This window comes from Apodemus sylvaticus, chromosome 7 (genome assembly GCF_947179515.1).
Source record: "Apodemus sylvaticus chromosome 7, mApoSyl1.1, whole genome shotgun sequence".
NCBI classification, from domain to species: domain Eukaryota; kingdom Metazoa; phylum Chordata; class Mammalia; order Rodentia; family Muridae; genus Apodemus; species Apodemus sylvaticus.
In genome coordinates, this window is record NC_067478.1 from 33,123,551 (window position 1) to 33,195,639 (window position 72,089).

The window sequence follows — 72,089 nt, forward strand, 5'->3', positions numbered from 1 at the left end:
TCCATTGAATAAGTGTACCACATTTTCATTATCTATTTCTCAGTTGACAGACATCTAAGCTGTTTCCATTCCTGATTATCATGAATAACATGTAAATGAACACAAGAGAGAAAGTATCTCTGTAATGAGATAATAATCCTTTGGAAGTGTATCCAAAGTGATATAGCTGGATGTTGTGGTAGATCTAATTTTAGCTTTTTTGAGCAAACGCCATATTTTTTCCTTTGTGTATGAACCAGTGTGCCATCACACTAGCAAAAACTGTTGCTCATTTCTAAAATTCTCTCCAGACTGCTATCATTTGCCTCCCCTCATCTTGGCCATTTTGACTTGGGTAAGCTGAAACATCAAAGTAGTTTGAATACTAAGACTGTTTAACATTTTAAAACTATTTCTTGCTATTTGTGCTCATCTTTTGAGAACTCAGTTTAGTTCCATTGGTTGGATTTTTGATTTGTGGGAGTGTGTGTCGTTATATTCTAGAAATTATACTTTTACATATATCATATTTTCCTACTCTAGGCTATACCTTCTCTAATAATGTACTTAAAAATATTTAAGTTTCACAAAGTCCTTTTTATTCATTGCTGGTCCTAATGCCTAAGAATATCTGGGCCCTGCTTAAAAGGTCTTTTCCCACATCACCAAGTTCAAGAATATTCTGTATTTTGTCCTCTGCCATATTTAGACTATCAGGCTTCCTGATGAGGTTTCTTACCCATTCCTAGTTGAATTTTGTTCTGAGTAAGCGATACAGATGTAGCTTCATTCTTCTAGATCTATTTAACTTGACTAGCGCAATGGCTTGAAGTTGCTGTCCTTTTTTCAATGTGTATTTTTGGCCTCTTTGACAGCAATCAGGATGGTTTTAGCTGCCTGAACTTACATATTGATCTTCATTTCCATTATATTGGTTAGTCAGACCATGTTTTGATGCAAGCTTTGTGATCTATTGTAGCTCTTTGATGAAGGGTGAGAGCAATACTTAATGGAGAAGGATAGATACTTACATTTTAGTTAAAGATTATGTTGATTTAGTCAAGAGCTGGTTATAGGTTCTCTTCCAAGTTCTAAATGCCCACATTTTCAGATTAGAGAGTTTTTGTGTTTTCTTGAATTCTTTTGAATACTTCTATCTCTTCATTAAGCTTGGACTTCAAATCTTGAATTATCTTTTTCATTTCAGTCAGTCATTTATTTGTATTTGTTTTGATATCAGTGGGGAATTTATTATTATCCTGTTTGAAGTTCATTGAGTTGTTTCCTTGAAAAAGTTTATTACTGCTTTTTCAAATTCTGTGTCCTTGGATTCTTTGAGGAGCCTTTCTATAAGACTAGAAGCTTTGAGAGTAGACACACTGCCTTGGCTTTTTACATGATTTGTGTTTTCTGACATGTGACCTGGACATGCAGACTTCTTTCATTAGTTGTGAGTGTGATTTGGAAATCTAGCCTGATTGGACTAGTGTAGTGTAGTAGTGCAAGAGTAGTGTAGCTATAGCTAGGGTGGGGACCATTGGTGAGCACACTGCCCATGTGAAGCTAGTTCCAAGTGTATGGAAATGGAATGGGCTGAATGATGGTCAAAGGAGCCCAACCCACCATGATGTAGCACAAGTCTGGTGAGCAACGAGGTAGTGAGGAAGAGGTGGTGACCAGAACCTCACCAGTCAAAGGTACTCTGCAAGCTGCTCTTCTGTAGCAAGGCTCATTGATGTTTTAAATATTTCTTCAGAAGGCTTATCTTATAGTAGAACCATAAATGTGAAAAGTGTAAGTGCTTTATTAAGACTTTATGATCTTCTTGCCTATCTCCTGAAATTTGCTACCTGTCCCAGAAGCATATTACTTTAAAAGAGACTTTTATTTTTGAGTAAGTATTCCATATTCTTTTGTTGGCTTTCTTATGCATGGGCAGTATATTTTCCTGGGCCCCATGTCTTTAATTTACCCCTTCTGACTATGCTATTTTGGATCTTGGCAGGTTGTGCTGTTAGTATGAGAGGTCCCTCATAGAACTCTTCATTACAGTTCACCATGATGTCTTCAGCTGGAAGGCTGATTGCAGGTCATTTGTGTCCAGTCATTTTTTGGTACAAGTATTGATGGAGCATGAGCTGGAGGTAGAACATACTGGTTGGAACAACAACATGAGCACTTGTCTTCTCCATGTTCTCTTCTCTCCTAGATGTAGCATTACATCTTCCCCCATCCCAGAATAGCAATTCCCTTAGTTCAGTGGCTTTCCATCGATGAGCACACCTCGGCTTTTCCTCAATAGTGTTTCTTTTTATTGCTTAGTCTATTTGGATACAAATTATATATTTTTCTCAACAAACACACCATATAAAATCACATAAAACTTCACATAAGAATTATTATAAAATTTTTAATGAATTATATTTTTAATTATCTTGTTTCAACTAGGAAAATTATACAAACTTGCCTGTGAGGAAAGGCTTCTACTCTGAAATAAAAATAGTCAATGCTAGAAAGACCTCACATGCAGCTTCGGTGCTTAATTCCTGGAAATGTTAAAAGTGTACTATTGCTATAAATATACTCCTTAATGCTTACAAGAAAACCACTAAAACAATAGTAGGGAAAATGAGGAAAGGAATATAGTAAACAGTTGCCTTTGGAAACGAGAACAATAAACCCATTTTTTTAAAGAATAAGAAAATAATGGATGATTCCAGAAATTTTCCATTAGTAGTATTTTAAAGTGAATACAATTTCTTGTCTAAAAACAAATTATAAGCCCAGTCTGGAACCTGTAAAAATAAATAATTAAGCATTCACTTGCACGTCAGTGAAGAGGACAGTCTCAGATAGTAGTTGAATCAAAACAAACTCTAAGATGATTACACTGGTAACGCTGTGAAAAGTTTAAAAACCATTACTCCACAAGTTAAAATTTAAAAACAATACTTTAACATTGGCATCTGTCTAGAATTTCTAAATTTATTGCTGTGACTCACAATATAGAAAACATAAAGTACATATTTTACTATATTATACATATCAAATTGGTTAGAATATTTTGATAATCTCACTTGGGGGAGGAATAAAATGACATGCTGAGGTTTTTCCTGAAGAATGTGCTTTGTAAGAGATGTTTGTATGTTGTTATATTTTGGCATTACATTTTATTTAAGTACTCATCAACAGTGAGTATAATCTCATTACCAGCTAGAACTTTAAACAACAACTTATTACAATTCTATACCATCTAATAGGTTTATTTAGTGTGTGTGTGTGTGTGTGTGTATGCGCGCGCACGCGTGTGTGTGTGTGTGTGTGTGTGTGTGTGTGTGTGAGAGAGAGAGAGAGAGAGACAGAGAGACAGAGAGAGAAACAGAAAGAGACAGAGACAGACAGAGAGACAGAGAGAAAGAGAGAGAGAGAGAATCATCATGTTCCACTTTTAAAAAATGGAATAATGGAACATATTCTATTTTTAGTTCTTTTATTCATTTCGTCAGGCTTTTAAGAGCAGAGAAAGAAAAACAGGCATTTTTTTCTCTACAGATTTAAGCATTGCTGATTGCCTTTTAAAGCTGGAAATATTTATGGCTGAATGATAAGATTCAGTGTATTCTGCACAAAAGGCAGATAGATTCAGGCACCTTACTTGAATCATTAATATTATATAATAAAAATATATAATTATTTGGCTTTTAAGGTAACATGAATTAGTGGGAGCCCTTCTGCTTATTTATCTGTTGTTTAGATAACACTCTGAAGCATTTAAGTAATTATAAAAAGAACAATATAAGTAAGACTGAAACATCTGCCTGAGAGTACAATGGGAAACTGTCTTTCAATGGGAAATTCTGCTCAGAAACATTCAGAGCCATCAATGGCTTTTCATGACAGACACAAACACCTCCAAGAGCAGGTTATTTCTTCAGGTTGGAGTGTGATAGTTTACAAGTGACATTAACAAAGACAAACTTGCTTCAATTAGATAGTGTTAATTAGTACTTCTTATATAATTATCAACATCTGGTCTGTTTTTCACCTGCTTTTGTTTTGCTGATAATTTCAATCTCCATTTAGGTGATGCTAGCAAGTCAGATTCAATGTAGGAAAATTGTCAGATAACATATGTGCTGCTTAAGTTTAATATCAAAATGAAATGATAATTAATGAACAGAATTTGATGATAGTTGGTAGGGAGAAATCAGAATAATTAGTACACGAAAAATAACACAAACATAATAATATCTAATAGGCCAAGATTTCCAGGAGTTTGAATAAAGATCTGAATATTGTTCCTACTGGTCCATCCAACCTTCAGACAAAGATTATTATAACTTGTCTGATTAGATACCAATATATAACAGTTCTGAGAAAGTAAATACATTGATGTAATTGTCTAGTTAGTTAAAAATTCAAGAACATAGCACCCAAGATGCTACCTGTGTTCCTATTCTACACTCAGGCCTTTGAGAGGGAAAAGCGAATGGGGCAATGGGCATTGAATTTGATCAAAACACATTATATAACATGTATATAATTATCAAATAATAAAAAGCTTTAATATGAGATTTTATTTACAGTAAAGAATTAATTTGAACTAGGTTCTTGTTTTTATGGTTATTAGTTGGGAAGTTTTCTGAGATGCACATTAACTTCTACCCCAGTAACCGGAAGATAAACTTGTTATGGACATTGAAGGACAATCACTGTCTCTGAGTCATTCTGTACAGTATATTGGAGTTACCCAGACACATGGAAAGTTTAGAAAGCCTTATTGGGGTGCCATGCTACCTGGCAGGAACTTGACATTGACCAAGGTGAAGTTCTTCTCCCAGCCTTTGAGTGGGAATTCCTGTGTTAGCTATTATCCCCTCTACCTAAGGTAGAGCACTCAGACCAAGGTGATGTTAATTGTTACTCCAGATCTACAAATCCCTGAATTAAGCAGGTGGCTCACCCAGCTGCCTGAGCAGTGGAGCCAACACCCAGTGAACAACCAGACCAGTTCCCTGAACACACCTTGGAAATTGGGGGAAGGGTCTTGCCTGTAACTTTAAAATTCTGAGTTCTCCATTAAACCTTGAGACTTTGAGCAGCAGGTGTTGTCTTAGTCTCCATCTTTTTTTTTCACCGTCTTCCCAGACATCCCCAGCTTCCCTTCCAGGTAACCTGTTGGATATAAAGGATGATGGCAGTAATTCCCCCAATTCCAGTGATTCTTCTCCTATATTCTACACTGTGTAGATGCTTACATAAGATTCTTATATGAATGAAGTTGTCCTTGAACTTGAAAAACTGTCTATTTGGCAATCAGGACACAAATACTACAATGTGTCATAATAGCTAATATATTATTTGATAAAAAAAAAATCCAACAACTGTTTCTTTATTTGAATCTTTGTAGGGTGGTGAGCTGTGATAGGCAGCCTGGTCCCTGGTTGAGCTCAGGCTTAAAACCCTGGTTACCCCACTGGCTTCTGTTATATAGATACAGCCTCCCACAACCCTGCAGAGAGGTTTGTGGCCACCAGTCATGTAGGAGCAGCACCAAGCCCTCCCACATGCAGATAAGGTATCTCCAAGCTCACAGACCAAGCCAATGAGAAGTACCTGCTGTCAGACACTGACCCACCCCAAAACTGTATATAAGAATCCTATCCAGATTAAAGGTGTGCGAGAACTACTCCTGTCATCTGAGAGCTTCTGTCATAAGAGTTGCAGCACTTAGGAAAAGGTTTGCTCTCCCCACACACCACCTGAAGCTCCCCCACCCCCCACTCCTGGCTGTCTAGTTGGCCTCTCAGCCTCTTGTATGCCCAGCCTGGCATGGCCTGACTCAGTGCAGGGCAATGTGGAGCAACTGAGATGGTAAAGATTGAACTGGAGTCAGCTGCAGCAGCTGAGGCAGCAGAGATGACTCTGCTTCCTGCTCGCACTCTCTCCTTTTTAAGAACCCTCGCACCTGGCCAGGCCAGAAATCTCCATGGAAAGCCTCCAGTGCACAGGCCCACAAATCTTTAGTTGATTAATGCTCAACAGATAGATATTAAACTCTAAACTAACAATACTTACAACTTCATAAAGTATTACTGTGAAAGAACTTCAGGACAGATAGGCAAGGCTAGATCACTAGAAGGACCTAAACCAAGCAGTATATGCATGGTAGGAGAAGTTTGAGAATTCAAAGCAAGGGAGAAAGAACACTAATAGCAAACATTCTTAAGGGACCAAGATGCTTCTACTGAATAGATATTATTGAGGAGATATGAAAATGTCAGGCCCTCTTTGACAGACTCCCCGTGGATTCCAAAGTGAAGCTGAGCACAAGAAAAACCAGTTTTAGAGCTCCGGACATCAGATCTTATGAAATATCCACCTTAGGGCTCAAGAAGTTCTCAGTAACTCCTACTTCCACTTCTTACCCTGTAAATGCTAGAGATTTACTCTTTGCAAAGTTGTCAAAATACTACTTGAAAACAGAAGAAATAAGATCTGTTAGTAAGAGTAGATAAGGCATGGTTGGCTCTCTTCTAGGGCTTATGGCCTATCTAGTCACAAGTCCTTAGCTCTAGTAATAGTGCCAGATATGGGTTTGATCTTGTGGCTTGGTGCTCAAATCCAATCAGCAAATGTTTGGTTATCTTATGACATTCATTCACTATTACAGAGTGGTTGTTACTGTAACTCCCAAGATTCACTGTTGGGTAAGACTTATGACTACTTGTTTTTTCTGGCAACATGCATAGCATTTCCAAGCATATGAAAGCTACCAGCAGGGATGAAGCTTCTAGATCAGTATGAACTTGATATCTATACTTTCTATGACTCAAGTATATCATATCTTCATCAATATGGTCTTCCTATCAAGTTCTTGAAAGCCATCAGGAGTTTCTCTCCTTGTTTTATCTATACTCTGAAATTTTTTTCATGGAAGTTAACTTTGTTTTTGAGATTGAAATATGGTCTTATATTTGTTGAGGTCTGTTTTGTGACCAATTATATGGTCGATTTTGGAGAAGGTACCCTGAGGTGCTGAGAAAAAGGTATATTCTTTTGCTTTAGGGTGAAATGTTCTATATATATCTGTTAAATCCAATTGGTCCAAGGCTTCAACTAGCTTCACTGTGTCCCTGTTTAGTTTCTGTTTTCTTGATCGATCCATTGAGGAAAGTGCAGTGTTGAAGTCACCCACAATTATTGTGTTAGGTGCAATGTGTGCTTTGAGATTTAGTAAAGTTTCTTTTATGAATGAGGTTGCTCTTGCATTTGGAGCATAGAAGTTCAGAATGGAGAGTTCTTCTTGGTGGATTTTTCCTTTGACCAGTAAGAAGTGTCCTTCCGTGTCTCTTTTGATGACTTTAGGTTGAAAGTTAATTTTATCTGATATTAGAATGGCTACTCCAGCTTGTTTCCTAAGACCATTTGCTTGTAAAATTGTTTTCCAGCTTTTTACTCTGAAGTAGTGTTTGTCATTGGCTCTGAGGTGTGTTTCCTGTAAGCAGCAAAATGTAGGCTCCTGTTTATGTATCCAGTCTGTTAGTCTATGTATTTTTATTGGGGAACTGAGTCCATTGATGTTAAGAGATATTAAGGAGTTGTGATTATTACTTCCTGTTATTTTTGATGTTATAGTTTATATTTGAGTGGTTATCTTCTTTTGGGGCTTGATGGAATACAGTCACTGATTAGTGGATATTAGCTCAGAAATTCTGAATACCCAAGACACAATTCACATACCAAATGACTCCCAAGAAGAAGGTAGTAGAGGTCTCTGATCCTGAAAAGGCTTGTTCCAGCATTGTAGGGGAGTACCTGGACAGAGAAGTAGGAGGGGGTTGATAGGAGGATGGACAGAGGGAAGAGGGCTTAGGGAACTTATGGGGAGGGGGAAACTGGGAAAGGGAAAATCATTTGGAATGTAAACAAAGAATATAGAAAATAAAAATTATAACAAAAAATAAAATAAAATCCAGAATTCTAGAAAAAACAAAATTTTTGGATTGTGTGTATGTCAGGGTGCCCACAGAGTCCAGTGAGAACAGATATTCAAAAATGTAACACAGTTGACTTTTTATATTGCACCTCTCACAAACTGCTATCACAGGTCACTGATTCTTCTACTATGTCTGACTAGTAAATAGATATTTTTTACATTATCATTTTAAGTATTAAACTTTATAAAACATTAAAAAAGAAATATGATTATATAATTTCTTTCTCAGACCTCCCATTAACCCCCACTCCTGCTTTCTTTTAAATCCATGCGTGCACGCACACACACACACACACACACACACACACTCCTGCTAAGTCTTTATAATGTTACTTGTATATATGTTTCCATGGCTACCCAAGTAGCATTGGATAACCCACTGGTGATTCTTCCCTGGGAAGGACTATTTCTCCTGATTTCAGCGTCACTTTGTGACTTGTCATTCTTTGTTTAGAGTTGAGGCTTTATGAGATTTCCCTGCTCCATGTTAGTATGCCATTGCCAGCATTTCTTGATTAGGTCTTGGTCAGGTAGTCATGTTGGTGAAATTTGTTGGGTATAGATATGTCAGACATGTTGGGTATATATTCTGACATTTCTCCCATCCAGTTCCTCCAAATGCTCCCAAATCAGCAGCACATATACATGCTGGGTACATTTCTCTGTTCATCCAAGTACTTTGATAGACGTCTGTCCTATCATCAGCTTATAAAACCAAGGATCAAAATGAGACACAGATGTTATTGTATGTCATTCTAATGTTTGAATGCTAAAGATCTAAGATTTCTGACATCTTCATTGATAGAAGGTATCTTTGCCCTCTCTTGGTAGAGAGCTAAACAGTTATATACTGTATACAGTTTCTTTCTGTGCATTTACTTTGGTTTACCATTTACTCTGGTACATTGGCTTGATTATTTTAGGAACAGTATTCCTTAAGTCCCTTGTTGCTAAGTCTTGTGCCTACTATTGTGTCTACCACTATAGCCATGCTTACTTATCTCAGGGACTGTACATCAAAATGGGTGGCTACACTCATACCGTTCCATGCTTGTCCCCACTACAATGTGATATGTTCCATATATTTCCTAGAGTACAACTATACTACTACAACTGGGTATTTACAGAAACATAGAAATGTCCCTTCAAATATAAAGCCCTGGCACATAGGAGTCAGAATAAGTATCCCTTTATTCATGTGTCTTCTCTCAATTCTTTCTTATCCTTAGAGGAAGGAAATTAATGTCATATACAAAGGACCCAACTATTCTTTGACTATGTAAAAAAATGGCAGGATGAGAATAATCTTTACCCATAAAGGCCACTGATGTGTTCTAACCACTGGTCAGGAAAATTAATCTCTGCTGACTAAAGTAACGCTGGAATTGGGGGGCAACATACTACCCTAATTCACAGTTATCTTTTGAGATCTCATTTTTAATATTTTAACCAAAGTATATTCTGCAGTAGATTCTCAGGCAATGTGTTAATTTTGAAACTTAGTGCTAAACAATACAGTGTCCCTGTCTCATCAGTTTTGATTTTTATTCCTTTTTGATTCTTATTGATTTGCTTTTCTGTTTTTCTCCATATCTGGGAAAATCTTGATCCTCAAATCATGTAAGGATGTAAACTTACCCTTTACTTACCCTTATATAATGTCACCATGCAATTTAAACACTTGTTTAAAGACTAGTAAATAACTGGTGATTTAAGCTTTAACACACTTTCCAGCTAAATTAGTTTTACAAAAGAGAAAACAGCAATCACAAGATTGATATGATATGCCCAGAACAATGTGGACAGTACCAGCCCTTGTCAAGATGTCCTGACTTGTATAAGAAAGCAGCTGGCTGGGCACAGAGATCTTTAATACAAGAGGCAAATAGATCTCTTTAGGTTGGAACTCAACCTGATCTACATAGAGAAGTCAGGTAGGGCAGCATGGTGACATAGAGATACCTTGTCTTAAACAAACAAAGTAGGTTGAGCAAGCCATGGGTAGCAAACTAATAAGCAATATCTCTCCATAGTCCCTGCTTCACATTTTGCCTCTAGGTCCTGCCTTGAGTTCCTGCTCTGACATCCCTCAGATCGAGTGTGACCCTTTCTCCCCTATGTTGGTTTGGTCATAGTATTTTATCACAGCAATAGAAACCCTACGACATGTAATTGGTATTATGAAACACCTGGGCATAAGAGCACAACTCCAGAGAGGAGATGCACCTGACAGGCAGGACAATGAGAAGGAAGTTATTTACCTAGGGTTTTATTTATTAGTTTTTGTTTTCCTCAGTTCTTACTTGAAACCATAACTTTCAATTCCTCATTTCTATGTCAACTTTGAATACATGTCTAAGTCTTAAGCATGCTTACCCTGACACTGAACAAATGCCAAAACAGAATTGAAGAAAATAATTTTCAAATTTCATGAATACAACTAAAATGAGAGACACTGAGAGTGAAGTGCCATCAGAGTAGATCAAATAGCTAATAAACAAAAGAGAAGCTAGTCACATTTAAACAATAGTCTATGAGAATATTAAAATTGTCTAGATACTAGTTAAGGTAATGAGTTATTTATTTAATAGTTGTTAGTGAAATTGAACAATGAAACAATGTTATTTAAAACTACAATTTGAGAAGGAACAAATAGAATTTATTTCATTGAAAGATCACCCATTTGCAATGGAATCAGAACATATCGAGACACTAAACGGGAACATTTGGTTTTGGAAATCAGAATTATACCCCCACTGCTAGTTCTCTCATCAATGTATACATATATAAATTAACAAAGAATATAAAATTTCTTATTTTCTCAAAATTCTCAATAATTAACTTTTAAAATGTAAAACAGCAAAAACAACATTGCTAAAGTCCTGGAAAAAAATAAATGTGAATCAGTGTTTTTGTATTTATTTATTTATTTATTTATTTATTTATTTATTTATTTATTTTGAGACAGGGTTTCTCTGTGTAACACTGACTGTCCTGGAACTCACTCTGTAGACCAGGCTGGCCTCAAACTCAGAAGTCTGCCTACCTCTGCCTCCCAAGTGCTGGGATTAAAGGAGTGTGCCACCACCGCCCGGCTGAATCAGTGTTTTTATACTTGGTGAAAGCCTTTTGTGAAAAATGCTACAAAGATCAAACACGTGAAAAAATATCACATCCATGAACTTTTCCTGAAGACTTTCTCAGAGAGAATTTCATCAAACTATGATTTCTGGAGTAGCTATGTATTCATGTGTACCTAATGCCTGAACGATGGTAGCAAAGATGGCCAAAATCAGTTCTCACAGCATAATCTCTGATATTGCACAATTAACACAACAATCTGAAAACAGGGAAAGGGTGAGAGTAAGTGAGAAGAAAATATACTTGCTAATTGAATCACTGGGGCTGGAAATGAAAGATACTTAAATAAATTAATGAATATCTTGAAGATCAAAAACATTTAAATTCACAAAGATAAACGCTAAAATTGTACTTATTACCAATAAGAAAAGTAGGTTATTTATTGACCCAACTATTGAAAGAAAACTATTAAAAACAAAGTTAAAGTATTGAAAACACAGCTATTAGTACAAAAATAACCATCAAAAAGAGATCATCTTCCCAAGTAATAAGAGAAATAAAGGGCAAAAGAGCAGAGCAAACCGCAACAATTGTGGATGATATTATGAAATGTGTTCTTATTATAAGATCAAGACCAAATGCACTAATTCTGTGAATATATATTAGCAAACTTAGCTAAAATAGTAAAAAGACATCCAGATGGTTAAGAAAGCAAAATTTAACATTATGATCTATGCAAAAGGCAAATCTCAAGTGAAGTGAAAAGGGTAAAAGATGAAAGGATGAACAAAAATATACTAAGCAAGGGCAAGTAAGAAGAAATCAGGGGCCGTGATTTTGATCTCAAACAAGGTTAAATTCGGGCCAGAATTAAACAATATAAAGTAGGACACTCTATGATGAGAAAGACTACAATTCACAGTGAAGATATTAGCACCTATTCACCAAATACCAGTAGCAACTTTTATAGAGCAGAGACTATGAGATGAAAGAATAAATAGATACTAAATCCAGGCAAGCTGAGCTCATTTATCTCAGATCTAGATAGAACTAGAAGATGAATGTTAGCAAGGACACAGAAGGTATGAAAACCCATGCACCAGAGTCTGTAAGTACAGAGCACTTCACTTGAGAATATACCTTGTTGACCTGATCATGAACATATATGAACATGAAAACTGTGTTGGCAGCTTGCAAATTATTCAGACATAGAAACACATAGAAACAAGCAGCACTAATGTACTTCAATGTGATAAATCTTCCATTAGTACTAATAAAAAATGCCATTTTCATCAGAAAGCCTTCATTTTATTAAATTCCTGAATGAAAAGAATAATATGCCTGTAAAAAATCTCTAAATTTATAATAAAGAATAATAATCAATTGGTTTAAAATAACATTGTCAGAAAAAAAGATGAGTTCATGTTTGGGAAAGAAATTTCTTGTATCTGGGAAAATCTTCTAAATAAAACTGTCTTAATAATTGAAGGATAAGAAACAACTTTGCATGATGAACACAAACCAAAGGGATTCATAACCACTCCACCAGTACTACAGAAGGTACTTGAAGAAATCTTATGAACTGGAAAGAAGGATAAATGCATTCATGAGGCCAGAAAATATACTTCACTAACATAGCAAGCAAGCATATGAAGATCAGGCAAATAGCAAAACTGACAAAAACAATGAAATAACAAGAATTAATATAGACATTCCAATAATAACCCTTAATTCTGTCTCAATCCCCCAGTAAAAAACACAGACTAGCATATTAGAAACAAAACACAACACAACCCCAAGGACCTATCTATTTGTTGCATACAAGAAAATAAAACCATCTCGTTTGTAAATACAAACACAGCCTTAGGGTAAAAGGCTGAGAAAAGTTAATCCAAGTTAATGGAAATTGACAGCAAGTAGGCATAGCAATTCTAATTTCTGGCAAAATAAATCTTAAACCAAAATTAATCAGAAGAGATTAAAATAAAATCACCACTGCATATTAAATGAACAATCCAGCAAAAGACTATTACAATTCTAAACATGCATACAAATTTTATAATACAAATTCTGTGTGTAAAGACAGAATACATAACAGTGGATATTTTCACACAGACAAACACATATTCACACAACACAATAAGAAAACATCAGATTTTAATGATGCTATATATCAAATGGCCTTATTAGACATCTACAGACTACTTTATCTAAACACTGCAGAATATATCTCAGCAGCACATGCACATGTATTGTACAGTATGCTTTTATATATTGATCTACTCCCTAGACTACTTCAAAATCTAGCCCCTTTCCTACCCACCCAACTTTGTATTTCTGTTACTATTATAGCCTTCAAGCCCAATGTGTTCTTCCTATATGTTCTCGAATGTAGGACCTTTCAGTGGTACAAAGCTCACTCACCAGCTGCATTTTATTTTATTTTATTTTATTTTTATTCGATATAATTTATTTACATTTCAAATGATTTCCCTTTTCTAGCCCCCCCCACTCCCCGAAAGTCCCGTAAGCCCCCTTCTCTTCCCCTGTCCTCCCACCCACCCCTTCCCACTTCCCCGTTCTGGTTTTGCCGAATACTGTTTCACTGAGTCTTTCCAGAACCAGGGGCCACTCCTCCTTTCTTCTTGTACCTCATTTGATGTGTGGATTATGTTTTGGGTATTCCAGTTTTCTAGGTTAATATCCACTTATTAGTGAGTGCATACCATGATTCACCTTTTGAGTCTGGGTTACCTCACTTAGTATGATATTCTCTAGCTCCATCCATTTGCCTAAGAATTTCATGAATTCATTGTTTCTAATGGCTGAATAGTACTCCATTGTGTAGATATACCACATTTTTTGCATCCACTCTTCTGTTGAGGGATACCTGGGTTCTTTCCAACATCTGGCAATTATAAATAGGGCTGCTATGAACATAGTAGAACATGTATCCTTATTACATGGTGGGGAGTCTTCTGGGTATATGCCCAGGAGTGGTATAGCAGGATCTTCTGGAAGTGAGGTGCCCAGTTTTTGGAGGAACCGCCAGACTACTTTCCAGAGTGGTTGTACCAATTTGCAACCCCACCAGCAGTGGAGGAGTGTTCCTCTTTCTCCACACCCTCTCCAACACCTGCTGTCTCCTGAATTTTTAATCTTAGCCATTCTGACTGGTGTAAGATGAAATCTTAGGGTTGTTTTGATTTGCATTTCCCTAATGACTAATGAGGTTGAGCATTTTTTAAGATGCTTCTCCGCCATCCGAAGTTCTTCAGGTGAGAATTCTTTGTTTAACTCTGTACCCCATTTTTTAATAGGGTTGTTTGGTTTTTTGGAGTCTAACTTCTTGAGTTCTTTATATATATTGGATATTAGCCCTCTATCTGATGTAGGATTGGTGAAGATCTTTTCCCAATTTGTTGGTTGCCGATTTGTCCTCTTGATGGTGTCCTTTGCCTTACAGAAACTGTGTAATTTTATGAGGTCCCATTTGTCAATTCTTGCTCTTAGAGCATACGCTATTGGTGTTCTGTTCAGAAACTTTCTCCCTGTACCGATGTCCTCAAGGGTCTTCCCCAGTTTCTTTTCTATTAGCTTCAGAGTGTCTGGCTTTATGTGGAGGTCCTTGATCCATTTGGAGGTGAGCTTAGTACAAGGAGACAAGGATGGATCAATTCGCATTCTTCTGCATGCTGACCTCCAGTTGAACCAGCACCATTTGTTGAAAAGGCTATCTTTTTTCCATTGGATGTTTTCAGCCTCTTTGTCGAGGATCAAGTGGCCATAGGTGTGTGGGTTCATTTCTGGATCTTCAATCCTGTTCCATTGATCCTCCTGCCTGTCACTGTACCAATACCATGCAGTTTTTAACACTTGCTCTGTAGTATTGCTTGAGGTCAGGGATACTGATTCCCCCAGATTTCCTTTTGTTGCTGAGAATAGTTTTAGCTATCCTGGGTTTTTTGTTGTTCCAGATGAATTTGATAATTGCTCTTTCTAACTCTGTGAAGAATTGAGTTGGGATTTTGATGGGTATTGCATTGAATCTGTATAGTGCTTTAGGCAAAATGGCCATTTTAACTATATTGATTCTACCGATCCATGAGCATGGGAGGTTTTCCCATTTTTTGAGGTCTTCTTCCATTTCCTTCTTCAGAGTCTTGAAGTTCTTGTCATACAGATCTTTCACATGTTTGGTAAGAGTCACCCCAAGATACTTTATACTGTTTGTGGCTATTGTGAAGGGGGTCATTTCCCTAATTTCTTTCTCAGCCTGGTTATCCTTTGAATATAGGAAGGCCACTGATTTGCTTGAGTTGATTTTATAACCTGCCACTTTGCTGAAGTTGTTTATCATGAAAGCATGATTTGTTTAGCATGAAAGGATGCTGAATTTTGTCAAATGCTTTTTGAGCATCCAGTGAAATGATCATGTGGTTTTGTTCTTTGAGTTTGTTTATGTAGTGGATTGTATTGATGGATTTCCGTATATTGAACCAACCCTGCATTCCCGGGATAAAGCCTGCTTGATCATGGTGGATGATCGTTTTGATGTGTTCTTGGATTCGGTTGGCAAGAATTTTATTGAGTATTTTTGCATCGATGTTCATAAGGGAAATTGGTCTGAAGTTCTCTTTCTTTGTTGGATCTTTGTGTGGCTTTGGTATCAGCGTAATTGTGGCTTCGTAGAAGGAATTGGGTAGTGTTCCTTCTGTTTCTATTTTGTGGAATAGTTTGAAGAGTATTGGTGTTAACTCTTCTTTGAAGGTCTGGTAGAATTCTGCACTGAAGCCATCTGGTCCTGTGATTTTTTTGGTTGGAAGACTTTCTATGACTCCTTCTATTTCTTTAGGCTTTATGGGACTGTTTAGATGGTCTAGTTGGTCCTGATTTAATTTTGGTATTTGGTATCTGTCAAGGAAATTGTCCATTTCCTCCAGATTCTCCAGTTGTGTTGAGTACAGGCTCTTGTAGTAGGATCTGATGATTTTTTGGATTTCCTCAGTTTCCATTGTTATGTCTCCCTTTTCATTTCTAAGTTTGTTAATTTGGATACTTTCTCTGTGCCCTTTGGTCAGTCTGGCTAAGGGTTTATCTATCTTGTTGATTTTCTCAAAGAACCAGCTCCTGGTTTTGTTGATTTTTTGTATGGTTCTCTTTGTTTCTACGTGATTGATTTCGGCCCTGAGTTTGATGTTTTCCTGCCTTCTACTCCTTCTGGGTGAAATAGCTTCTTTTTGTTCTAGGGCTTTCAGGTGTGTCATTAAGTTGGTAATGTATGCTCCCTCCATTTTCTTTTTGGAGGCACTCAGGGCTATGAGTTTTCCTCTTAGCACTACTTTCATTGTGTCCCATAGATTTGGGTATGTTGTGTTTTCATTTTCATTGTGTTCTAAAAAGTCTTTAATTTCTTTCTTTATTTCTTCCTTGACCAAGGTAACATTGAGTAGAGTATTATTCAGTTTCCACGTGTATGTGGGTTTTCTGTTGTTTCTGTTGCTATTGAAGACCACTTTTACTCCATAGTGATCAGATAGGAGGCATGGGATTAGTTCTATCTTCTTATATTTGTTGAGGTCTGTCTTGTGACCAATTATATGGTCGATTTTGAAGAAGGTACCATGAGGTGCTGAGAAAAAGGTATATTCTTTTGTTTTAGGATAGAATGTTCTATATATATCTGTTAAATCTAATTGGTCCAAAGCTTCAATTAGTTTCATTGTGTACCTGTTTAGTTTTTGTTTTCCTGATCGGTCCATTGAGGAAAGTGCAGTGTTGAAGTCACCCACAATTATTGTGTTAGGTGCAATGTGTGCTTTTAGTTTTAATAAAGTTTCTTTTACCAAAGAGGGTGCCCTTGCATTTGGGGCATAGATGTTCAGGATTGACAGTTCTTCTTTTTGTATTTTTCCTTTGACCAGCAAGAAGTGTCCCTCAGGGTCTCTTTTGATGACTTTGGGTTGAAAGTCAATTTTATCTGATATTAAAATGGCTACTCCAGCTTGTTTCCTGAGACCATTTGCTTGTAAAATTGTCTTCTAGCCTTTTACTCTAAGGTAGTGTTTGTCTTTGACCCTGAGGTGTGTTTCCTGTAAGCAGCAAAATGTAGGGTCCTGTTTACGTATCCATTCAGTTAGTCTGTGTCTTTTTATTGGGGCATTAAGTACATTGATGTTAAGAGATATTAAGGAATAGTGATTGTTACTTCCTATCATTTTTGACGTTATTTTTTAAATTTGAATGCTTAACTTCTTTTGGGTTTGGTGAAAGGTTACTATCTTGCTTTTTCCAGGGTGAAGTTTCCCTCCTTGTATTGGTGTTGTCCTCCTATTATCCTTTTTAGGGCTGGGTTTGTGGATAGATATTGGGTAAACTTGGTTTTGTCATGAAATATCTTAGTTTCTCCATCTATGGGGATTGAGAGTTTTGCTGGATATAGTAGTTTTGGTTGGCATTTGTGTTCTCTTAGAGTCTGCATGAGATCTGCCCAGGACCTTCTAGCCTTCATAGTCTCAGGTGAAAAGTCTGCTGTGATTCTGATAGGTCTTCCTTTATATGTTACTTGGCCTTTTTCTCTTACTGCCTTTAGTATTCTTTCTTTGTTTAGAACATTTGGTGTTTTGATTATTATGTGACGGGAAGTATTTCTGTTCTGGTCCAGTCTGTTTGGAGTTCTGTAGGCTTCTTGTATATTCATGGGCATCTCTCTCTTTAGGTTAGGGAAGTTTTCTTCCATAATTTTATTGAAGATATTTGCTGGCCCTTTAAGTTGTAAATCTTCACTCTCATCTATGCCTATAATCCTTAGGTTTGGTCTTCTCATTGTGTCCTGGATTTCCTGGATATTTTGGGTTACAAGCTTTTTGCATTTTGCATTTTCTTTAACTGTTGAGTCCATGGTTTCTATGGAATCTTCAGCATCTGAGATTCTTTCTTCTATCTCTTGTATTCTGTTGTTGATATTTGCATCTCTGTCCCCTGATTTCTTCCCAAGGCTTTCTATCTCCAAAGTTGTCTCCCTTTGAGTTTTCTTAGTTGTTTCTACTTCTGATTTTAGATCCTGGATGGTTTTGCTTAGCTCCTTCACTTGCTTGTTTGTGCTTTCCTGTAATTCTTTAAGAGATTTTTGTGTTTCCTCTTTCATGACCTCAGCCTGTTGACCAAAGTTCTCCTGTATTTCTTTAAGAGATTTTTGTGTTTCGTCTTTCATGACCTCAGCCTGTTGACCAAAGTTCTCCTGTATTTCTTTAAGTGTTTTTTGCATTTCCTCCTTGTTGGCTTTTGTATTCTCCTGGATTTCTTTCAATGATTTTTGTGTTTCCCTTGCAAGGGCTTCTAACTTTTGATCCATTTTCTCCTGAATTTCTTTAAGTATGTCCTTCATGTGTTCCTGTACCAGCATCATGACCAGTGATTTTAAATCCAGATCTTGTTTTACTGGTGTGATGGGGTATCCAGGACATGTTGGTAGAGGAGAATTGGGTTCAGATGTTGTCATATTGCCTTGATTTCTGTTAGTGACGTTCCTGCGTTTGCCTTTTGCCATCTAGTTCTCACTGGTGTTAGTTTGTCTTGTCAGTGCTGGACTCACCAGTGCAAGCTGCCCCTTCCCAGTTGGCCTCTGGTGCACAGCTTACCTCCTGCACTTCTTGTAGACAGGGTGCTGCTGCCCAGGCTGTTCAGATCCCAAAGCAGGCACCCGAAGGCTCCCGCTGGGGCCCGCTGGATTCACTGGAGCACACTGACTTCTCCCAGCTGGCCGCCTGGAAGCCCAGCTAGCCTCTTGCAGGACTTGGAGATGTGGTGCTGCCGCCCAGGCTGACCTCAGTCTGTCTGATCCCTGGAGTCCGGAACCAAGATGGATGCACCTCTCCTGACTGGTGGGAGGCCGAGTTCTGAAGTGGCTTCCATGCAGGAAAGGCGCCTCACAACTGCAGCTGCTTGCCGCCCGGCTGGTCAGCAAAGGTCAGTGGCCGTGGGCGCAGGGCCTAACTGGACCCTGTGTCGCCTTGGTTCCACTGCTGATGGCCCTTCAGCTGGACCAGCCACTGCTGCACTCACCAGCTGCATTTTAAAGAAAACTGACAATCTCCCTCCAAGTGGGTATCCCTTGTCAATAGCTTCTCAACTGTGAAGTGAGACTTTAATTCCACTTTACCACTCCATGTTGAGCTAGCACATAATGTGCACATACTGTCACAACTGCTATGAATTCATGTGTGCAGATATCCTGTTGTATCTAGAAGATACTGGTTTGTTTATTTTGTTTTGTTTTGTAGTCATAAAGTAAGTGCCTCTGTCTCTTAACTCCTTCTCTCTCTTCTTCCATTAAGATCCCTAGCCTTGGCATAAAAGGGAGTGAAATATATGTCCTATTGTAGACTGAGAATTCCACTGCTTTACTCTCTGAACTTTAACCAACTGTGCTTTTCTGTGTTAATCACCATTTACTGCAAATAGAAATGTCCCTGATGGGGGTTGAAAAATGCATTAGTCTATCTATTAAAAACAATAAATCAGTACGAGTTAAGTCTACTCCTTCAGCAAGATAATAGTTGTATGGTCTTTCTTAGGGCCAATGATCTGTCTAGCCACAGTATCTTGGCCTAATAATAGTGCCAGATATGGGCTTTATCTTGTAAAGAAGACCTAATTCGAAAGAAAACATGGTTGGTTACTCCATTGATGTCTAGGCAGTTACATTGATGTGTGGCAGTTATATGTCTTCACGGGCCAGTCAATACAGCTCAAAGGGTTTAAAGCTGGGAAAGACTGATGAGTACTTTACTCCTCTGACAGCATGCATAGTAGTTGTCTGTATTCTGAAAGATATCAAGTAGTATGTAGATTAGTATTACCTTGATGTCTTCAAGGTCTACAACTCAAGCATGTGATGTCTTCTCTTTCATGTTCTAGAGGGTAAGAAAGAACATTGGCAATAGGCTTTAAAATATGGGGATCTAAGAATCTAACCCACCAAAAGATCCAAAATATGTAACCCATTTCTGGAACTATGCTTTTATTTGTTAACCTCTGATGTCTATTAGAGGCCTTGACATCCCATTAGGGTAACTCCATTTTAACTGTGTGTGTGTGTGTGTGCGTGAGAGAGAGAGAGAGAGAGAGAGAGAGAGAGAGAGAGAGAGACTATAGTAGTAAGTAGGATTATATAATATATTTGAAAAGTCTTTAGTATGACTAATCACTATTAGTATTCCCTTCTCTCATCCTACCCTCCCATTCCCCCACCATAATTAATCATTTCTGTTCTATTTAACCCATAATAGTACTGCATTCTGAGGTAACCCAATCACAAAAGAATATACATGGAATACAATCTCTGATAAGTGGATATTAATTAGCCCAGAAGCTCTGAATACTCAAGTCACAATTAGCATAACAAATGACTCCCATGAAGAAGTAAGGAGAGGGCCCTGATCCTGGAAAGGCTTGATCTAGCATTGGAGGGGAGTACCAGGACAGAGAAAAAGGAGGGAGGTAATTGGAGAATGGGTGGAGAGAAGGCTTATGGGACATATGGGGAGGGGGGAACTGGGAGAGGGGAAATCATTTGGAATGTAAACAAAGAATATAGAAAATAAAAATAAAAAAAAAGTACTGTATTCTATCTCCCCTCTCTTAAAAGCCTCCCCACTTTTGCCCTTCACTAGTGCCATGACCTCTGTATTATTCTAAATGAAACATACATATCTGAAAATTCAAGATTCAAAGTTAACATCCACAAGAGAAAGAAACATATGACCTTCATCTTCCTGGGTCTGAATTAACTCACTCTGAATGATGGAAACTCACTCTGTTTCCAGCTCCGTCTATATATCTGTGACTTTCGTAATTTTTATTTTTCTTTATAGCTGAATAAGTTGTGTGTAAATGAATTGCATTCTTATAATCCTGTCATGGGTTGTAAGACATATTAATTGTTTCTAATTTCTAACTATTGTGAATAATAGTAGGAATGAAAATGGATGAGCAGGTATCTCTAGAGTCAGATATAGAATGATTTGGGTATATGCCTGGAAGTTGTATCATATGGTAGATATATTCATAACTTTTGATAAACCTCTATCCCAGTGGTTCTTAACCTATCTCCTACTCTGACTTTCCCATCAGTAACTTTCTAGGTGTCAAGTCTTGTGTTAAGGTCCTCAATCAAATTGGAGTTGAGCTTATGAAGGGTAAAAGATGAAGACTGAGTTTATTCTTCTACAAAAATTATTTGATTTGATGAGCACTACATATGGAAGATGAGGAGTCTTTTCTGAAATGTTTATTATTAATCTATTTGTCAAAAATAGGGTGTCTGTAGGAATGTGTGTGTCTATATGTAGGTCTTCAAATCTATTTCATTGACCAATGAATGTTTTGATGCCAGGACCATGCTGTTTCTATTATTATACTTATATATATACACACACACACACACACACACACACATATATATATATATATATATATATATATATATATATATATATATATATATATATATATATATGTATACAGAATATATATACATATTTATATATTACTATAATTCTGTAGAGAATTTTGAAATTTGTGCTAATGAACCATCAGCATCTCTTATATTGGTCAGACTTGCTGTGGCTTTCCTAGGTCATTTTTACTCCTATCTAAAAGTCAAGATTATGATTTTTTCAATATCTATAAATATTTACATTGGAACTGCATGGGGATTGGCATTGAATCTATAGATTTTTTGTGACTATTTTTACAGAATTAATCCTGACAATTACGCATTAAATCAGTGTCTTAAGGTATTCATTGTTTCATTCACTATTTTGGTTAGGTTTATTTTTAGATATTTTTCAGGTTATTGTAGACATTAAAATATATTTTAACAGATACAAGAAGTAAAATGATTTCTTATGTCATATCTGCTAGAGCAAAGTAATGCAGCTAGATTTCAACAGTAAAAGAAAACATATAAATGAAGTGAGAGGAGAGAGTAAACAGTTGTGTTGAATGAGGAATGAGCTGGAAAAGAAGGTTAGAAGAAAATTCAGATTAAACACTGAATGAATTTGAAAATACACTCTGCCCGATTCTTTAAAATACAGTGAAAACTGTTGAAAAGGAGAAGTTCTGTTTTGCAAAGCCTCAAGCCTAGTTTCAGACCTACAGTTCCTGTAATTCCTCTTTGAGAGCCTCCTTTGACAGGTAAATCACTTCATCCCTTTCTTTTTCCATTCCATCTCCTACACCTGTTCTGTGTGTCATATGTGTCCATATACATATGTTCATACCCATATTGGAATTCCAATCCATATTGGAAGCCATCTTTTCCTGGTTCAATTAAATAGCTCATCTTCCAGCTGCACTGGCCCAATCCATAAAGTGCCAGATTATTACATTAAGTACACCTCCCAAAAGAAAAAGATCTGCATTCCCAGACCAAATCACTAACAAACAAAAGCAACATGAATACCCAAACGGCAAATGGCATATCAACCCCCTAGGTTTACAGATGTGGAGTCTCTCTGGATGAGCCTAAGACAAACCTTATCAATGAATTCATGAAATTGAAAGCAAAACATATACACATCACTTAAGTTTAAGAAGATAACAGTAAGAGCTTGAGTGATGTCCAAGAAAATTATGAAATAAGGAAGATACTTCAGGATTTAAAAAAGGAATTCAACAAAAATTAGGCATTAATGTAAACACAACTGAAATGAAGATGGGTCTCTTCTAGTCTCTCTGGCCTTGCTGGTAGAAGCAAGATGATGAAAGGAACATTATCCTTTGCAAAGCATCGTAATAAGATGTACACATTGTGCCACCACTGTGACTCTAAGGCCTACCACCTTCAGAAGTTGACCCGTGGCAAATGTGCCTCCCTGCCATGTGCGAGAGAGAATATAACTGGAGTGGCAAGGCTAAGGGGCAAAGCGCGACTGGGACTGGGTGGATGAGGCACCTAAAATTGTGTATCGCAGATTTAAACATGGATTCTGTGAAGGAAAAACACCTAAACCCAAGAGGGCAGCTGTGGCAGCATCCAGTTCATTATGAGTATTTTAGTCTTAAAATAAATGTTCTGGTTTCAAAAAAAGAAAGAAAGAAGGAAGGAAGGAAGACAGACAGAATAAAAGAAAGAAAGAAAGAAAGAAAGAAAGAAAGAAAGAAAGAAAGAAAGAAAGAAAGAAAGAAAGAAAGAAAGAAAGAAAAATGGAAATGGGAAAACTAAATATGTGAATTAGGAAATTCAAGGGAAAGTCTTACAAGTGGAATGAAATAGAAAGTAGAATATCAGGACATGAAGATATAGTAGAGGATCAAGACAAAATATACAAAAAACAAAACAAAATGAAAAAAAAATGCCAAAATTTTGAAAGCATAAAAAGCAAGGAACATGTAGGAAATATGAAACACTATCAAAAGTATAAATCTTCAAATTATTGCCATAGCTGAAGAATAAAAATGTAAAGTCAATGCCATAGGTCAAGTCTTTACCTTCCTCTGAACTAAGGAACGACATACCTCACAGATACAGGAAGCACACAGAATTCCAGCTAGACAAGGCCAGAAAGGAAATACTGTGTGGCATATCATACTTAAAACACTAAATACACAAAAGAAAACTGTTGAATACTACAAGAAAAAAGGCATAAGTCATATATAAAGGGAAACCTATCAGAATATCGTAAGAGGCATACTGATAGAATGAAAAACAGAAAGCAACACAAACTAACGGGTGATTTCCACCCTCCACTTCTCCAGTGCACAGGTCATTTGAACAAAAAATAAGCAGGGCTTTTTCTGAGGCAGCTGCTGAAGATAGAGGAGATGTAGGTCCTAGTGCCACATTGCTGAGGCCATCTTATAGGCCCTATAGTAGCCATTGTTGCCAATCGAGTACTGCTGGGCCAGAAGGTTATAGTCCTGTTGTGAGAACACCACCAGGAATTTCTACAGAAGCAATTTAAAATGCTTGGCCTTTCTGTAAAAGCAGGTGATACCAACCTTCGGGGAGGGCCAATCCAGTAAATGAAATTTTTCTCATCTCCGGCCTCCAGAGCTGTCCAGAGCCAGGGTGATCCAGTAGTCAGGTGTTGTAAGGAAGGTAGGGGCAGATCCTGTGTCTGGGTAAGCTCCAGGCTGCTGCACACCACCCCATAGACCCTACTGGGCAATAGTAACATGTCGACCTTAGCCTTCTCTCATACCTGCCACTGCCTTCACTTCTCCAGTTCTGCCACAGCATCTCCACCACACATGCACTGCTCTATTTTTATCTTCCTTACTTGGTCATTACACACTTGTTTATCATGGTGGCTCCTACTGTACATGCTGTAAGGAGGAGCAGCCTTTAACCATTTGTTTTAAAGAAAAAAATGTAAATAAGTATAATTTAATTATAAATTAAGTAAAATAATAATTAGTATAAATAACATTAATCTAGCTTTCAATGTTCGGTAGCATTTGAACTTGAACCTTTTCATTGAAGATGCCATTGCCCTTATTTCATCATATCTACTCTTACAGAACTGTGGAAACAAGGCAAAGAAACACAGCCCCCAATGATTTATGAGAGTTAATTACTTATTTTATTTTATTATGTACATGAGTGTTTTGTCTGCATGAATGTATATGCGCCATTTGTGTGTCTGCTGCCATAGAGGCCAGACAAAGGTGTCAGAGCCTCTGGAACTGAAGATAAACAGTTGTGCGCTACCCTACCACGTAGGTGCTAGAAATGGAACTCAGTTCCCCTGCAAGAGAAGCAAGGACTCTTAACCCAAGACATTCCTCCAGCCCCTAGAGTTATTTTAACATTTACCTTTTTGATAAAATTCAGTCGTTCCTAGGAGACTAGTGAATTTACGTAACACTCTAAATTACTAAAACCATGTCATTTGGTTATATGTAGAATTTATTCTTTCTTCAACAAGATATATTAATATTTCTATTTAAGAATAATTTTGGAATACAAAGGCAATTAGTTAACATTTCTATATTGTTACAAGGAGCATAAGGGGGTTTCATAGTTTAAAATGAGAATGCAGTGAGTGACACGTGAGGTAATATTTTGATCTACATCACTCCTATATGAATTGACCTTTTGATATCTTGGCTAGCTAATTTTCCTTAAAAATTTTTGTTAGATTATCCATCCCTACTGTCCTGATTGCCAGCCTCTCCCATATGGTATTTACATTTCATTTCTTTTGCAGATGTAGAAAGCAGGAGGTCCTCTGTGAGGAAGATATCAGCTGCTTTATTGTCCCTTTTTCCTTAAATGCCTGTGACACTCTTTTTAAATATTCAGAAAAAAATAAAATGTAAAATAGGCAGCAACTGTATAATTTTATACAGATTTCATAGTAAGAAATATATGGATATAGCTTTTAATTGATTTAACCTGATATTGACACATTAATAAAAATAAAAATAAGCTGTCATCTAAGACTAACAGGAAAATATATTCATGTTTAAATTCACAATATAAAAAGTGTAAGTGTATACATGACAAATTGCATAATCACACACACACACACACACACACACACACTTCTTTAAAAAGTGATGTAAAACTGTAATGTCCTTTCAGAGCCCACAATAGCAAATAGATTTACTTCATACTAATCCAAGATTTTAGCTTTGTGTTGCCTTAGATTATTTTCTATTCATGTTTCTTGCCCAGTGCATTAAAAGAAAAAAAAATCAGACTAATTTTCTCAGCCACAAAGCCTGGCCCTAGTCAACCTATTTCAGGTTGTGGAAAAGCTGAATAGGAAAGACAAGAATAAAATTTTGAGCACTTTCCTAGGACTATAAAATTCCTAATAGAATGCAGATTCTTTTCTCAAGGCAAGTATTCTTATGTGTAGGTGTGGTGACATTCACATGCATAAAATGTCTGTATAATAGAGTTGTATAGAACTCAATATGTACATTTTAAGATGCAGTTTCGATATGGTCAAGAGTAATTCTCTCTATCATACACTCTTATTATATCTGAAGCTATTATGTGCCTTGAGCACTTGGTTAATCTGTAGCTTAAATTCTGCATCAGCCAGGTGTCCTCCTAAGGTTCACATAAAAATTGAGCCTCGTTTAAGTGTGAAATAATCCTGTTGCTTCTATCTGAAAGTGAATGACCCCAGGATTAGATCAGATAAAACACACTCAAGCTAAAGTGCATAAGGTGGATTATGCAAGAAAAGAGGATTTAGGGAAGAATGGATCCACAACTTTTTGTTAACACAGAGAATGGCAGCTTTTGTAAGCAACATTTGTGGAAACTCAACTGGAGCTTTAGAAGCTCTGCCTTTGTTGCGTGTTTCTCTGCATACATTTGCTTTGTAGTTAGGCATGCTAACTTCGGGAGCCATGCTGGGCTGGGACTCACGCTCATTTTGCCTAATGAAAGGCTGAGGATGTACTTTTACTCATATGTTCTTATTCTGTCTCCTTTGAAGTTTATTAAGCTCTCCTGCAAGACCTGAAGTTCATTTGGTTGTTATTATCATGGCCACAAATTAAGTATCTGTTCCCTGGGGAGTGATAAGCTTCGGTATAAGCTATACTTACTATAACATTGACTTAATTACTTATATACTGCTCCTTACTCAAGATATAAAACATAAGGCGCCTATGAATGCCTATGTCTATTAAGGTACATCTTGAACTTAATGATATACTTGTGTGATTAGTAATGAACTATTGTACCTTCTCAATGTTACAAGCTTATGCATAAACTTATATGCATGTACCTATTAATAGAGATAATGAGAAAGAATTAATAGTTATATAGGCAAGAATAAGCAAGAGATGATTTAAACATTATAGCAATGTTTTCCATTAAAATGGATAGATCAAAACTCTATGCATCTTTCTGAGCAACAGTTTTTCCATTATTTCAAGAAACAGTCCAGGTATCTCCCAGGTATCATACGGAAATGACATTAAATGCTTGTATTTGACATGCTTATGTCTAATATCAGTCTTTTCAGTGGAGAGAGTAAAATAGACTTTTTACACAGTTGATCCTATTATGTAATATAGCTACTTGGAGAATATCTGGGAGAATATCTATCTATCAAGAAATTAAAGTCTTTCCCACTCAATCATCTTTATCTTATTAAAATAAAGAAAAGTTGTTTCCCTGCTATGCATTTTCTTATCTAACAAATTCCTAAGTATTAGATATCAGTATTAGATAACAGAGAGTACGTCTCAAATATGATCTTTTAACTGTTTTTAATAATATTGTAGTTAAAAGATTTAATAAAGTAGATATTTCCAAAAATACAGGCAATGATTGAGATCTCTGTATACAAACTACTTCTTAAGAAAAATTTTATATTACTAGTGATTGAACACATGGCCTCATGCATGTTTTCAATTAGCAATAATCATGCCTCGGATAAACCTCATTGGCTACTATACTGCCACTGCACAGAGCTGTCCCCACACATGTTAGGCAACCACTCTACCACTGAGTTATAGCCTTTGGTAGAGAATCTCTTATTACAACTGAAGTCTCAATAAAAGTCTAATAAAATTCAGATGTTTCTGAATTTTATTGTTACAATTTGTCACTGTAAAATAATTAAATATTTGCCTTCCAAAAATATTATTGTATGTTCATAGCATTGGACAAGAAATTACTGTATTTTGTGGAACAAAATATGACCCAAAATCTAATGAAATATATAAATACTGTAGAACAGCCTTCCTGACCACCACAAATACATCATTTTTACCAAGATAATCTTTTATTATTATGTGCATTTTATGACTTACCTTAAATGCCTTAACAGTTGAAAAATGAACTTAAGACTTACAAACTAAGACATTAGAGGATGATAACAAAGTAATTTCTTCAAAGCTAATTACTTATTATAATAGTATTCATTAGGTAAAGAATGAATACATTTTTCAAGGCATATGGTGATCTAAATGTTCATGTATGTACTAGAAAATTCCTAAATATAGTATGCAAAGTTATGGAAAGTAAAACCTGAGTTTGGATCCCAGAGAGCATATGGTAGAGTGAAAGAAATGTTAGATCGAGATCAATAGAGGTGACATGGAAGCACTGGAGAAAAGACAGTCACCTTCAGAAGTGGATTCTTTTTTTTTTTAAATTCATTTACATTTCAAGTGTCCCCTTACTCGGTTTCCCCTTGCCAGAAATCCCCTTCCTATCCCCTCTCCCCCTGCTTCTATAAGGGTGTTCCTCCAACCACCCACCCTCCCACTCTCTAGCCTCCTGGCCCTAGATTCCCCTACACTGGGGCATCTATCAAACCTTCATAGGACCAAGGACCTCTCCTCCCATTGATGTCTGACAAGGCTGTACTCTGTTCCATATTCATCCAGAACCATGTGAACGCCTTGGTTGGTGGCTTGGTCCCTGGGAGCTCTGAGGGGGCCTGGTTGGATGATAAAACAGCTGAAGAGTAGAAGTCTCTCTGTGGAAGGGAGACTGTGCATGTACTGCCAAGTGCTGTAGAATGCTTGATTGTTCGTTCAGTTGTTTGGTGGGTTTTTGTTTTTAATTTTATTCTTCTCTCATTTATTACATCCCAGACCCCAATTTCCCCTCTCTTTTCCCATGCCAACCTTCCCCACCCCAGGTCAGTGCCCACTCCTCTTCCATTTCCCTTTAGAAAAGGGCAGGCCAGGGATAGCAACCAAACATGGCATATCAAGTGGCAATGAAACTAGGCACCTCCCTTCATATTAGGTCTGGATAAGGTAAGTGAGTAGGGGGACAAGGGTCCCAAACACAAGCAAAAGTGTCAGAGACAGACTCTACTCCCACTGTTAAGAATTCTGTAAGAACACATCACAAAACTACACTACATATGCAGAGGGCCTAAGCAGCCCCACGCAGGTAGCCTGACCAGTTGATTCTGTGGATTCCTTGACTCCTTTGACTCCCCCAATCCTTCTTCCCCTTCTTCCACCGGATTTACTGAGCTCTGCCTTATGTGTGGCTATGGGATTCTACATCTGTTTTTATCAGTTGCTAGATTAAGCCTCTCTGATGACAACTGGGCTAGGCTCTAATGAGTATAGTAGAATATCATTAGAAATCATTTCATTGACTCAGTGTAGCAATATAAGACAAAACCAGAACAGGGAAGTGGGAAGGGATGGGTGGGAGAACAGAGGGAGGGAAGGGAGTTTATGTGACTTTCGGGGAGTGGGGGACCAGAAAGGGGAAATCATTTGAAATTTAAATAAAAAATACATCAAATAAAATTAAAAAAAATTTTTAAAAAAGAAATCATTTCATTGATTTTTTTGTCTATCTATCTATCTATCTATCTATCTATCTATCTATCTATCTATTGCCAAGTTTGGTTCTATTCCAAGACTCTGGGCTATCCATCCTCTGGTTCCTGGCCCTCCAGGCAGTGTCAGTCTTGGACTTCCACTTATGGCATGGGTCTCAAGCTGGACCAGACATTGGCTAGACATTCCCACAATTTCTGTACCACCTTTACCTCAACACATCTTGTGGGCAAAACAAATTGTGGATTGAAGTTTTTGTGACTGGGTTGGTACCCCAATCTCTCCACCGGAAGTCTTGCCAGGTTAGAGTAGATGGCTGGTTGGGGCTACCTATCCCCAGGCTTAGCTAGGGCCACCCTCATAGATTCCTGGGAGTTTCCATTGTACTACATTTCTAGCTTATCCCAGCTTTTGTTAGGATGGAAAAGGGGAACTTTGGAGATGGAAGAGTCCACCTGCAGGTCAGTCCCCTGCAGTCTGGAAGTGGTAGATACTAGTTGATTTGTGGGTAGATCCCCTTATCAGAAGCTCCTATGGGTTATCAGTCAGCTTTCCTGCCAAGAGCTTTTTCATCCATTCGAGGTTTTTAGTTGGAATTAACCCTTCTGACATGACTTCTCCAAGTTGTTCTTTCACATCCACACATGTGCTATGGTATACATACACAATATATGTATGCATAGACATGGATAGGTACACATTGACATAAAATGAATGAATAAATGAATGAAGGATTATTAAAAAGTATTTAAAACAAATCCTGCACCAAAGAGAAGTTAGAAAATTTTTTTGAAATAAGTGACAATGGAAATACAACATATCAAAATGTATGAGATAAAGATAATTTTATATTACTAAATACTTCATTTGAAAATAAAAAAGTTCTCAATAACTTCAGTTCTTATACTATATAAAACAGAAAGAAACATGCTCCCAGAGATAGCACATGAATTAAAATAAAATAGATCAAAAACAAAATCAATGAAGTGAGTAACAGAAAATCAAAAGAAAAAAATCAATGTGAACAGAAGCTGCTTCAGCCTAGAATGCTCATACCAAATGAAAGAAGACATAAATTATAGAAGTTAATAGGTGAAAATAGCATTTAAAATTCTAAAATATCAAAATGATAGCAGAATTCTGTGAATACGTTTTGGCAATAATATTGACAAGTGACAAATGTTCTATATCAGTGCACAATGGTTTTGGATGACTGAAGAAGTATGAACATTTCCCTACTAATTTTATAAGGTCAGTAGTAGTTTGAAATTTAAAAGAACCAATAACAAACAACAACAAAACAACAAGAACAAGAGCAAAAATCACTATCAGAATCCTTCTTAAATATGGATTACAATTTTTAAAAAATGAAGTCCAAAAATACATAGAAAGATTTTCTGTTATATGACCAATTGGAGTTTTCACAGGGAACAGTCTAACATTTGAAATCAATACATTTCATTGTATTAACAGAGAAAATAATAGGAGTCATATTATCCATTTTAATGAGTGCTCAGATGTATTTCATATAGCATTCCTCATAGGTTTCAATTAAAGACACAATAAAGGGGGAATAAAAAGAAACAATCTAGAGAAAATATAAATAAAAAGTACAGTTAACCTCACATCTATGGGTGAATCAATATATGCTTTTTATCTGGTCAAAAGTTATTGACATTAATTTTTATCTCTCTTTTCTTAAACTATTAAACCAGATATAAAGCAAAGGATCAAGAAAATTAAGTCAATACATCAGTAAAAATTATATGGATTCAGAAAGGGAAAGGGGGCTCTGTTTACATATCATATGATGATTATCTCTGTAGGCACTTCAATATAACATAAGGTTTAAAAACTACTGACAGTGATCAGTAAACTATTTTCCAAACAATGAAAATGTGGTAAGTATAAAATATTGAGTAGAGCACTTACCTAACATGCTCAAATCCTTGGGTTAAATGACCAGGACCACAAAGCAAAAGACAACAATTTTCCTGCATATTAAAAATTGTCATTTAATTCTATTTTAAGAATATAAACTATATAACACTCAGGAATTAATATTACAAAAGCTACAAATACTGAAAATACTTCTAAGAAGTGAAATCATCTAAGTGAAGAGAAAGACATATTCTACTCATAGATCAAAAAATTCAATTTTTACTAAAATGTTGACTTTAAGGGCCTAGGAAATGGCCCAAACAGTGAAGAGCGTTTTCTGCTCTTACAAAGGATCCAGGTTTGGTTGCCAGCACCCAAATGATAGCTCACAAAACATCTATAACTCCAGTTAAATGCGAATCTTAAACCATCTTCTAGCCCCCGTGGACACTAGCACTCCCAACTTACACATAGGTACATGCTGGTAAATACTCATACAAGTAAATTGAATATAAATAAGTTTTTTTCAGATGTTGACTGGTGCTTGAGAAATGGCTCAGGGCTTAAGATTCCCTGTATCTCGTTTCCAGCATCTATGCAGGTTTACAAACATCGGAAACTCCAGTTCTAGAGGATCCAAAATTACCTTCTGGCCTCCATGGACACGGAATGTGTGTTTGCATGGACATGCACACAGTCAAATACACCCATAAACTTAAAATACAAAGAAATAGCTTTAAAAAGGTGTTGACTGTGGATTTAATGCAACTCCAGAGGGAGAAAAATCCAAGAATCATTTTAGGAGGACTTAACAAGATTTTAATGTTCTCATAAAAGTATAAATCATTACAGATAAAAGATTGTTAAAAACAGATAACAAAGTTTGAGCAGAACATTTCTGAACTTCAGGGCTATTGCAAATCTGTTTTCCCAACAACATCTTTAGACAAATATACATAAAAACAGAAGGAGCTGAATGAAAGATAACTCTACACAGATAGCACCGTTTTAATTTCAACTCAAGCACAGAAACAACATAGTAGAGAAAGATGCATATTATTCTTCATTAAAATGGACTCACCAGATTTTCAGAAACAGAAAATATAACTCAAACTAGTATTTCGTACTATATGGAAAAATTAATTCAAGTTAATAACAGACTTTTGTATATGATCTAAAATTGTAAAACCAGGAAAAGAAAAATAGGCTAAAATATAGCACTGAGTCAGAATATTTAGATGAAGCGCTAAAGTGCTTGTAGACATACAGCAAGCCTTAATAAGCTGCATTCATCAGTATTAGGAACATTTGTTTTTAAAATATACTAAGAGGGATGAAAATACAAATCTTACACTTCCTGAAATAAAATATTTGAAAAAAAAAGGAGATGCTTGGTAATGACCTCGTCTCTGAATAAAAAAAGAGACTTCAAATTTAAATCATAATAAAAAAAACTGTATGAAAGTGATCATGACATACCAATCAGAGACACACTAAGAAAACCTATATAGTAATGATCAGGGAAAAGAGTTCAATGATCATTGTTCTTCAGAGAAATGCATATTAAAACCACAACAAAGCAGCATTCAATATCTCCCATCACACAAAGCAACATTCAATAACTCCCATCACACCAAATACTGGTGAAATAGTAAATAATGAAATTGCATAGTACATTAGAATACATCTTTACAATTTCCTAGAAGGTTAAATGAGCATTTATTTAATCCAAATCTTCATATATGAACAGAAAAATTGAAGTCACTACAGAGACCAGGAATGTGGTATAGGACCTTGGTGGGGACTCGTTACAGACAGGGAAGTAGCATCACAAGGAGATAGGAAGAGAGAAATAGAGAGGGGACCTTAAAGAGAAAAGATTAAAATCACTGAGGATGCTTGAAAAAGAGAGATTCATTATATATATATATATATATATATATATATATATATATATATATATATATACATACATATAAAACCATATTTGTGCATGTGTGTATATTGTGTAGTTTAAATGGAGTTATGCCTCTTGGAGAGGTAATCTTTGCTTTTAAAGCTGTAGACTAATAATATCAGTCATGAGAAAACCTCCTTTATAGTTGTTGCTAAAGGGAATGAATGCAAGTCACTCTCAAAATATCTAGGTTATTGCTACTGTTCTCTAGGCATGGCCTCCTAGAAGTTTAAGTCTAATCCTGATTGCTGAAGATATCACAATCACAAGGTATGAGAACTGTACTCTGAGAAATTGAGCTGGAACTGACCCAGAAGCCTCCTCCACAAGGACCAGCTTACACAGTACCAGAGGTGATATGCAAACTGCTTAGAACAGAAAGAAATCAACAGTCCCTCCCAGCGTGATGCCAATGAAAGACAGACAATGACCAGCATGGCGCGGATATTCCTAAAGTTGCGATAGTGCATCCATATCTTAGAGACAGCCCACAGTTCTATAAGTGCACCTAAGGCCTACTCAGCAGAACAAAATTCGTTTCTACAAGCCAGCTCAATGTGAGGTCATGGATCTAAAAGGAGAACTTATTATAACTACTTTCCTAAAGCAGCATAATTTGTAACTGCATTTGGAATACTTATTCTTTTATCCACAAATAAGTGTCCTCTCATCAAATGCAAATAAAAATCTTTTTTTTTTTTAAGAAGAGACCTTTAGAGAAAGCCACAGGAGTTAAAATGCAGAGAAATGACTATAGAGTACCCACATCTGACAACACAACAGCATGGCACCTCCATATAAGACTCTGGGAACACTGTGGAGCACAGGTCAAAAATACCACAAGAACAAGGCCCACAGAATCAATTAACCAGGGCTCGTAGGGGCTCACAGAGACTGAGCTGACAAAGACAGAGTCTGATGTAGGCCCTATGCACACATGCTATCTATGGTTGTGTGTCTTGATGTTCTTGTGGGACTCCTAACGGTGGACCTGAGGAATGTCTCTGACAGTTTTGCCTTATTTTTGGACACTTTCCCTCCCACTGGGTTGCCTCATTCAGCCTGCATATGAGGATATGTGCCTAGTCTTATTGTAATATGTTATGCCATGTTTACTGGATATCCTTGGGAAAACTACTCTTTTCTGAGAGGGAAGTGGAAGAGAAGTGGATTTGGAGGAGATGCAGAGTGGGGAAGGACTGGGAGTAGAGGAGGGAGGGGAAACTGAGGTTGGTATATAATATATGAGAGAAGACTATATTAAAAGGAAATAAAAAGAGTATAAGAGCCAAACTACTAGAAAGTTGGCTGGGAGATAGTGTCTTTTAGGACAGAGAAACTTATACCCATGAAATCTCAACAATATGCCTTTCTAAACAAGACTTGAACACTTCTGATACCAGTTGACATTCCAATGTATGTAGGAGCAATCTCATGAGGCTCCATTCCTAAATGCTATAAGCAATTAACAAATGCTGGAAAAGGGAAAATTAGTCTTTCACAAGAGTGAACTCCTTACTGAATATCCAATATTCACAGGTCAGTTCCTTAAACATCTACACTGGCAACACTGACTGGACTCAGCAGGTTATATTTGTATGTTTATTAACTTACATTATATGTAGTAATAGTTGAAGAAGTAGACCCAGTCAATCTGGGGGTGGCAAATCTAGGAAGGACAACAGAGAAGAGGAAGAGGGAAATGATGTAATTAATTATATTTTAATTTAAAGGTGGGAAGGGGGGAGAAATTCAGATGGATCATGGATGAATTAATTATATGTTAATGGAACTGGTTCATTCAGGTGATATTTTAAACATATCAACAATTTACTCTCTGTTTATCATATCTTTAAGAAGCTGTCTAGAAGCTGGAAAATTATTGCCCTCAAAGACTTTCTAATCTTGAATATTTTAACATTTGGTGTAAAGGATTGCATGGAACTGCAAGGTTTTGTTTTGTTTTTTACCAAAAGAAATTCTAATTTAAACACTATTAGACTTGAGGGACATAAATAAAAGCATTTTTAGTGTCAGAGAAGATCCATTTTCATTTATGCACACAGTCTGCCAAAACCTCTTACACAGTGTTCTAATGAAATAAGACTGGTCTGCCAAGAGGAGCATGGACAAAGGTGGAATCTGTGAGTGACATTGTGCCCTGAGGTCAAGTCTTACTTTTCTCTAAGAGACAAAGTTCTATGTGGCACACCTCCAATGAATTTCACAGAAGACTTAAAAATTAGCTTGTTGAGAATGTGCTACAGAACAAAATAGGACAATTTAGTGTGTTTAAATCAAGAAATAGTAGCAGATAATTTATATTGACTTATTGTGTATTTATGTGCTTCGTAGAAAGTCCCAAGTTAATTTCATCAAAAAATAGTAACATTCATGGTACATGTTCAGTTCTTTATTTTTCAAAGCATGTGCCTGTGAAGGAAAACTTAAAATTTCCTTCAAACTTTCAGATTCAAGACATAAGATTAAAAAAAAATTATGCAATTCTGAGATATTAACAAACTATAAATCCAGAGCAGGGCTCTTAATGCTTAGTTATGAAAACAGAAATCCTACTAACAGGCAGTTCTATATTTTTCATTCGTTTTTGTAAATAAGAAGGTAAATTTAAGTTTGTTCACAATGACTTCAAATGGGGCCAGCTGAGATGGTTCAGTTGCTAAAGGCTCCTGACATTAAGGATAACAACCTGAGTTCAATATAAGGAGTTCAGTGATAGAAAGAGGAAGCCAACACCTACAAATTGTCCTCTGACTTAAACACACACACACACACACACACACACACACACACGCGCGCACGCGCACGCGCGCGCGCACACATACATAATCACATATATTCGCAAATAAGTAGAATTATGTAAGTTCAGTTTTAATTACATCCTTAAGCAGAGTCTCTAAAATGCCCTTTCCAATTCTACTGGTTCAACTTTAATTTTTGTTTAGTTTTAGAAAAAAATGAGATTATTTTTTTCTGATGTAAAATTAACAGGATTTTAGCAATAATATCCCAAATGTATCCCAATAATATCCCAAAAAGCAGTGATGGCTCTCAACTTTCTATATAGAGCAGTAAGGTGCCACCATTATATTGACATCATCTATAGACCATATAGTAAAAGAAAGTGGGCATAGAAACAAGTTTTGAAATTGCTACCTAAGTTCTTGTCATACAGATCTTTCACTTGTTTGGTTAGCATCACACCAAAGTATTTTATATTGTTTGTGACTATTGTGAAGGATGTCGTTTCCCCAATTTCTTCCTTAGCCATTTATCCTTTGAGTAGAAGAAAGCTATTGATTTGTTTGAGTTAATCTTATATCCAGCCACTTTGTTGAAGTTGTTTATCAGCTGCAGGAGTTCTCTTGTAGATTGTATTTTGGGGGTGGTAGTGAATTATTTATGTATACTATCATATCATCCACAAATAGTGATATCTTGACTATCAAATTTGTATCCTGTTGATCTCCTTAGCTGAAATACCCAACAAAGAGGAGATAGAACCTGTAGAGACTATATCCAGTGGATAGGCACAGCCCCCAGGTGAGGCATGGGGCCACCCACCCATCACAAAACTATTAATCTAGAATTTTTCCTGTCAAAAGGAAATGCAAGGACAAACAGTGGAACAGAAACTGAAGGAAAGACCATCCAGAGACTGCCCCACCTAGGGATCCATCCCATCTGCAGACACCAAACCCAGACACTACTGCTGATGCCAAGAAGTGCTTGCTGACAGGAGCCTGGTATAGCTAGCTGTCCCTTGAGAGCTAGCTGACCAATACAGATGTGGAGAATCGACCATCGGATTGAGCACAGGGACCCCAATGGAGGATTTAAGGGAAGGACTGAAGGAGCTAAGGAAGAATAACAATATCAACTAACGAGACCCTCCCAGAGCTCCCAGGGACTAAACTACCAACCAAAAAGGACACAGGCAAGTCGGGGACCCTTGGCTCCAGATACATAGGTAGCAGAGGATTGCTTTATTAGGCATCAACAGGAAGGGAGGCCCTTGGTCCTGTGGAGGCTCAGTACCACAGCATAGGAGAATGCTAGGGAGCTAAGTCAGGAAAGAGTGGGTGAATGCAGGAGCACCCTTATAGAGGTTTTGGGGAGGGGATACAGGGGTTGTGAAGGGAAAACTGGGAAGGGGGATAACATTTGAAATGTAAATAAATAAAATGACCATTAAAAAAGAAAAAAGAAAGGAAAAAATACTACCTAAATAGAATTATCTGTTATATCTCTTTAATTAGCATAAGTCTGGATGTTTTTGAATGAGTGGTACAGTTTTTGTAAGAATTGACTGAAGTTTGAGAAAAACAGTGATGGAGGACACTAATGAAGTCGACCCCACCTGTTTACAAAACATGCGTGGAGCATTTGTCTTTATTTTCTTCTGTGCTGGCTGCAGTCTGACTATCCTGTGCAAGCGGAAATGGCATCTTGCATCCTTGACTGGTGCTCACTGGATGGTGTTGTGCCAAAGCCAAGTTGTAGAACTATCATATATTCTGTGTCCTCTAACATTTTACATTCAAAACCACTGATGAAAATGTGAAGCCTAAGGTGTCATGTGCACAGCAATTCAGTGTAAGCATAAATGCTGCTGTAATTTCAATCTACCAGCATGTGAACCTTCACCAGTCAGACCTTGATTAACCATCTTGTGGTACATACACAATATTCTACAATATGTAGCAGATGTTATTTTCTGCGTATCTCCTCCTGGTTAAAAGTCTTAAAAAAAAAAAACTTCTCTGCAACATCTATTTCAATCAGATCTGATGCATACATCGACAGTAAATATTTTTGTAAAATGAATGTAATATTTAAAACGCAATTTCTAGAGGTCAAAAGCAAGCTGCTGGATATTGAATAACATATCTGAAACATTCTTAAGAGTACACATACTTAGGCACCACGTTTTAATTTAACTTCCTGTTATTACAGTAACTAGTCACAAAATGGCTCCCTATTTATGCAATATGCTAGTTGCAATGTTACTTAAATTGAACAGATGAATGTCTTCTAATAATGTATGTTTACTTCATGAACTTGTCGGCAATTACATTGTAATTATGCCTCTGTAGGTGCTTTTTACTGACATATAGAGCACCACTGCATTTTAAATGTAATTGCAGTTCTCTGTACCATTTAGCGAGGCTGAAAATTGTTAAAGGTTTGTAAATTACCTACATTTAGACCATAGGCAACGAAGCAAATTAAGTGACACTGTCAGTAATGTTACGACATAAATTGGTGCCGAGTATGAATTCAAGGTACACTTTCTTTTCTAAACTGCAATGTGGCTTATAGGATGCCTTCTGGGAAAGATAGGAAAACAAACAAAGTGTGTTCTTTCCCTTTACCACGCTCACAAAGCAGTGGCCAGTCTGGAACAATTAAAATCATGAAGTTGTTTAATGCCTGGAACTTGGGATGGTTTTATAGTACTCAAAAATGATTAGTTTCTAGCCTCCAGTCACCTGTGAGGTCAAGGAGAAGACAGATCCCCCAGAGAGGTCTCTTCCAACTGTGTAGCAAAGTGAGAGAATTTAGCATGTATTTTTATTTGAATTTCACTCTCTTTATTTATCTCTGCAGTCTCATGCAAACGTCTTAATTCTTGAGCGTTATAATCTAAATGGTAGGCCAATAATATCAGCCTAGAAGGCCTACTATGAATTAAGACAATAGTAATTGTGGGCCCTTAAAAATATGAACTTCCTCAGTAACTACCTCAAGTGATAATAACCTGGCCTATTAAAAGCAAAAACGAGAATCAGGAAAAATCACCCCTTTATGTTTAAGAGGATCATTCTCTTTAACACTGTGCCAGCCCAGGTATGGACTGCAGAACTTGTCTAGACTTACATTTTCCTATGGGACTAAAGAAAACCAGTGTCGACTATATATTGTAAAATGTTCACTTTTGCTTCTTAGGCAATGTTCCATAGAAGAGACCAGTCTCCAAAGACCAGCAATGCCAGTTAAGGAAATTAATTTTGAAAGTATTACTCTGTCACTTCATGCCTTCAGGCCAGTCCCTTATTGATGGCAGGAGTTTAGGTTTAGATAAAACCATTTCACCCATGCAAGCCCTCTGCATTAGATGAGGAACAGCCTGCTAGGTTTGACAGCTCGACAGAAAACCCGTCTAAAAGGCTCGTTTTATTTCAGTGTAAGATGTAAGTGTTGATAAGGTCATTTTTTAAAGTTTATTTTATCTTTATCTATATGCACATACATGTGTCTGCAAGTCTGTATTTGCAACTACAAGTACCCAAGGAGCCAGAAAAGGTATCAGAGCCCCTGCAGCTAGACTTTAAAGCATTGTGAACCACCTGACAGGGGAGCTGGGAGCCAACCCTGGCCCTCTCCACGAGCAGCAAGTGCTCTTACTGCTGAGCCATCTCTTCAGACATGATAGGGCTATTGAAAAAAAATGAAGCAAGATGATAATAAAGTTGCACGCATATTCATATGACATGCTCCACTTACTAAGATAAATATCTTAGCCTGGGAACTCCTAATTCTGTGTAAAGAACAAGAGCCAGGGAATGGCAAACAGGTTCATTTCTCTTCATTCTGACACACAAGTTCTTCTGTGATAGATAACAAAAATTAAGTTTCCATTCTTCAAAGTCTTAGGTTTATAAATTATAAAATACATGTGAAGAGTCTTTATCAAATATCTGTATGGTATAGTTCTTTATAATATACATTTTTTTCTTAGACATTTGGAATAGACATTAAGTTTTGAAATTTCGAATTCAGTTTCAGATGGTTTTGTTTTCTTTCCCAAGTGATCATTTATTTTTTTCAATCTCACTCAGAAGTAAAACCATACATTGATTGTTGTACTAGGGAAAACAATAAAACCCTCTCACCATATTCATATAAGCAAGTGTCTAGAAGGTCTCTTAAGTTAGAGAGGGTTTGTTTGTTTGTTTGTTTGTTTGTTTGTTTTTAAGGGTTTTTGGCTTTGTTTTCTTTTAAGAACTGACACCAGAGGAAGTTTCTTCTCCACACAAAGAATCCAGTAGGCTTGGTTACCTGACTAGAAAGTAGACTGCCTTATAGAAAGGCAAGTTTCTGCTAGGTTGTGGTAAAGAGACATCTCAGGATGACAAAGGAAAATTTTAGAGCAGACTTGGATGTGCACAGACCTTAGGAGAGAGATAAAGATAGAGAGGTGTGTGTGGGGGGGGGCAAAATGTTTACTGACCATGACTAGAAATCACAGCTTCTTTAGACCAAGCAGCCAGGAGTATCCCTGCTAGGGCAGGGGTGGGAGTGGGCATAGGGGCTCAGTGAGGACAGGGATCTGGGGCCTGGCCTAAAAGGAACGTTTGGTGCTTTCTCAAAATAGAACACAGGAAAAAGATATTCCAGAACCCTGGAGAAACCTCTTGCAGTTTATAGAGACATTTCCAATCTCTGAAAGTGGAATAGAAATTGTTCTTCCTGAGATGGATTTTAACAGAAGGTCTGAGGCAGTCGAGTGAAACAGGAGCCATCAATGTGAATGCCCCAGCAAGAAACCTGTGTGCTCAGGCTCCACACAGGAAGAAGTTCTAGTGAGTTTGATTCTCTTCCTACTTCGCACTCCCCTACAGTTGACTTTGTAAGAAAAGCTGCCAAGATGGATGTGATATTGCTTCATCCCAACTGCAACAGGCCTGAAGTTGACTTTGTAAGAAAAGCTGCCAAGATGGATGTGATATTGCTTCATCCCAACTGTAACAGGCCTGAAGTGTGGCAATGGAGGAGAACCTGAGGAGAGTGGAGAAAATAAGACATATTTGCATAACAGCTCTGAATTTATGATATACTCAAATATATGACTTTCCTTACTGTACAGTAAGAGCAGGAATCCACATTTTACATAAGAAAAAGTCAGATAAGGAAAGGGAAGGAAAATAGGCAGAAGAGAGCTCAAAAGTCTCTACAGAGATTGTTTCAGTTATCTCAGAACCAACAAAATAAACCATTGTCCTGTGACCATCATGAATTATGTTGACGCATTTTGGGTTTCAAGGAGAAGCTAGGGCACAAAGAAGACTGCAAGTCTGAGGCTCCAAAACCTAGAAAACTGAGTTTATAAATAGGATTATTTATTTTTTAATTATAGAATTGAGCCATTGTTTGTTGTCTTATTACATGTCACTTAAAAGTCATACACACACACACACACACACACACACACACACACACACACTGGAATTAGTCAATTAGACCTGCTATATTTGTTAAGATAAAAGGCCTTAGCAAAAGGAAATAAAGTCAATCAACTCCCATTTACATTATATTTCTCTAGTAATCTTTTGTTTTTATTGAAAACATATTTTTTCAAAAAATATATTCTGATTACCATCCCCCCCTCTCCTACCAGACCCTTGCCACTTCCTCACCCACACAAATCCCCAACCTTTTCTCTCTCCCTTTCATTAGATAACAAAGAGGTGTCTAAGCTGTATAATAAAAATAAGTTAGAATAAAAACAAAGCAGAGTTAGGGCAAAACAAACAAAAAGAGGGGAAAAAAGAGGCAAAGGAAAAAGTACAAGAAGTATATATTACAGAACTGAGACATACACAGGAAATGCATTTAAAAATTGGAAATCATAATATATAAACAAAAGACCTGTATTTTTTAAGTGCCCCAACAAAATATTTTGAACAAACAAAAATGGTATAAATACCATTAAGTTCATTTTATGCCGTAGACCTAGGGGGAGAGCATACTACTGTTCTGCTAAACTTAGGAACATAGCATAGCATGAGTCCCAGTGGCATTCTGCTACTCTCTTAGATCACTGTCTTGCTCATCCATCATCAGAGACACTTCTGCCTATGGTATATGGGACAGATACAGAGACCTGCAACTGAACAATGAGCAGAGAATGCGATACTCAGATCACTCAGTTGTACGTGGGATATCTCGTCAAATCCCTCCCCTAAGGACTCAGGAAATTCTGCGGAAGAGGAGGCAGAAAGATTCCATGCTAGACACCAAGGACTCAAGGCCGGACATATAAACTCACAAAGAGGATGTCAGCAGGCACGAGGCCTGCACAAGTCTGCGCCAGGTAGGGCCCGGTCCTAGGAATGGAAATAGAAGCAAGACCCCACCCCTAACCGAGAAACTATTTCCAACTGACAACCCCTCATAGAAGAAAACTTAATTTTCTCCAACAGTCTCAGTGGGGATGCAAAACCAACCTAATGAGACAACTATTTAATTTTAAATACATACAAGTGCGTGTTTTTCTTTCTTTTTCATTTTTGTCAACACAATTATTTCAAGTTGCTTATTAGCTAGCATTATTCCTTTATGAAATTTTGCCCACCCCCACCCTTTTTATCTTCCTCCCATCTCTTTCAAACCCACTCTTTTCTACATTTTTCTCAGATTAATGACCATGTTTTGCTTGTGACACGTTATGTTACTGTGTCATCAGTGAATAAACCAGTGGGCATCCACTGAAGGCAATCACTCCAGTCCTCCATAAATCTATAAACAACAGTTCATCGATGAGACGGAGAAGTCCCTGAGGCCACTTCTCCACCCATGCTTGACGATTCTTGTGTTGTCAGTATGTCTGTACAGTCACGTTGAGCTTGTAACCACAATGGCCATGCCATGTCTAGAAAACAATGTTGCACAGAATTCCCCCCATCTTTTGGCTCTTACATTCTCTCTGTACCTTCTTCAGTGTCCCTTAGGTGGGTGGCTCCCAACATGTGGGTCATGTGATGACCCCTTTGAGAGTCACATATCAGACATCCTGCATGCCTGATCTTTACATTACAATTCATAACAGTAGCAAAATTGCAGTTATGAAGTAGCAATGAAATAACTTTGCAATCAGGGCTCCCCACAACATCATGGATCACAGCCTTGTGATTACAGCCTTAGGAAGGTTGAGAACTGTGCTTAAGCATTAGAGGTAATGGTGTAAGTGCCTTGGTTTTAGCACCAGCACCTTGTACAGTAATGAATCTCTGCATACATTGTGAAAGGGGCTTCTCTGATTAAGGCTGAGCATAGTATTTGACTATGGGTGAAATTGAAAATATTTGCAAGACAATTAGATGCTCTGTCAATTTAGTTATACAACAGTATTCCATTTCCCCTGTATCTTAGAGTTTTACTGCTGTGAACAGACATCATGACCAATGCTAGTCTTCCAAATTACAACATTTAATTGGGGCTGGCATACAGGTTCAGAACTTCAGTTCATTATCCTCAAGGCAGGAACATGGCAGGCACGCATTGGCAGCATCCAGACAAGCGTGGTGCAGGAGGAGATGAGAGTTTCTACATCTTCCTCTGAAGGCTGCTAGCAGAAAGCTTCCAGGCAGCTAGGATGAGGGTCTTAAAGCCAACACCCACAGTGGCACACCTACTTCAACAAGGCCGCATCTACTCCAACAGGGCCACACGTTCTATTAGTGCTACTCCCTGAGCAGAGCATATACAAACCATAACATCTTGTGACACGAGACCTCCCCTTCTAAGAGAATTTTATTGGGTTTATGGTTCCAGGTATGGATTCCCTTCTGTGGAGTGGATTCAGGTCCAATCCGAGTTGTAGATCACCTTTCACAACAGCAGTGCCACAGTTGCATAAGTGAGTGCATTCCACTTATGGAATACCTTAAGATACCTTCATGGTATCTTCTGGGACTGTGAACAAGCAAGACATGTGGAGTCTTCAGCAGCAGGGTCTTCCCACCTTCCAACAACACTTTCCCAACTGAATCAAATGGGATGTGCCAAATTCAAATTAACGATGTTAGTAGCATTTACAAACACATATCCTAAAGACGTTCTAAATTCTTTCTATTCATTAACTTATAGTACTTTGTTGCATGGATTGTGTCCCAGAACCTTGTTGTGACAAGGGACAAAAAAGCAATGAAGAAGTGACAGGTACACATGTAAAGAAAATGTGGGAACAGGTTGGGTGGGCTCGTGAATGGAGAGGCTGCATCATTCAGAAGCTTAGAATTTCATTTTATACAATTGGAGAGGGAGATCATGCTATTGTGTGTAAGCTAAATAAAGAGGTGGGGTTATTGCATCCATTTGAAGAAGGGGACAGAGTTATTATATACATGTGAACAAGGAGGCATGATACACACATATGATCATATATCATATGATCATAAATATACATTATAACATCTGATGCATATGTGTGTGTCTGTGTGTGCCTCTGTAGAAGCAGTCTCTGAAGGGAACAGTATTTAGGCTGTGAGCAAGTGAGGTGAGGAGAAAACTATGGTGGGTATTTCTGTACCCACTGTCAACATTTGCACTATAGGACCAGAGCAAGGCTTAGACTTTCCTCTGAGCATGTGCAGGGAACATTTGCCACTCCCGTGATACTGAGCTGTTGGGATCCTTGACAAGCCTCTGCCTGCAACAACCACAAATGTTCACCCAGGGCTTCATGTGTCCCCTACAGACCCAAATACAGTGCTATTTCCACTTTACACACAAAGAAAAGTGAGTTGGGCAGAATTCAATCTGTCTATGCTCATCTACCTGAAATTCTAAAAAGAAAAGTCACAAGGCAAAAAGGCAACTATTGACAATGCTGTGATAAAAATGAGAACTAGGACTGGTGAGGTATCTTCATAGGTAAAGGCACTGGTGACCAGAGTTCAGTTTCTAGACCAACAAGGTAGAAGGAGAAAATTGACTCCCACCAACTGTCCTTCAAGTGAGCCCTCTATGCCCACAGTGAATGTGCATGCATATACACATACACATAGAGACAAACTACTGTAAACACAGAAAGCAGCAGAACTAGGAAAACATTTAAAATTTGAATTTTTATATGAAGTTATAAAATCATATTAGTGTGTCTAAACAAAATTTAAGCAGGAAGTATCATTTTCCTAGCAAGAACAATTTAATGAGGTTTTAGTCTGTCCTCAAGTCTTACGTAAGAGCAGTGACTCCTTTTTGCCAGGACACAGTTTGTGCTACAACAGTACAACTGTACCCTACCTTACCTTTGTAAGCCTCTAGCAGAGATTACATAAGAATGGTGATTTAGCAATGGCTATCTTGCTGTGCTTTCTAACCCTTTCTCTGCTACAGTATGATTCAAACCATTTCCTCCACCCCCTGGATTGCTATGGAGTCACTTACCTGGGCTCTTCATGCACAGACTTCTGTCCAGTTTCAGCGCTGCTCCTGGGACTTCCAAAGTGATTTACACATCACATGTCCACTGGATGCTGCTTTTCAATGACTTCCAATCACCCTCTGTGCTTACTAACTTTCTACCATATTGGATTATTATTTTTTATTATCATCATCATTATTATTATCATTATTGTTATTGCCTTGGCTGTATTTCTGTTTCTTTTAATCAACTACATACCATAATTTAAATCAAACTAACTTCTTTCCTAACTTTTTACTTTCTCCCCTACATTTTTCTTCCTTGTGCAAGCCAATCCATGATCCAAGACTTAGCTCCTGCTCTTACCATGGCAAAAGCTTCTCCAAAGGCCAAGGCTTCAATTTCCTTTCACCTGAACATCCACAGATCATATGTCATATAGTGTGAAAGAAATTAAATAGCAACGTAATTAGATATTGTATCATTTTGACTATTATTTCAAGGTTAAAGATTTAGACTCCTAACTCAGCTATAGCCTCTTAGAAGGTAAAAATGTTTTCTTGACTTTCACCCAATGCCATAGCTAGTCACAACTCCTATCTATTTTCAAACCACTGATTGTAATTTAGAACTGCATTTGGTTGCAAGCATTATTGATACTTTTATGATGGTCCCAACACATAAGAACCAGCAGTTGAAGGAGGAGGAAGAGAGAGAGAAGGAGGAGGAGGAGAAGGAGAAGAAGGAAGAGAAGGAGGAGAAGGAGGAGGAGGAGGAGAAGGAGAAGGAGAAGAAGGAGAGGAAGGAGGAGAAGGAGGAGGAGGAGGAGAAGGAGGAGGACGAGGACAAGGAGGATGAGGAGGAGAAGGAGGAGGAGGAGAAGGAGGGGGAGGAGGAGGAGGAGGAGGAGAAGGAGGAGGAGGAGGAGGAGAAGAAGAAGAAGAAGAAGAAGAAGAAGAAGAAGAAGAAGAAGAAGAAGAAGAAGAAGAAGAAGAAGAAGAAGAAGAAGAAGAAGAAGAAGAAGAAGAAGAAGAAGAAGAAGAAGACACAAACAAGGAGACAGCAGGCATTGGTACTGTGGTTGATGGATATCCAAGCTGAGGTTTCTGCAATTCTTCCCTCCAGGACTAAGAAGGATTCTGGAGCACAGGCCACCATGTCTGATTCCTAAAGCAGGAAAAATAAAGATAGATAAGGGAACTAGATCTTAAAAACCCTTTCCTCAACCCCTATCTGACTTATGTTTATGTTTCATTGAACACTTTTCTTCATAGAAGGCCCCCACTATAAAAAGAAAGTGATATCTTTAATTCAAAAGATGTCAAAGAATGATTGTCACCCACAGTGCATATGTACATGCACGCACATGCACGCGCGCTTGAGCACACACATACACACACACACACACACACACACACAAAGTAAAAGAAAAAGCTATAGCATATGTTGGCCAAACATTTTTACTCTGGGCTTGGCTTTTGTTTTCTTTCCAAGATGAATTTCAAACTCTCTATGGGTTATTACATCATTTTCTTCTTAGGCCAAGCACAGCTTTCCAAATTATAAGGCCAAATATTTGTTTGTAATCATTGTGATCCTCATTCTTATTTCTAAGTTTGCACTCCTGTATTGCTTCCCCCACCAACACCCCATTCACTTGAAACCTAAAACATGGCTACCCTGTCTTTGGGGATGTTCTCTAGATATTAAGAGCCCTATGGTTTTAGATGCCATGAGTACAGCTAGCAATCAGCTCTTAGGGTTTTATTGCTGTGAGAGACCCCATACCAAGGCAACTCTTATAATGTAAAACATTTAATTTGGTGCTACCTTGCAGGTTCAGAGGTTCAGTCCATTATCATCATGGTGGGAAACATGGTATCATCCAGGCAGGCTTGGTGCTAAAGAAGGAACTGAGGGTTCTTCTACATCTTGATCTGAAGGTAGCCAAGAAGTAGCTGTTGCACAACCATTTATGAGGAGAATTCCTTCCAAACTGTGTGGAGCTTTAGCTCAGAAACCTCAAAGCCCACACCCAGAGTGATAAACTTCCTCCAACAAGGCCATACTTACTCCAACCAGGCCACATCTCCTAATAATGCCACTCCCTGGGCCAAGCATATTCAAACTACCACAAGCTCTTAGGATTCAGCTCTGTCACAAATTTCTTCATCCAGAAAAGAGAAAAGCCGCACTCAGTGATGGAGTACGAGTTGGAAAGGTCTAGCCTTCTGGCCCTACCTGAGGAGATTGCCGTGATGTTGTTTCTGCTTTGGTACACCTATAAGTATCATGAAGAATACTCTGTAAAGACTGTTATCCATCAGGAAAAGGCTATGAGGAGACACTGTTACCTTCAGGTGGGAACTTTGAAAAGGTGATGTCACCTCTCGGATGAAGATTTTGAGATGGTGTTATTTCTCAGGGAAGGACTCTTTTGTCAATGAATTAACTTGACATCTTCTCACTTGTTTCCATCCTTTCTTTCTTCAGTTACTGATTTGGAAATCTCTTCACAATGACCTTATGTACACTAATGTTCTTCTTAGGACTGCACCCAATGGAAAAAAGTCAAATCCACCAACACTGCCATTCATTTCTAATGTGAAAAAAAAACAAACCTCCATGCGAGCTCTGGGGAGAAGTCTTGTTTCTCCACCAAGCTTTCTCGCCAGCTTCAGGAGCCACCCGACTTTTAACTCCGTTTTCATTCTTCTATTCTGCTATTAGGGAAAATATGAAGCGATTCCAATTATCTATACTATATACCACTGTGGTTAATTGGCTCAGTATTATTACACTTGATCTTAGCCAAAAGGCCGAGAAGCGATGGCTCAGTATTATTAACATTTGTAGTTTTATCTTTCAAAGTATGAGGAAATAGTTAACACATATATAGGAGAGACTTAAGTTAGAGAAAAGTAGGAGATATCACATTCTCTGATGAGTTCACCACTGTTGGGCTACATACACAATAGAAGAGGTACTTGCTAATCAATATTGAACTGGAAAGCTGTTGGTTATATAGTTTCAAATCTGAAACATACTTCAGGCTTCTGTACATGTGAATGTTGGTCAAAGCAGAACATCTTCATGTGATTGGAGAATGTGCAGCCCTGTTGTCTTCTCTCTGTCATTAATTGCTCCAGTGCTGAACTCTGTACTAGGTCCTTGTAAAGGCTTTGCACACTAAATACTTCACCATAGGTAGTTCTACAGTGCCTCTTGCACTCCCCACCCACCAAACCCTGACCAACAGCCAGTGTCTACTGAACTCATTCCAGTTGATTGTTAGAGCACAGGAAGTTAGCCATTCCAGTTCACTTTCTTTTAAGTTAGTTACTCTTTCAACATAAGCAAAGATTTCTTATCAATGCACTTTCTAAAATAAAACAAAAAATCAGTATCCACTAGGTGGAACACATAAAATATTTCTTGAGAAAATACTTTAGGAATGTGGCAAGTCAAAAAATGAAAGGCAAAATTTTTGAATTATGAAAACTACTTCCTGTGGGTAAAGAACAAAAAATAACTTACATTATAACTGCTCATAAAAAATGCTGTACAGCAATATAGGTTTCCAACAAATTTGATGACCCGTTTCTGTCTCCCCCTTCCTCCATTAAATTGAACTCTCTGAATTATTCATGAGGGCTATTTTAATGGGATAATTTTTTCTTGCAAACGCTGACACTAATACCAAAGAATATCTCTAGGTATTCATCTTGGATAAATAAGGGTCCTCATAACTAGTTTTCTTGATGTTTCACCTTATTCAAATGAACATATATGGAAGTAACTAATGCGGACCATTTTTTAGCACTTAATGTTTTCAATATGTTTGTCTCCATATATGTATAGTCAAACATATGTTTACCCAGGAATTAACCAGGATGTTGAATTAAATGATAGTAAAGCAGAAAGTTCAGCAATTCTCAGGTGAACCCAGGCAGGGTATTAAGAGGAAATTTAAAGTCCACATCCTCCAGCTGTGATGACAGCTCAGAATGACTTCTGGGATTGCCCATCCCTCCATAGTACTTTGGCCAGTCTAAGAACAAATCAGTCACTTGAATGTGTATATTAGAGGTTTTTAACTCAGAGCAGTATGGTTTCAGGGATTTGGTGAATCCCTTAAAAACCAACTTCTAAATTTGTTTGTGTGTGTGTATGTGTGTTGAAAAGAACTTCTATACCATTCATCAGACTCCCAGAGGTATGCTTGATTACCACCACACCTCACCATAGTGAGAATGCGTGTTTCACATAAAAGTAAGCTTTTCATAGTCAGATTGTTCTATTTCTGAGGTGTTCAGTGAGAGTCAGTGGTTACTGTCTCTTAGTATATTCAGTGTTATGAAATTTCACATGTACAATTTCCATCACAGAGATAATTTTAGTTTGACTTCACTATAAATTTAACTTTGCCTGTCTCATTTCTACCAATGTCGAAGAAAATTTCCTACACGTCTGCAGTTCTGCTGATTCTTTCAAAATATTAGCGTGCAGCATTTTTTCTATACCGATATATGCAGAGGAAAATCAAGAGCGTACAGAATGTTGGAAGGGAAAAGTAGTGATGGAGAATAAAGGAGAAATTTGAAAAGAAAGAATGGGGGCAAATTTGATCAAAACATTATATGCTTGCATAAAATTCACTATAAAAAGAAGTGAAGACAGATATTGAGATAATTTTCTATTTTATCTATTAGGGATGATGGTGTTGACCCACACAGCAGTTAGTAGATAGGGCAGATAGATGCTACCAGACTCACAAAACTGGGTTATTTTAATCACAGTGTAAAAGTCAAAACACAACTTTTATTTGACTTTTTGTTTCTGCTATTTCTATTTCATACCTTTCTCTCCATTTCTTTTTTATCATTTATTTATTGATTGATTGATTGATTGACTGATTTATTTATCTTTACACTCCAGATTTTATTCTCCTCCTGCACACCCTCTGACTGTTCCACATCCCTCCCTGCCTCCACTGTCTCCACAAGGATGCCCCCACCATCCACCCCACCAGACCTCTAAACTCCCTGGGGCCTCCAGTCTCTAGAGGATTAGGTGCATCTTCTCTGTCTAAAGCCAGACCTGGCAGTCCTCTGCTGTATATGTGTTAGGGGTCTCATATCAGCTGGTATATGCTGCCTGGTTGGTGATCGACTGTTTGAGATAACTCAGGGGCCCAGGTTAATTAAGATTGCTGATCCTCCTACAGGATCGCCCAAGTCAACAGCTTCTGTCCATGGATTGGGTGCAAATATCTGCACCTGACTTTTGTTGGGTCTTCGGAGAGCAGTCAGGCTAGGTCCCTTTTTGTGAGCGCTTCGTAGCCTCCATAGTAGAGTCAGGTCTTGGGACCTGTTGAGCTGGATCCCACTTTGGGCCTGTCACTGGACCTTCTTTTCCTCAGGCTCCTCTCCATTTCCATCCCTGCAGTTTCAGACCGGAACAATTTTGAGTTAGAGTTTTGACTGTAGGTTGGCAACCCCAACCCTCACTTGATGCCCTGTCCTTCTGCTGGAGGTGGGCTCTGTAAGTTCTCTCTCCTTACTGTAGGACATTTCATCTAAGGTCCCTTCCATTGATTCCTGAGAGTCTCTCTTCCCAGGACTCTGGTTCATTCTATAGGGTCCCCCCAACCTTCTATATCCCAAGGTTGCCTGTTTTTCATTTTTTTTTCTGCTGGCCCTCAGGGCTTCAGTCCTTTGCCCCCACCCAATACCACACCATGTTCCCGTCTCTCCTCCTATCCATTTTCCCTCCTAGGACCTTCCCTCCCTCCCCCCTTGTGATTGCTTTTACTTTCTAATAGTGCTAACCATGTTCCAGAAAGACTTTCAGTCACAGAGGTGACTGTCACTGCAGGATGTATCCTGCAGGCTTCTCTGTCAGACAGAATAGTGCCTCTTCCAATGCAGATTAAGCTGGTGTTTACAGAATTACTCTGAGTGTGCATTTTCATCCTGCTGTGATCAAGTAACACTGCTTGACAAGTGTCAGACAGATCCTTGGATAAGAGAACTGGCATGCATCCTCGCTTTGCATTGCACAGGGCAGAAGCTTGGATAAAGGTCCATTTATTTATCCTTATGCAATGACACTGGTAAGTACAATATATTCACATGTCGCCTCCTATTTCAGGACAAGTATAGAGTATGCATCTAAAAAGTGTTCACTGGTGAACCCTTTAGATCTGTACTGAAACTTAGGACATGATTCCAAATAGACATAGGCTCGAAGAATTAAAGGAATCTGTATTAGAGCTTACTTTTTGGAGACATGAGAATTGAGATTTATGTGATAGTTAAAGACATCTTAAACAATTGGGCCCCTTATTAATTTCAAATTTTGGGGCAGAATTTTCACAGACAAAAATAATGAGACAAGAGTTTTCTCTAGGAGAAAGCTCACCAAGTTCCAGATGCCTGTGAGTGTAAGTCGGGAGTAGCAAATTTGGTGGTACAAGGAGCCTTCCCTTGAGAGTTAATACTTTCCTCAGAGTCCTGACCTGCTAGGTAAAACAGTCTCCTCATGGTTGTACCTGAGAAATAACCCAGTATGGTCTACACAGTACTCACTGGTGATGCCTATAGAATCCCGAAGCTATGGTCTACGTGACCACCAACACCCACATCCTCCTATCTTCTCATCATTTTGCTCCTAAAACATCTTTAATATCGGTAAAAGATAACTGGTTACTGTAATCAGATGCTGAGAGCTAGCCCTGCACATCTTGAATTCTTTCACAACTAAATATAAAATTCTTTATTTCTCCCTCTTTAACTCCCATTTCCTGCTTTTTTTTTCTTTTCAGTGTAGGCACTACCTATGGATTTGAGGGTGCATAGTTTATTTAGAAAGAAAATATTTATGTGGTTTTTAGGGATCAGGCAAGGATGGGTAGTGAAACAAGATGGATGAGTGATTGGGTTATCATTGAGAGTGCCTGCCCATCTCTGGAACATAAAACACACTGTGTGTCCAGGTGTCCCATTACAATGATGAGAAAGGCAGGCTAGTTAGGATTTGAGGCAAAGTACTAACTAACTGGGGTTTTAACAATTGAAAATTGAGAAAATGAGCAAGAATAAAACATATTTAGAATTCGATTTTTCATTAAACTCTTACTCTAATTTCAAAGAATGAAAAAAATATAGTTTAAGTTATAGCATGTTAGAGAATAGAGATTGTTTTAACTGCATATTTGGTATATGTAATTAATACTTAAAATAAGCTCCAGATTGTAGTTTATGTTTTAATTTTTGCATCACTTCTTCAAAAATTCAGATAATTGCGAATCTGATATTTAATGAGAATTAATTCACAAACAAAAGTTATTACTATGTATGTTCTTAGTAATGGGAAATTTATCATCCATTTACTTAAATACAGCTTAATAATATGTAGGTCAGTATTGATTTAAAAAATAATACATAATTAACAAGAAAATCTCAAGGCTTGCATTAAGTATTTTACACACGATTCAAACCCAATCTCACAAGCAATTTCCAAGCTTCAGAGTGAGTTACATTCACTAAAGGCCCACTAGAGAGAACAAGAGATAGTTTAACCCAGAATTAAAGGAATGAAGAAATTAGAGTGGAGAACAGTTTGAACAAAGTCTCACATAGGAAATGGAGAAATATTATGTAATAGAGTCTCTGTTCCTTTTCAAAGGGGTGGGAGTTTGTCTACTAAGGAAGTGTGTATGTAAATGTGTATGTGTGTGTGTGTATGTGTGTGTGTGTGTGTGTATGTAATTTTCTACCATTTTCTTTAAAATAAGTTATTCTATAATTTTTATATTTACCTATTTTGTAATATATTTTTAAAAAAGCAATTAGGTGTTGCTGGGACTTCCAGTAATAATCTGTTAACCTTGTTCTCCTGGGGTATGGCATAGGACACAATCATAATGAGTAATAATCACAATAGAAGAATCTGAAGATTAATATCTAGAAAGACGTAATTATGCACACCATGTTTATTACATTAATCAGAGAATGCAGCAACAGGTATAAGTGACCCAAAAGATTTTATCTGCTTCCCAGTGTTTCTGAGTTCCCTTGTGTCTGTTAAAATATGAGTTACACAAGCCAACATATAAACTGTAGAAGTTCTACATTGGTTCTACTATGAAGAAAGAGCAAGCTCTGGGGAAGTGAATACGAAAAAAGAGCATTCAAAGTGGAAATTTAGTGGGTTTGATCTGTGTTTGTCAAAAAGATAAGCTAAAAAGAAATTGGCTGATGCTGATAAAAATGAAAATTAGAAAAATAATTTGGTCAAAATGGCTAGTCAATCTCCACTGGATTCACAAGTGCTCAAAACACCTTAAAGAAATCTTTCTCAATCTCTCTCTGTCTCTGTTTCTGTCTCTGTCTCTGTCTCTGTCTCTGTCTGTCTCTCTCTCTCTTTCTCTCTCTCTCTCTCTCCCTCACACACACACACACACACACACACACACACACATACACACAAAGTGGAACAGAAAGCTATTTAGAGCATGTAAACAAAGGCATAAAACTAAAAGTCATCTCAACAAAACTTATATGGAATTATTGGTTCATAGAACATTCTAGAATCAACAATTTAAAGCTTCTTCTGCTTTTCAAACAATTTGGCTACCATAACCTTGACCCTGACAATTTCTCAGTATAAAGATTTTTTGATACTAAGCCCTCATTTCTCTTCAGCTCAACTGTATCTCATTTACTTAATGGTTGTTAATATTTCCTATGGTTTATTTCTTCTAAACTTAAATTTCAATACATACCCCAACTAATCCCCACCATTCTGTGTGTACTGTAAAAGTAACTTATTCACCAGATGTAATTATCTTCTCAGAAGCTTACTGCTGAATAAGCTCTCCTTTTCTAGCTCCTTTTGAATTCTGACTGGTTGGTTCAACTCAGCTGTCCAGCTCAAACTCCAATCCAAGCTGATTGATTCAATCTGGCTTCTCTCAGCTTCTTATTGAATTGCTTTTTTTTGGCCTCCAACTAGCTCTGGCAATTTGCTTTAATCTTCTGAATCTTTATTCTCTGGCTTCAAATGCCTCTGCTGATCTGCCGTCAACTCCACTGCACTGCACTCTCTGCACTGGCTCAACTAACTCAACTGCAGCCACTCACTGAACTGCCCTCCAATTAGATGTCACTCTCAATACATGACTGCCTTCTTCTACAAACTAACCTTACCTATATTGTTTTGGATTAAAGGTGACTTCTAAAAGAGTATCTGTATTCCAGCCAGACCATACTGTAATCCAGGACATGTCTACATTCCAGGCGGATCACATAGACCTAGAACACCATTGTATATGATCTCCTGACAGAGCAGCCATGTTGCTGGATTGGATATTGGGGGGTGGGGGAAGGACTGAAGCACTGAGGGCCAGCAGAAAGTATGGAAACATGAAACCTCGTGAGGTAGGAGCTTGAATGAACCCTCCAGCATGTACCAGAGACATGGGAGGTGAGAGACTCTCAGAACTCAAAGGGACCTGAGATTAAATGCTCTGTACTGGGGAGAGGGAACTTGTAGAGCCCACCTCCACCAGAAAGACAGGGCATCAAGTGAGGAATGAGATTGCTATCCCACAGTCAAAACTGTCACCCATAATTGTTCCTGTCTGAAAGAACTGCAGGGATAGACATGGAAAGTCTGAGGGAAAATTTCCTAGTCTGAGGAAAAGAAGGTCCAGCAACAGGCCTAAAGTAGATCCAGTTCAAGGGGAGGCCCCAAGCCCTGACACTCTTTTGGAGGCTAACAAAAGGAATTTTGGAATGCTCACAAAAGGGACCTATCATGACTGCCCCCCAAAAGACCCAACAAGCAGCTGAAAGAGTCAGATGTAGATATTTGCACCCAACCAATGCACAGAAACTGCTGACCTCTGTGGTTGAATTAGAGGAAAGCTGGAAGAGGCTGAGGAGGAGGGCAACCCTGTAGGATGAACAACAGCCTCAATTAACCTGAACCCCCGAGATCTCTCAGATACTGGACCACCAACCAGGCAGCATATACCAGCTGATATGAAGCCTCCCAACACACAAACAGCAGAGGTCTTCCAGGTCTGGGTTCAGTCAGAGAAGATGCACATAACCCTCAAGAGACTGGAGGCCCCAGGGAGTTTAGAGTTCTAGTGCAGTGGGTGGCAGGGACATCCTTGTGGAGATGGGGGGAGGGAGGGAGAGAGGGAGGGAGGAGGAATGTGATGTGGAACAGTCGGAGGGTAGACCAGGAGGACAATAAAATCTGGAGTTTTAAAAATATATATATACACCTAAAAAAAAAAAAGAAAGAAAAATTCTTGTGCTATATCACTCTACTGATAATGAAATTCCTTACAATTACCTTCCATTCTTGTCTTTTGACATGGTTTACTGCCTTGTTCAATATGACTTCTTAGACTATGGTCTTTACCTACGCCTGATGAGATCTTAGGCGCTAGGACTTAATACTGTTGGTTATGACATGGTACTAAACCACTTTCTACATATTTACATTTATAATAATAGATAAATATTTCTCTTGGCTTTGACCAGAGAGACTTCTCTTTGCAACGAACTGTAGTGAATGTGTGGATTCATGACTTTTTAAGATGCTGAGAGTAAGTGAGAGTTGAATGTTTGGCACTAAATACGACCATTTTGCCCTATCTTTAAGACCTGGGAAACATTGTGGAAGAGAGAGTAAAAAGAATGTAAGAGTCAAAATTTAGAAATGCTCTTTCTACAGGATGACAGCCACTGCAATCAGGAACTCATAGCTCTGGTTGTTGACACTGGAATTACACATGGCAGGCCCTGTCAAGAGATGCTGACAAGGTAAATGAGATTCACAGAGTTCTTCAACCTTTCTGGTGACCTATTGGCTATGGAGAGATTCTGAGAAGACAGTCATTGTCATTAGTCATAATATACAAGGGTGCATGTACCAGGCTCTAGGGAATAACACGAAGCTCATGGTCACACAGGCAGCCCAAGAAAACCAAACAACCCTATTAAAAATGGGGTACAGAGTTAAACAAAGAATTCTCACCTGAAGAACTTCGGATGGCAGAGAAACATCTTAGAAAATGCTCAACTTCATTAGTCATTAGGGAAATGCAAATCAAAACAACCCTGAGATTTCACCTTACACCAGTCAGAATGGCTAAGATTAAAAATTCAGGACACAGCAGGTGTTGGAGAGGATGTGGAGAAAGAGGAACACTCCTCCACTGCTGGTGGGGTTGCAAATTGGTACAACCACTCTGGAAATCAGTCTGGCGGTTCCTCCGAAAACTGGGCACCTCACTTCCAGAAGATCCTGCTATACCACTCCTGAGCATATACCCAGAGGATTCCCCACCATGTAATAAGGATACATGCTCTACTATGTTCATAACAGCCCTATTTATAATTGCCAGATACTGGAAAGAACCCAGGTATCCCTCAACAGAAGAGTGGATGCAAAAAATGTGGTATATCTACACAATGGAGTACTATTCAGCCATTAGAAACAATGAATTCATGAAATTCTTAGGCAAATGGATGGAGCTAGAGAACATCATACTAAGTGAGGTAACCCAGACTCAAAAGGTGAATCATGGTATGCACTCACTAATAAGTGGATATTAACCTAGAAAACTGGAATACCCAAAACATAATCCACGCATCAAATGAGGTACAAGAAGAAAGGAGGAGTGGCCCCTGGTTCTGGAAAGACTCAGTGAAGCAGTAAAGAACAAAATCAGAACAGGGAAGTGGGAAGGGATGGGTGGGAGGACAGGGGGAGAGAAGGGGGCTTACGGGACTTTCGGGAGTGGGGGGCTAGAAAAGGGGAAATCATTTGAAATGTAAAAAAAAAATATATCGAATAAAAAAAAAAGAATGTGAAAAAAAGACTGGCAGGGAGGATGTGGATTTGTCAGGAGTACCTAGGAAATAAGAGAGTGTGGGGGAGAGTAATCAAAATGCATGTATGACACCAAATAACAATCTTATTAAAACATAGCAAATCTTTTTACTTGACAAATCACAATTATAAAATGTGTTCATAAATGTCATACTTTGATACATGTTTACAATTTGGAATTATTTAATTTAGCTATTTTACATACATAAAAAGTCAACCTGCACGTAGAAGTATGTGCATGTTCTGATTATAATAAGAATACTATGTTTATGATTAATGTTCTTCATCTGAGGAGCATTTGTTGCAAACTATACATCTTTGGCCAATGTCTACTTCTCTTTTGTGATTTTGTGTTTCTTCCTTCCTGGGAAGAATGTTCTATACATGATAGTCTCATGTCTAGCTTTGGGTTCGCAGGTGTGCCATTGTTTGTGCTAAGATGTTCTTTTATCTCTTCCCTACAGTTAATGCTAACCTTTTGATCAAATGTAGTTGTCTCCATAGATCTTTTAAGAGTAGTCTATAAAGCATAAGTCTAATCTCTAACCCTCATCCATTTCCCTGTTTTACATGATATCATTTGTGATTAAGTATTGCCATATACTTATTTCTAGAGTTAAAATGTTCCAAGGACATGAATCCTACTTTTTTCATTGATTAATTTCTGTCTTCAGATGTACAGTAAAGTTTTATGAAATTAATGAGTTTTATGAAATTAATGTTTCTGCTAAACTTCTTCTAAAATACATAGAAAGGATTCTGTTGAGATAATTTTAGTGCATTTTTTTAAATCTCAGACAAGAACAGCTATCTCAGTGATGACAGCCAAATCTGATCAAATAAAATGTCTCAGTATGTGGCACTGCTGTTAAGTAAAAGTAATCATTAGTGCAGCTGGGTGGAAAATGTGCTTCCAGTTTGGAACTACATATCATTGTTTATACAGAAGATTACTTAGGACAGACTTCAATCGGGTCAGACTTTTGCAGCAGAAAAGAGAGGTTTTGGCAAGAGCACACAATGATCTTGAAGAATGACTCAGATCTTCCAACTGAGATCAGTAGAGCCAGTCCACTAACATAATACCAAAAATGTCAACAGGGAGGAAAATGAGCACAGAAGCATGGATTGCACATGGATTGATACTCAGAGTTGAGAGTTTTCTCCCTCTATAATCATTTTTAGTATTCTTTGAAAAGCAGTACAAATTAAATTTTCAATTTGTTTGCCCTAAGTGTTAAATGAAAGAAATTACCTTTTCAAGTAATGTAAATTATTTTTATTCATCTACTTTGAACTCTTCTTTGGAAATTTTGATATTTTAAAAGTTTCTGGCAATATCTTACCAACATCTCACTTCAACATGTCAACAGTTTCATTTTAAATGAGTTGTAATTTTTCTAATAAATCGTTAAGTTCCTCTACATTAATATCTTAAGAAAAAGCAAGAGTATCAACCAAAGTAAAAATCACTGATTTAGGTTTTCCAGTTAGAAATAATAAAGACAATTAAAACTATATTCTTATGATTCTATTGATTTACTCAGTGTCTATTGAAATTACTCCCTTTTCATCTCTAATTTATTAGTTTTATCTCCACTTTTTTGTTAGTTTGGCTAAAAGTTTGTCAATCTTCTTACTTTTCTTCAAAGTACCAACTCAGTTTAATTGATTTTTTTCGGCCCTAATTTAATTCTTTCTTTCCACATTTGGGAGGATAATAGCTTTCCTGTATCTAGTTCCTTTATGTACATCATTAAGCTATCAATTGGAGAGCTCTCCCTTCTTTTTTGTCATAGGAACAATGTTTTGAATATTTCCTATCAGGACTGATTTGAATGTGTTGCATTCGTTTTGATTTTGCTATATTCGTATACAATTCTAAGAATTTTTAAATTTCCTTCTTGATTTCCTTCTTCATTATTTTTTAAAAGCTTCTATGAATTTGTGTATTTTCTATGTTATCTTTTGTTTGTTATTAACTTCCAAGTACTATATTGAATAGTTAGTGTGAGGAGCCTTGTCTCGTCCCTGATTTTAGTGGGATTGCTTCAAGTTTCTCTCCATTTAGTTTGATGTTGGCTATTGGTTTGCTGTATATTGTTTTTATTATATTTGGATGTGATCCTTGAATTCCTGATCTTTCCAAGACTTTTAACATAAACTTTTTTATTTTGTTGAATTTTTTTTAGCATCTAATGAAATGATCATGTGTCTTATTTCATTGAGTTTGTTTACGTAGTGGATTATGTTGATGGATTTCCATATATTGAACCACCCCTACATCCCTGGGATAAAAGCAACTTTATCATGATGATTGATCATTTTGATATGTTCTTGGACTCGGTTTGCAAGAATTTTATTGAGTATTTTTGCATAAATATTCGTAAGAGAAATTGGTCTGAAGTTCTTTTTTCTTTGTTGGGTCTTTGTATGGTTTAGGTATCAGTGTAACTGTGGCTTCATAGAACAAAGTAGGTAGTGTTCCTTCTGTTTCTATTTTGTGGAATAGTTTGAAGAATATTAGTATTAGGTCTTCCTGAAGGTCTGACAGAATTCTGCACTAAACCTATCTTTTTTTTTTTTCTTTTTTGGGGTTGGGAGACTATTTTTTTAATTAATTAATTTATTTTTTACACCCTGTATTTTATCCCTCCTCCCTGTCCACACTCTGACTGTTCCACATCCCATACCTCCTCCCAACCCCCCTGTCTCCACAAGGATGTCCCCACTTACCACCCTACCTGACCTCTAAACTCTCTGGGACCTCCAGTCTCTTGAGGCTTAGGTGCATCAACTCTGATGAACACAAACCCAGCAGTCCTCTATTGTATGTGTGTTGGGGGCCTCATGTCAGCTGGTGTATGCTGTCTGTTTTGTAGTCCAGTGTTTGAGGGACCTCATGGGTACATATTAATTGAGATTGCTGTTCCTCCTATAGGGTCGCCCTTCTCCTCAGCTTCTTTCAGCCTATCCTAGTTCAACAACAGGGGTCAGCTGCCTCTGTCCACTGGTTGGGTGCAAATATCTACAACTGACTCAGCTGCTGTTGGGTCTTTCCAGCCAGCTCATGCTAGGTCCCTTTTTGTGAGCACTCCATAGCCTCAGTAACAGTTTCAGGCCTTGGGACATCCCCTTGAGCTGGATCCAACTTTGGGCCTGTCACTGGACCTTCTTTTCCTCAGACTCCTCTTCATTTCCATTCCTGTAATTCTTTCTGACAGGAACAATTATGGATCAGAGTTGTGACTGTGGAATGGTCCCCCTCTCCCTCATTTGATGCCCTGTCTTCTTGTTGGAGGTAGACTCTATGAGTTCCCTCTACCTACTGTCAGGAATTTTACCTAAGGTCCCTCCCTTTGATTCCTGAGAGTCTCTCATCTCCCAAGACTCTGGTTCATTCTGGAGGATCCCACCAACCTCCTATCTCCCAAGGCTGCCCATTTCTCTTCAATCTGCTGGGCTTCAGTTCTTTTCTTTCATCAAATACTAGATCAGGTTTCCCCCTCCCCCTATCCCTTCCACTTTCCCTCCCAGGTCCTTCCTTCCTTCCCCACTTGTGACTTCTTTCTTCTCCCTCCCAAGTGGGACTGAAAGATACCAAGAGTAGGTAAGCTATCTAAACAGGCCCATATCACACAAGGAAATAGAAGAAGTCATTTAAAATCTTCTAACCAAAAAAAGCACAGGGACAGACAGATTTAGTGCAGAATTCTACAAGACCTTCAACAAAGACCTGATACCAATTTTAAAATAAAATAGAAAGAGAAGGAACACTACCTAACTCATTCTATGAAGCCACAATTACTGTGATACCTAAACCACACAAGGACTCAACCAAAAAAAGAGAACTTCAAACCAATCTCGCTTATGAATATAGATGCAAAAATACTCAATAAATTTCTTTTGAACCAAATCCAAGAACACATCAAAACCATCATTCACGACAATCAAATAGGCTTCATTCCAGGGATACAAGGTTGGTTTAATGTATGAAGATCCATTAACACAATCCCCTATATAAGCAAACTCAAAGAAAAAAGCCAAATGATCATCTCCCTGGATGCAGAAAAAGCATTTGACAAAATACAGCACCCCTTCATGTTAAAAGTATTGGAAATATCAGGAATTCAAGGCCCATACCTAAACATAATAAAGAATTTCACTGCAAACCAATAGCCAATATCAAATAAATGAGACATACTTAAAGCAATCTCACTGAAATCAGGGACAAGACAAGGATGCCTACTCTCCCCATATCTATTCAATGTAGTACTCGAGGTACTAGCTATAACAATAAGACAACAAAAAGAGATCAAGGGGATATAAATTGGCAAAGAAGAAATAAAGGTATCACTATTTGCACATGATATGATAGTATACATAGGCAAACCCAAAAGTTCTGCCAGAAAATGTTTCCAGCTGGTTGGGAGACTTTTAATGACTGCATTTATTTCTTTAAAAGTTATGGAACTATTTAGATAGTGTATCTGATCCTGATTTACCTTTTATACCTGGTATCTGTCTAAAAAATTATCCATTTCATCCATATTTTCCAATTTGGGTGAGTATAGGCTTTTGAAGTAGGATCTGATTTTTTTTTTTTTTATTTCTTTGGCTTCTGATATGTCTCCCTTTTCATTTCTGATTTTGTTAACTTGGATACTGTCTCTGTGCCACCTTGTTAGTCTGGCTAAGGGTTTATCTATCTTGTTGATTCTTTGTATAGCTCTCTTTGTTTCTTCTTGGTTATTAATATCCAGATTTAGTCCTCAGTGGTCAGGGAGAACATGGGTAACAATTTCAATTCTCCTTTATTTGTTCATATTTACTTTATGTCCTTAAGACCTTTGTGATCTATTTTGAAGAAGCCCCATGAGCTGCTAAAAACAATATATATATCATCTAGTGTTTGCATGAGTTGTTCTTTAGGTATATGCTAGGTCCATTTAATTTATGATATCACGTAGCTCCAGGGTTTCTATACTTAGGTGTGGTTTTGGGGTTTTTGTTTTGTTGTTTTGTTATGTTTTTTCCAGATGAACTGTTATTGAGAATGGGGTACTGAAATCACCCACTATCACCATATTTGTGTCAATCTGTAGCTTTAAGTCAAATAGTATTTCTTCTATGAAACTGAGTGTTCCCTCATTAGGTATATATGTATATATATTTGTAATATTATTTGTCTATTTTTGTTTCAATGTGGACAAGGAAGTCTTTATTTCTTATTACCTGATTAGTTTAAGTTTGAAGTCGATTTTGTCAGTTATTAGAACAGCTATATCTAATTGTTTCTTTGTTATTTTTTCTTGGGAATACTTCACCCCATCCTTTGACCATGACATGGATATATAGCCTGGATATATGTTTCTTGGAATCAGAAAAAAAAGATGGATCATGTTTTCTGAGACAATCTATTAGTTTGTGTTTGTTTAGTGGTGATTTTATTTTAGGAGGTATCACTGAACAATGTGCATTAATTTATATCAGTTTTTTCTTTTGCGGTGCTCTATGAGACCTCTTTTGAATTGATGATCTGGAGGTTGTTGTTGTTGTTGTTGGTGGTGGTGGTGGTGGTCCTTGTGTTTTCCAGCATCTTCTAGCTTAGTAGCCAGAAGAATTTGTATTGATTATGGAAATTTTTCCTTTTTGCTTTGTATATAACCCATGGTTTGTCTGGGCATAATAGTCTAGGTTAGAATATGTAATATTTCATAATTTTTAGAAAATCAGTCTAATCCCTTTTGGCTTTTATTTTTCCATTGAAAAATCTGCTGTGATTCTGATGGGCCTCAGTTTTCACGTGATCGTTTGTCACTTTCAATATTCTTTCTTGGTTCTATATATTTAGTGCTTTAACAGTTATGTGACATGGGAGTTTCTTTTCTATGATCCTGGTGATGTGTTGATCTTTATTCCTTTTGGATTTAATTTTATATTAGGAAAATTTTCTTTTATGATTTTGCTGGATATATTCTCTATGCCTCTGTCTTTGGTCTCTTCTTCTTTCATACCTATTATTAATAAATTTGATGTACCTATACATATGTACTTATATTTTCTTAATGCATATATACATACTATATACATACATACCAGGTAATACTAAGCTTCTATAACCATGACCAGAAGTGACTGGTAGTCTAAATGACCCTTACATTATCTGTACAGGCAAAGGCTTGCCCAAGCTCCCAAAACCATGACCAGAAATACTCAATAATCTCAATGACTGTTACATTATTGGCATGGCCAGAAAATCCCTCAAGTGCCCACAACCAGAACAAGAAGTAGCTAATACTACAAATGACCTCTACACTATCCATATGGCCAAGACCAGACCAGTTCATTCCTTAGGCCCTTAATCTAATCACAATAACTTATCCTCAGAACCCATCATTGGTAAGAAAAGTAATTATGTGTTTAGATGTAATTATGCTTCCTTGTGCACCAGGGTCTGTGTTACACTGGAGAACTGTTTGTTCCAATTCTACTGTGTTTAAATTTGCTGAAAGGAAAGGGCCTGGCATAAGACTTCCTGAACTTTGATCCAGGTTAGTGAAGCCAATCTGAACCTCTTTGTGGTTCATTTCTCTGCGTGCAGTCATACTAAAGAGGTCCTCTCAGAAAATAATATACATTCCTAGGTCCTTTAAAAATTAATTTTAGAGATGAGATTTTATAGCAATGTGAGTTGCCTTCCAATATTTTAGTGTAGAAGAAAAGGAGTAGAAGAAATACTACCAGAGCACATAGTATATAGTTCTCTGTTGTTCTTTCTACCAAAACATTTTCAGTCATTTTCCTGATAGATAGTTATTTGAAAACAAAAACAACCTATTAAATAGTTTAAGTGACTGCAATACCTGGCATCCCATACTACTGACTTGGAGCCTCTACAATGATAGCTCAAGGCACTACTTAAAAGAACTGAAATTTTTTATCTCACATCTTCTGTACATTGAATTATTATGCAAAACAACCAATAACATTACTTGATCATCCTGCTGTAGTGCGCCTTGGGACAATCATATGCTCTGATAGGCTATCACCTTAACCTCTTATTCACTTGGATAGCACATAAGATTCACCCACGGTGCCTGTGTCTGGTTTGCCATGGAGGATGCATGCCTCCTCATTTGCAATCACTTTCATCATTATCGAGGAGTCTGAATAGCATTTAGAAACGCTCGTACATTGGGAACAAAGCAGAAACTACTTCCCTTTACAGGAAGAAAGAAATCAAGTTCTTCCTAAGTGACAGCACAGTTGTGACCAGGCAATACTAGTTCTTCCAATTTCTTCTTCTGGTTCTACAGCAAGCACAACCTAACTGTCCTTAAGGAGTGGAAGTAGGTGTCCCAAAGACAAGAAAATGCCTAAGACATCTTATGAAACCCCAAATCAATTAAAAGTTACGAGTAGAAGAAAGCAGTTCACAAGGAAGAAATATCTTACCACACACATCTGATGGTGACAGGCTTAACAGAAATCTCTCTCTCTCTCTCTCTCTCTCTCTCTCTCTCTCTCTCTCTCTCTCTCTCTCTCTCTCTCTCTCTCTCCCCTTTCTGTCAACAGTTATATGTAGCAGAGATTACTTTATAGTGAGGCTATAAGCCATCCCTGACAGCCTGAATGAGTAGAGACTCCAGTTCTTACTGTGTTACAACATGCATCAACTATACAGCATCAGCTGGAGGTTCAGCGTCAGTTGGCTACATCAAGATCTCCTGTCTTCTTCGAGGAACTCCTTCAGCACATTCCATTATGCACAGGCACATTCCATTAGGCACAGAGGGCATTTTAAAAGTTTGAGCACATAATCAGTCATATCACTAACTTAGCCTTCTTTGTCCCTGTACGTCCAGTGTTCCAAGCATGGCTAACTCAGCAGGAAGGGAAGGGATAGGTTCAACTACAGAAAAATCTTGCTCCAGTTCCCTATATGCAAGGAAACAGTTAGTGGCCCTTCAGAGAGTACTTATCAGAATGTCCTAGTGTCAAACTGTTTTCAAAGGCCTTTGACTTGGCAAGTGTTCTGGAAGGAGAAAGGAATGATTCAGAAATATCTTAAGTATCCTAAATGACCACACAAATTCTCTGTATTTCCTGGATTTTTGTACTAGGCCCATTAATAGGCAGAAATATTTAAATAGCAAATACATGACCATTCTTAGTGAGTTTGTAAACTTAGGAAGGCAGCTAATTCTGACTCAAAAGTGCAGAATGTCTGCTTTAAATATTAATCATTCAAGAAGTATGAATACATCTGAGTATAGGGTCTTAGAAAGCTGAATAAATGCCAGAAACTTTTCATATGGTAAGCACTACAGAAGCTACAAAATAGAGAAATGCAACAGGGGTATTTAAATATTGCTGCAAATATAGTCATCTATTAAATGAACACATTTCAGCAATGTTATTTCTTACCAAAATTTTAGGCACTTGCTCACTGACTATTTTGATAATGTTAAAAGTCTAACATACCTCTGATACAAACATAAGATACCTCTGACCACCTAGTTTTCCCTACACATATATCTTCCTTAAGCCTCATAGTAGATATTAATGAAGTTGAGTTTTGGGTTGTTACAGTCTATGCAGTAATCCACTGTTCTACTTCCTAGACAAAGGATCACCTCTGTTCATAGATTAATGCTATAAAATTGGAAGCTGTGTTTCACTAATATGAAATATTTTTATAATAATGTAAAGGTTTCTTACCTTCCAAGTTCTTTTGAGCAAAGAAATAAAACTAAAATACCAATCAAATGTAATCCATACCTAAGGAATTAATCGAGATGATGAATCTTTCAATTTGATGAAACTGAATTACTAATTGTATCACCTAATAATTATCCCAAATTCATATAAAAGTAAATAAATAAACAATAGTTCTCTTTTTAGTCCTTGTTATGATCTCAATGATCTTTTTAAAGTTAACACTGAAATCTAATTCTTAATTTGTTGTATACAACTTCCTTTTCTCCTTGCTGTAACAAAATACCTGACAAAATCAACCTTTGTCTTGCTGTCAAGTAAAGATACAAACAGAAAGTACAGTCTTTGAAACATAAAATCAGTCCTCATGAAACGTTTAAGTTTTTTGATCTTGGACTTTCCAAACTACACAATGGTATAGAATAAGTTACCCAGTTTACAATGCTTGTTATGATGTCTAAAAGGTTAAGGCACTAATAGTAGAAATTCTGTAAATAGAAAATTATATGCCTTGGTTTAGAGCATCAATAATATCAAAGCCGCTATATCTAGAAGTCTTAGTGTCCTTTCCTTCATAGTTGAAAGATAACTACAACAGTTCTTATTCACTTAGGCATTCATACATTGATTCACTTAGTATGTTACTGGCAATTAAACATAGGCCTCACACAAGCTAGTGAAGTACTCTCCTAATGAGCTATATTTGCAACCCTAATTAATCTATTCATAAAAAATAGTTCAACTATTGACTAGTTAATAAAATACCAAATACACTGATACATAATTATATAACAAAACTTCTTAAACATTGCAAAACTACTGATGTATACTAGATATGAACATTTTAATTAGATACCCAAATGCATTACTTATTCAAAAGTGGGAAGTTTGAAGAATGGACTTATTGAGAATAAAAATACACTAAATACACTCAATAAACTGTCCCCTTCACAATATACTATTGGGAATATCCTAGTATATAATTCATCATTTTAAGTGTGTTTTCAAAACACATGTTCTTACATACTTGATGTTATCTTTAGATGTTACTGGGAAATGTTAAGAGTGTTTAGAGGTTAGTGTATTAAAATGTCCAGATGTGTTCGACTGTCACTGGAAAGTGGAGAAATTAGAATCAAAAGATAACATGTGCCAGTTCTCACAGGGAAGACAGGGGGCAGGTGAAAGGAGGGAGTGGTTCAAGAACCAGGTCATATAACAGAAGAGCTCAGTGGGTGGGCACCTGACTGGCATTTTGGGTCCTGAGTAAATCATCAGCACCGTGAACATACACAAACCATTAGATAATGTGGAGATCTAATCAATCCTAGCAATGTTGAATTTTACCTTCATTATAATGAAGAGTAAAGGAAGGGTTTGAAATATGATTTCAGCATGATCTAGGGTCTGTTCCCTTCCACAAACTGAGCTTGCAGAAGCATTTAGAACATTTATTCACTTCTCATATCACTTGAATCAACTTCTAAATTCAAAGTTTAGGCTTGAATAAAAGCTTATGTTTATGTAGGTAGAGTCTGTTCTGTCACAATAGCATCTTTTAACTGAAATTTATGAAACAGGAACATACAATAAATCTATATTGACAATCCAAAATTTGCCATATTGAGAACATTCAAGAGCATACTGTATTACATAGTGTTACATACAATCTGAATTACTTTATCAGAATAAATATAAATTTTAATTTCAAAGTTTTTGTAAAAATAAACACTAAACTCGACACTTGTATACATAAATTCTTTATCTTTTTTTCAGGTATTTCTTTTTTTTTTTTTTTGTGCCACTAGAATATACTGTAACCTTGGAGAAAAGCTTGTTTTATATTTTCTATCTATTTCCAAGTGTTGAAAAAACTCAGGAAAGAAACTGGTTCCCATTTCTGAACAATTTTCAATTAAAAGAAGATTGTATATTTCAAAGCAAAGTCTCATTCTCTTCTTGAATTCTTCCATTATTGTCCTGAAACCATGTGATTACATTTTCTTTTGCTTCCTACTGAGGGATTGTGGATAGGACAGTTTTATAAAGGGAAATAAATATGTCACAACAAAACTCACATTTTATCTATTCAGTCATAAATTTTTTATTGATGACCTATAATTTCCTAAACTTCTTTTTTCTCTGTGGAGCACAGAATATAAAACTTCCTAAATGGACCAAATAATATATCAAGGATATAAGAACTACTATTAATTTTTTTACATTACCCTCTTTAAAATACACAAATTAGCTTGATTATTGTAAAATTTATTTATTTTTAATCTAGCAAGTCTTGTATCTGGCCAATATGTTATATGAATACCCCATCAGAAGACCCATATCTTTAAGCAAAACCAAAAAATTTCATTTTCCTATGATTTCTTCAATTAGTATGTCAATGACCATTCAAGATATATGCCCCTATAGTACAGTACCAATAATTGCAAAATAATTTAATGTACACATCTATTAATGTTATTCTTTTACTTTTCCTTGCTATTACAATAATCACAAAGAGCAAAGTTGGGATTTATTTCACTTATTTAAAAATATTTCTAGTCTATCTTTCCACACATAGTGTTTTACAAAGGCATTTCTGCTTGTATAAAAAATACTTGAAAGATTTTAAGATTTTTAAATAGGAAATCATCATTATTATTGCTTTATCCAAAATACTTTTCTTGCATAGCTTTATATTTACTATGCTACTTAATAACCAAAATTCCTCATATGCGTGCATGTTGTTTCCATTTCCTGATATTTCTGATTAGCTCTTCTACATCAATCAACTTTTAGCTTAGATGAAATTTCCTGATAGAAACAGTTTTTCTCATCTGACCTTGTATAAATGCCTCTACCAATGGCATGTCTATCTTCCTCACATGGTACTGGTCATGCTCTCTTCATGTTTGCAGCATGCCTTGACCACACAGCTGTAATTTTCTAAGGGCAGGGACATGTCATCATTTTATACTAAGCAACTATCACACTGACTATCATGTGTAGAGTGTGTATGGTAGGGGTGAGTGCAGAGGTGTTCCTGCTATATAACATCTGCTTTTTTTATTGGTGAATCTGTATGAATCACCTTAAGCATCTTCCCCGCATTCATCTCGCCAAGTAGAAGCAACCTATGAATCATGAGTATGTCCACGTTTTCTAATATAATTATCTTGATTCAGAGATCTTAGTGCTTATCCTTGTGTATTGACATCTTTTTATTATTTACTTTTTATCCATTTTTGCTTACCTCTGCTTTTTCTTTTTTCTTTTCTTTTTTTAAATTATTTTTTATTTGATACATTCTTTATTTACATTTCAAATGATTTCCCCTTTCCAGGATCCCCTCTCCCCAAAAGTCCCATAAGCCCTCTTCCCTCCCCCTTTTCCCCAATTAACCCCTTCCTACTTCCCTGTCCTGGTATTCCCTTTTACTGCTACACTGAGCCTTTCTAGGACCAGGGGCCTCTCCTTCCTTTTTCTTGGGCATCATTTGATATGTGGATGCAACAAATGATCTTAACCAATGTGCCATATCTCCTTTTCCCATCTCTCTGATTTTATTGACTTGTGCCATAGTTCCCCTCTTTTCCTGTTTTCTCTACTCCAAGTAAGAATCATATGAGGTGGAAAAGTTAACTGGTTTGTAAAGACAGGTTCTCTTCAATAACCTCATCTAATATTGCAAAAAATATATGACATTAACCTCATATTGGACTTCTGATCCTTAGAGATCTATCTCTAACATAGGGCTTGGTCCTCACCAGTAAACCGATATCTACAAAAATCAAATATGTTCTTTTTTCTTTTCTTATTGTTATTTATTGCTTTACATGGTTGATTTTATCCTAACCAGTTTTATTTACTTAAGAAGAGTCAGAGAAGGAGTGAGGAGGGCACACCAGCATCCACTAGCTCACACTCTTAGCACCAGATGTTTTCAGACCTGTGGCTTAGGGATAATTTGGGACACCAAGAACCTAGCAAAGTATGTCATACTGTGGAAAGTAAAATATATATATATATATATATATATATATACATATATATATGTGTGTGTGTGTGTGTGTGTGTGTGTGTATGTGTGTATGTATATATGTATATATGTATATAAAGAAAGAAAGAAAGAAAAATAGAAAGAAAGAAAGAAAGAAGCAGCAATTTGGTTCTGTTTGCATAAAAATGCCAAGAACTTCACTTTACTTGCAAGGGAAGTTTCTACATCCTTCTATTGGAAGTAGGTTTAATCAAGACATTTTATCTCCTTCTTCTTAGTAATTATGATCATATTGTCTCTATAACCTTGGCCTCTTGCACAGAGGATTGTTTTTCAAATGGGTAATCTCTACTTTACTATGACTTTCAACATGTATTTAAATGATAACTTTGTATTTTAAATATTTTAAAACATTTATGTGTTTTTAATAATCTTATAACACAAGCAGGATGTTTATGGCATAATTACCTCCATTCATGCTTTCTAAGCAGCATTGTACAAACAATTAAGAACGTACTCATTGATCTCTGAGAACATAACAGTTCTATGTACCATACTAGGAAATGGGACGTAGTAAATGTTCTCACTGCCGTTCTGTTTTAATGTGAATGTTCAAATAAACTGTGATGGGAAAAAAATGTCAAGAAGTAGCATTAAGACCACCACATTGAACTGATACTGTCCATTATCACTACTAGCAGATATAAGATGGAATGTTAATCTGATCTTATGTGAAGGTTTTAACTACAGAGAGCAACAGAAGAACAGAGATGAGTTTCCTCTCTTGGTGGACAGACCTTCATCATCATGATGAAGATCATCATCAACTCAGGAAACCATTACCAGAAACTACAGATAAAGATAGCTACCACAGTTACGAGTGTGCTTGGAGTTTGCAACAAATGGAAACAGACTGAAAATTATTTGACCATAGATTTTTTTCCCCACTTTGGAACTGACAGTCAATATCCATGGGGATTAGCAAATATAAACTAGTTTACTAAACTAAAACTTGAATACGTTTCACAGATCACCTGGAATATACAGTTTACAGTGATTATCACTTAAACATTAGGAAACAAAACACTCGAATGTGAGCACTCAACTAGAACATTGTATTGAGTGCTTAAAATTTAACATATGTATGTATTTGTTTATTCAAAAGCAGGTTCTCTTTATACCATTAAAAACAAGACAACACCAATAAAATTACTATACACAACAGAAAATTTCTCATGAAAATTTCGTAATAACAAAAGATATTGTTGCTGATGCCAAGAGGAGCTTGCTGACAGGAGCCTGGTGTGGCTACTTTCTGAAAGGTTCTGCCAGCACCTGACCAATGCAGATGCAGATACTCACACCCAGACTTCAGACAGAGCCTGGGGACCCCAATGAAAGAGCTAAGGGAAAGACTGAAGGAGTTGAGTGATTTGCCATCCCATAAGAAAAACAATATCAACTAACTGGACCCTCTGGAGCTACCAGACTACACCACCAACCAAAGAGCATACATGGAGAGAGCCAGGGCTCCAGAAACATATGAAGCAGAGGATGAGACATCAGTGGAAGGGGAGGCCCTTGGTCCTCTGGAAGCTTGATGCCCCAGAGTAGGGGGATGCTAGAGCAGTGAGGTGGGAGTGGGTGAGTAGGTGGAGGAGCACCCTCATAGAATTAGAGGGAAGGGGTGGAGGGGGGATTGGGATGGGGGGTTGTGAAGGAGTAGCCAGGAAGAGGGATATCATTTGAAATAAAAACAATGAAATGATTAATAAGACAAGAAAAAGAAGAGAAAAGAGAAAACAAACAAACAAACAAGAACAAGAACAGCAACAGAACAGCAACAGAGAATAAGCACAATTTAAGTCAGGTGTGGTTACTCACACTGGTAGTTCTCTCAGGAAGCTGAATCAGGGGGATTGTTGTGAGTTTGAAATCAATCTGGTCTATATAGACTTTCCAAGCCAGTATGAGATGCAGCATATGGCCCTGTCTAAGAACTATGGTATGACCTCGGAATAATACTCCTGGAGGTATCTTCAAAGAACTCTATTGACTGCTATAAAAATGTTCGCAGAAGAAAATAGAATCA

The 72,089-nt window shown here is 37.2% G+C and overlaps 2 pseudogenes; one reads left to right on the forward strand and one right to left on the reverse strand.

The window, feature by feature from the left end:
• Nucleotides 1–22,824: 22,824 nt before the first annotated feature.
• On the forward strand, nt 22,825–23,116 carry LOC127689657 (60S ribosomal protein L37-like; annotated as a pseudogene).
• Nucleotides 23,117–27,391: 4,275 nt separating this feature from the next.
• On the reverse strand, nt 27,392–27,513 carry LOC127690435 (uncharacterized; annotated as a pseudogene).
• Nucleotides 27,514–72,089: the final 44,576 nt, after the last annotated feature.